The following is a 72089-nucleotide window of genomic DNA, read 5'->3' as shown; positions in this document are numbered from 1 at the left end:
TCCTCTTCTTCGACACCACGGCTTTCGCTGTCTTCTTCATCGTCACCGCCCTCGTCTGGTGCACGGGAGCTCCCTGGGCTCACCGCAGCTGCACGGCCTGGTCGGGGCGGACTGGCTCGCCGGAGGTAGCCCGCCGCAGGACCCGCCTTCTTCCGGTGATCGAGGGATCGGCGGTCGCGGTCCTCCCCTCCTCGCCCTCCTCCGACGACGACCCGTTGGCGGCGTCTTCAATAATGGGAGCCCCAATGTCGGCGCCGTTGCCCCCCCCAGCGGCTACTGCCCACCGGGCGAGCTCCCCCTCCTTCGCCTCCGCCGCGGCCTTGTCCACCACGCCGTCGGTGCTGCCGGCCTCCTTGAGGAGCTTCACCTTCTCCGCGGCAAGACTCGCCTCCTCCACCCTGGTGGTGATATAGTCCAACTCCGCTGGAGAGGTGTCCTGGACAAGCCGCGGCTCGTCGGTGACATATATCTCGTGCAGGGTGTCGAAGAACTCCTGCACCACAATCCCATCCGGCTCGACCCAGCTTGGGTCAAGGCCATGCGCGACTGGCATCATGTCGATGATCTTGTTCCGACAAGATTTGTTGCTCAGCGGGACCACCCCCGCCGGCAGCTTGAAAACAGGCTCCTTGTCGACCTTGCCGGCCTTCGCGGCGGCCCTGGCAAGCTTGCCGAACCATTCGACCTCGCCCTCGTCGTCAACCTTGAGCTAGAAGATCCGTTGGCATAGATGGGCATGCCTCAGCACCGTCAGGTTGTTGTCGAGGCCAGGACGGAGCCTCATGATGTCGGCGGTGTTCACAAAGAGCCAGGCTGGCCTCCCCTTGTTGTGTAGAGGGGCAATTCAGCGACGGATGAAATAGGCCCCGATCATTTCGAGGGTGAGCCTGGCCTAGGTGGGCTGGAGGATCCTAGTGGTGGCGATTGTGAGCTTCTCATCGTTGGCGTCGACGTCGCTCCAATCCCTTCCGCGGACCGGCGCCTCACGATGAACCTCGCAGAACGCTGCCAGGTCCTCCTCTTCTATCCAGCACCACCGGCCCTGCCATTCTTCCGACCTCTCCTTCGTGGCGCCGTCCGGGTATGCTCCCTTGGCCCTCGGGATCCAAGCGACGCTGCCGGTAATGGCGCCCCCCTTTTGGATCCAAGGGGAGAAGTAATGGCGAAAGAGCGCCGTGCTGGGGTACACCCCAACGAACCCCTCGCAGAGTTGTGTGAAAAGGGCCATGCACGCCACGGCATTCGGGGTGAAATCCAGAAGGTGGAAGCCATAGGTGTGCATGATGTACTTGAAGAAATCAGAGAAGGGGGGACACAGCCCGCAGGAGAAGTAATCAACGAACAAGGGGTACCGCTTTGGGGAGGCCCCGGCGCTGGAAGGGACGACGTGTGTGGCCGGATGCCCCGTGTTCTATGCCCCCGTCTTCACTCCCCACAGGTCCTTGAACATCTCCCGAAGCATGGGCACGTCAACCATCGAAGGGAAGAGGGCGAACTGCGCCCGCCGTGCCGCCAACTCGCTCTCCGACGGCTCCGCTGCCCCGGCATCCTTGGCTGCCCCTTTTCCTTTAGTGGACTTGGGCCATGGCCGTTGCGAGGAGCGAAAAGACAGAGGACGGTGAAACAACGGCGGCGATGGGCGAAAGCAGAGAAGCTCGAGAAGAAAGAGGGCGGCGGTTCTGAGAATGGGGGAAGGCGCAGGGAAGGGGCAAAGAGAGCAGCGCGCCCGCGGTTATTCCTTTTTATGGGGCAGGCGCGGGCCGCCTCCTTCCCCATTAACTATGATGCGACACATGCATGTGAGCGTTGTCCCACGCATGCCTCCCACATCATGCGCACACACGACCCCCACGTCGCACGTTCAACGCAAGTCATGGGGAAGCGCAGCGGACGAAACAGTGGCCACGGTAAAAATCCGCCCCAACTGCCCACGCACCGTTCTGGGCCTGGCCCAACAACGTGCTGCGCTTATGTATGAACCAGGCCTGGGGGCTCCTATCAGTGTACAAAAGTAGGGGCTCTCCTTTTTTACCCCTTTACTTGTGCATGGGACGTCAGAGCCTCCCGCCACGGCCACGCATAGACATGGCAGGAAAGGGAAGCCGAAGAAGAAGCTGAAACCACAAGGCAAAACAGAGCAACAACAAAGACCAAGGACACAAAGATCGAATGGGCGAAGCAGGTTCCCCCAGCATGGACCCTTGCCGGGGCAACCTCAGCAGCCCCGGCAGGACCCTTGCCGGGGCAGCTCGCCCACGTCAGCCGAAGTGAGCCACCCTTGAGCCCACCAATGCTAGACAAATACGTTGGACAAGGCTCGGGAGGCGCCTCCATGGTGGCATGCAGGTCTTTGTGAAGACATAGGATGCTCAAGATCAAATGAGGATAGCAACTATCCACACCAAAGAAACCCACGAGACCCCCGGCAAGGTCCTTGCCGGGGAAGTTAGCGCGCCACGGCAAGGCCCTTGCCGGGCCACCCGACAAGACCCTCGCCAAGCGCACTAGCGGGGCCACTACCAGACCCGCACCAGCCAAGTCCTCACTACTGTTCGCATGCGGCTGCCGACCCAGCCAGCTGGACAGGCACCTGCGTGGCACCATGCAACCCTTCATGGAGGCTCCACCACCATGCCACCTCAGCTGCTTGCCTGCCTACATGGCACTGCATGCACCGCTGGCCAGGGCGCGTGACGAAGCAAGGAGGAGCGGCGGCGGACGGGACGGGCCTTGCTCCCGTCCCCAATAAAGCGAAGGGACACCTAAGACTCGCATTAAATGCGTCTTGTCCTGTAATACCAGCGATAAGCTCGCGAGGCTGTAGCACTTTCCACCTCCTGTGTGCCACTGTGGCAACCCCTTTCGTCTATAAAAGGAGGCCCATGGCACACTGAGAAGGGATTCGGCTCTTTTGAACCTCGCAGCACCTAGGGCTAGTTCGAGAGCTCAAGAACACTAATACATCCACCAAAGCAGGATCATAGTGTTTTACGCATCTTTGTGGCCCAAACCTGGGTAAATCCCCCATGTGTCGTCTGCTAGTCCTGCTCTCCTCACGATCCCCGTGCCCCGCGACCATAGAAGGGATTCCAGTGATCCCATATGTGTCGTTTCCCACCGACAATCCTAGATCATAATGATGCTCACCCAGTTGCAGAAGACATGAAGCTCAGGAAGGATGCAGGTCTGAGACAGTGGAGACTGACTGACCCTTATGCTGTCAGGAGAAGAACTGTTGTGGACTACAGGTTCCATACTAAGGAACAACAGGATTTCTATGAGACAGTGCTGCTTGACAAGAAGCCCATAGTCTGTGACATGAGATGGGTTGATTGGGAGTACATCAGGAAGAATGAAGATCATTATCCTGGAGTTTATGATAGTTTCAAGTCTTGTGGAGTAGTAGACTTTGTTGGGCAGAAGCTCACAAAGTGGAATGATGAGCTCATTATGCAGTTCTACTCCACAGCTCATTCTACCAAGATGGGAGGATAGTCTGGATGTCTGAGGGTACCAGGTACCAGTCAATAGTTGAGGAATGGTCTGAATTAATCAATGCTCCGAAGGAGAATGAGGATGACTTGGATGTCTATGCCAAGAAGAAGAAAGATCACAACTCCATGGCTCACATGTACAGAGAGATCCCAGATGCTGCACTTGAGACACACAAGTTTGGATCTGTACACTATTTGTTGTCAGGACTGCCCACTATCAACTGGATTTTAAGGCATACTTTGCTGCCCAAGTCAGGTGATCACAAGATGATCAGAGGCCATGCAATTAATTTGCTTCACATATTTGATGTGCCTCAGAAGTTCAAAGTCATGAGCCTGATTGTGGAAACAATCAAAAGGACTGCTGCTGATCAGAAGAAGAGTTGTGGGTATGCCCCACAGACTCAGGAGCTTATAAACTCCAAGATGGGCACTGGCATGTATCTCTTGGACAACGAACACTTGCCCATCTACCCTGATTTTGAGGACAACAATGTTGTGATGGATGAAAATGAACCATCTTCTATGCAAGCACAAGAGAAGAAGGAGAAGACAACGGCTGAGAAGGCTGCTAAGATGCCAACTTCTGAAGAGGCATCTCAAATTTTCCTGAGGAGCAAGCAAGATCAGCTTGGCTACTTGATTGCCTCCACTCTAAGGATTGAGAAGGGCTTGGCGACCCTGACTCAAAACCAGGAGAGCTTGGAGAGAATCATAGAGCAAAAGTTTTATGCTCTTGATGTCAAAGTGACTGAGATCCAGACTGTAGTTGAGCAACTTCAGGAGGATGTGGAGGAGAAGAAGGGCAAGTCAACTACTGATGCTTTTGCTAGAGTGCCCAGAGGACAGAGATCTGCTGCAGTGCCTGTGGCAGACACCAGAGCTACATCATCTACACCAGCTACAGCTTCAGTGCATCCAGCTCCAACACCCTCTCCACCAGCTCCAGCTACATTAATAGGAGTCTTCGTCCAAGGAGCCATCTCTACACCATCCCATGAAGACCAAGCTTGAGAGCCGTTTAGCACTATGCATTTCCTATGAACTTTTTGGTAACTTGTTGCCAAAGGGGGAGAAAAATGTATAGATCACAGGCTTCGAGAGAGAGTGTTGCTTTTGTTCTCTCTTGTATTTTTGGTGGTTGAACTTCGTTACTTGCTTGTTTGCTTAATACTCTATGCCTTTTGTGAGATACTTGGATGATCATGTGTTTGATCATATGCTACCTTAATGCTTGTTGGATGACATTATCCTTTTATATTCCTATATGATCATTCACTTTGCTTGGTGATGAGTGCATGTATTTAATTATTATCATTTTGAGCGCTCCACCAAGATGTATGTGACATGGAAGAGTAACCCATGATTCTAATTCTTTGTGCATTTGCAGTCCAAAGCAAATTTTAAATAATGCATAAATTTAGGGGGAGCTCTTACTTTTCACATACTTCTCAAAGCGACAATGTTTTTTCAATCTTATTATCATTTGTCGAAGCTTTGATCTATATGTTGTCATCAATTACCAAGAACGGGGAGATTGAAAGTGCAACTATCCCTGGGTGGTTTTGGTAATTCCTAACAACATATATCTTATTGAGCTAATGCCATTTCAAGATAAATATTTCAGGAAAGCTCAATGATTGGCATGGCATGGATGAGAAAAGTGGATCCCTCAAAATGCTAAGGCCAAAAGGATTGGCTCAAGCTCAAAGCACAAGACTCTACATTTTCTATTTTAGTGATCCAAGATCACATTGAGTCTATAGGAAAAGCCAATACTATCAAGGAGGGATGAGTTGTTGCTTAATGGCTTTCTTGCTCAAAATGCTTAGTGATATGCTCCAAAGCCCTCAACTACTTTCTCATATCCACATATGACCTAAACCAAAAGTCCAACTCAGCCCCACCGATTCTTTCTATCTGACGCCACCGAGTTCAGATGTCATAGCCACTGCCACAAACCGTAGGCAAATCGGTCTTGTCGATAGGGATCTCGGTCTCACTGAGATGGGGTTGTAATCTCTCTGTTTCCATTCGTAACATTTCGGTCAAACCGAGATGAGAGATTGGTCCCACCGAGATTATAATGCAAACTCTCTGTTTCCTTTTTGTAACGTTTAGGTCTTACCGAGATGAGCGAATCGGTCCCACCGAGTTTTCCTGACCAACCCTCTGTGTGTCCATTACCAAAATCGGTCTCACCGAGTTTGTGTAATCGGTCTCACCGAGATTATGTTATGCCCTAACCCTAATCATATCGTTCCTACCGAGTTGCATGTCGGTCCCACCGAAAATCCTAACGGTCACATGATTTGCTAAATTGGTCCGACCGAGTTTCTCAATTCGGTCCCATCGAGATTGATAAGTTGTGTGTAACGGTTAGATTTTGTGTGGAGGCTATATATACCCCTCCACCCACTCTTCATTCGTGGAGAGAGCCATTAGAACATGCCTACACTTCCAATATATATGTTTTGAGAGAGAACCACCTACACTTGTGTTGAGACCAAGATATTCCATTCCTACCATATGAATCTTGATCTCCAGCCTTCCCCAAGTTGCTTTCCACTGAAATCTTCTTTCCACCAAATCCAAATCCTGTGAGAGAGAGTTGAGTGTTGGGGAGACTGTCATTTGAAGCACAAGAGCAAGGAGTTCATCATCAACACACCATTTGTTACTTCTTGAAGAGTGGTGTCTCCTAGATTGGCTAGTGTCACTTGGGAGCTTCCGACAAGATTGTGGACTTGAACCAAGGAGTTTGTAAGGGCAAGGAGATCGCCTACATCGTGAAGATCTACCCCTAGTGAGGCAAGTCCTTCGTGGGCGACGACCATGATGGGATAGACAAGGTTGCTTCTTTGTGGACCCTTCATGGGTGGAGCCCTCCGTGGACTCGCGCAGCCATTACCCTTTATGGGTTGAAGTCTCCATCAACGTGGATGTACGATAGCACCACCTATCGGAACCACGACTAAAACATCTGTCTCTCCTATTGCGTTTGCACTCTCCAAACCCTTCCCTTTACATTCTTGCAAGTTGGGCCTAGTAAGGCGACACCCGTGGGAATACCGTGTGTGAGGCTGCAGAGTGATATGAGGTGTTACATGCTAGATCGGTGTGGCATAGGATCGAGATCCTCACAATATCAACCGTTGCAGTGAATGTAACAATGAGGGGCACAATTATAGAGGTTGTAGCAAAAGAAAGAGATCAAAATGAGATGGTGATGGTGGTGATGGTGGTGTCAACCACGATGATGGTGGAGCTCAAGGAAGTGGTTGTGGTGATGATGGATCTCGGGGACGTGGCCGTGGTGACGTTCGAGCTCGAGGACGTGGCCGTGGTGACGGTGGAGCTCGAACGAGGCACGGGTGAGATGAAAGGGAGAAGCCCGATGTTCCGGATATACTCCGTGTATCGCTCGTCATACTCCATCTTGTCATGAACCGAACCAGATCTCAGGTGAAGCTGATAAACCTTCCTTCATCTGCCATGAAGCATCCACGATGCAATTAATCATACGATGGATTGATAAGAGAAGCCATCCTGCAAAATTACAAATGTATCTGGTAAGCCCCGTTGTCATTTGCAAATATCCGTCAATCCGCCTTTCCAATTTTACACTAACACTACTAGGGAAAACCCTAGTAGTAGCGTGGGTTTAATGCCTACTAGTAGCATGGGACACCACGCTACTAGTAAGGTGCTACAGCTATTATTTAGCAGTAGCGCGCTCGACACACGCTACTGCTAAGACATATAGCTGCAGCGTGTGTTAACTCCCGCGCTACTGCTAATCTAGATAGTAGTAGTGTGTTTACACTCCATCGCTATTAGTATTTTTTATACGCCCTTATACAAATTTTGGTACAATACCAATTATGAGGTTTATATCATTATGTCCATAACAGTGTGTGAAATGTAGGTGGATTAGGTTCAAGTGCAGGTGCAAATGTTAAGTCTTGCATAGTGCTTGCCAAGTTTTGCATCCAAATAGGTGTATGTGTCTGTGTTGTATAATTTTGCGTGAAAAGTATAACCATGCTCGATCTTCAACACATAATTTTGCATAGTTTTCATAGGACTGAAACCTAACTTATCCAACACAAAAACTCTTGCATGGCAGGGGATACGCTAGTAGAATAGTAAAAAAAAATTATAAGTTGAAGCAAATGAAGCAAATGTCATGCTTAATTACGAAAAAAGATTTATCGTTGTGACTTACTGTATCCACTTCGAAGTTCTCGTCCAGCTTGATTCTGAAGCGCCTATCATCATCTAGGAAGATTTTGTCGCACATGCCGCGCTCATCTTCGCAGTATTCGCAAATACCAAAATCCTTTTTGTTGTCAGACATTTCCTATGTTCATAGTTTAAACATTAGTTGAAAATCGATCCAAGGGAACTACCAGGATACTCAACACACAAATCTGGGGCACTCGATATTTCCTACATATTCTGGCACAAGTCATTTCAAAATTCATGGAAAAATCTGGCATGACCTTTGCTAAAATAGGACATATCGAGCGCCTGAAATTTTCCGAAACAGAAATGAATCAACACTCCGGCAAAACATAGGCCACTCGGAGGTGTAACCTGCAAACATGACCGACCACTTGGGCAAGCACATATCCTATTTGAGCAACACAAGATATACATTTCAAAATATCTTATAGGACTCATATTGACATGAGCATTCAATAAGCAAAACCAAATCGTAAAATAAATAAGTATTCAAATTAGCATGCATTTAATAAGCAAAAGTAAATAATCTATTGTGTCCGTACATAGTCGGATATTATCACTAATACATCCCGAATAGTATCATACATATAACATCACTAATAAAACTAAAACCTTAGCGAACGACGGGTATCGGCGCGGGTGGTGGACACCCAAAGAGAAGGAACCATCACAGGATCATAGCTCCAGTGAGATCCCTGGAGAACCTGTCAGGTATTGGAGAACATGTGCTCCAACGCAATCAAGTAGCGACAGACGTGCGCGTCCTCCTCGCTGACACGGTGACATACAACCTCCGCGGGATCCTCAAGCCTCTGGACCGTCACTGGCCCACGCGACCGCCACCAAAGAAGGTTTGGGTCAACGACGGGCTGACTCCTCACCAAGCTGCGCCCCCCGGTAGGTAGCGCCTCCCAGTACCAGCCCGACGGAGCCCAGTCCCGGACATGGCCGAGTCGACGACGAGGAAGCGGGATAGGCATCATCGACGTCGATGCGGGAAGAATTGCTTTAACTAAAAAATAATAACAAATGTAACATGTTCAACTAGTTCTATTAATTCAACTAGTTCTTACTAAAAATAAACTTACTATAAATAAAAATAAACTAGTACCTAATTACTACCTAGTTCTTACTAACTAATTAGTACCTAGGAACTACTGCTCTAATTACCATCTAATTTGATGAACCTAGGGGTAGAAAGTGGTAGCGGATAATCTGAAATATCTGATATTCGTATTCGATCGGATATTCCAATTATCCAACTTAAAAGTCAAATAAGTGATCAAATTTTACTCGTTTTATGATTAATCTTAGAAATTATTATGCATTACAATATTGTTTATTCATAAACCTATTTATCATTGAATTATTGTATGTCACAAGTTGAATACTTCATGTCACATAGCTATTGACTAATACACTTAAGCAATATGTCGCTATTATTAGTATCCCAATCCGCATCTGATTCGTTTCCACCCATAGATGAACCCTAACTAATTTAATGCAATTAAAATTTGAAGAACCCTGAGCAGAGGTAGGGGAGGGGGAGGAGCAGGCATGCTCACCTCGGGTGCTTGCGGATGGCAGCGTCGAGGCCGCGGTCGGGGCTCGGGCGTGCCACGGAGGGCGTTGTCGAGGTCAGAGACGGCGTCGAATCCGGGGTCGGGAGCGCCGTCGAGGGTGTGCGGAGAGCGACGGGAGAGCGCGCGGCGGCCGACGGGCGATGGCGGCGGCGACAACGGAGGAGTTGGGATTTGGGGGAAGTGGTCGTGGGGAAGAACGAACCGCGCGTTAAGTCAAAAGTAGCAGTAGCGCGTTCAAGGAGGTGCGCTACTGCTAAGTTAGCTATAGCGCGTTCCTGGATATGCGCTACTTCTATTCCTTTCTCTTTTTCCCCTTTTCTTTTATTTTTCTTTACATTTTATTTTTTTCCTTTCTCCTTTTTCTGTTTTTTCATTTTCATTTACTTTTCTATTTGCTTTCCATTTAATTTTATTTCCTTTATCAATAGCGTCTTTCTGCGTAAACGCGCTGCTACAAAGCAAGTAGCGGTAGCGGTGTTCGCCATAGATCGTTACTACTATGTGTAGCCTATCGGTTAAGCAGTGGGAATTTTAGTAGTAGCGCTTTTATCTTGAGGCGCGCTACTACTACAATTGTATCTGTAGCGCGGTTTATGCCAACGCGCTACTGCTACTTAGCACTGGCGTGCTTTTTTAACATGTGCTGCTGCTAAAGTTCTGTGTACAAGGTTTTCCCAGTAGTGTAATTCTTCCATACACCATATATGTGCCTACATATCCTAACCAAATTCATAGCACTTCCATAAAAATCCTCAATCATACATATCCTAAGCCATACTTATCTTAGATCACACTAACCCTTAACACTATAATACCAAACTGCAATGATAATATATCAGGAAGAATATGAACTAGGGTTTCACCCAAATCAATCAAATGCAGAGATTCCAACCAATAGAAACAGGGGAAAGGGAGGAGAATACCTTGGGAATTCGAAGGACAACCGGATCCACCGATCTTTGCCTCATATCCGTAGCACTTGGAGGGGCGAATTGAGGGGCGCCTTGGTGGGGAAAGAAACAGAGGATAGAAAGAACAAAGCAGAGAGGAGAAGGTGCGGGCGTCGATATGTCAAGGGGTATGGCGCCCTAGGCCGGGGTGTCGTGCTACAAACCATGGCACCCTGGACCGAGGCGTCATGCGTCCAAGGCCATGCCGACGTGGCAGTCAGCGCTGACACGTATGGCGCCCTTGCCCGGGCGTTATGTAATATACCATGGTGCCCGGGTGCGGGCGTCATGTGGGTAGGGCCATTTTGTGAAATGTTTTTGAACCAGGGCATTTTGTGCTGAACTTTGGCCAAAGGGCCAGTTTTGTCGCTTTTCACGAGTTGCTCTATCAGCATGTACATTGTAGTGTTCCAAGGGTGCTAGAGCCCCACCCAGAAATCCTCTGTGAAGCTTTGGTTATATAGATCATTTGGTTGGCTCTTTTTACTAGCAGGAACGTAATTACTTGAAGCAATTGGCAAGACAATTATTTGATTGAGCTCGAAGCATTGGTCTTGTAGGAAGGTAACTACTTGAACGTATGCACATGTTCAGACCTCATAGAGGAGCTCCAACATCTGTGTTTGTTCCGTCACTCTAACCATTCACATCCCCATCAGAAGGCTCACTCGTTACTGTCACCATCTATATTACACTTTGTTTCCATTTACTTTTGTTGTACTACCCTATTTTTTTGTTAATTACACTTTTGCGGTTGTAGTTCCAATGCATGGTTAGTTATTTTGGAAAGAAATAATATGGTGCTTCTTTCACTTAATAGAATATTTGATAATAATCAGATTTGTGATTGTTGTTCAGTGGGTAAACAAATGATGAGCATCCATGTACATGCTTAACGATTTATATCTAGCTTGCAAGGAGATTAAGGAATGATAGTGTTCTTTTTTTTGCTCACAAGCAAGATTATTATGTCAAATAAGTGACTATTTGCGCCTTTCAGAGTGTCTACCATTCACTTGTTGGTTCTCCTAATAAAATAATTGCTAATAGTTAGACTACCTTGTGATTATTGCTCCTATGGGTAAACAAATGTAGGGTTATTCATGTACACATAGGTTTAGCAAAAGCGCATGACTTTCCTTCTGGTTTGGTAGCTAAGACTGAGATACTTGGGCTTGTTTATGCCTTAATTTCATGATTCCAACATATGTAGAATTATATATTTCTTAGATGTTTGTTATAATTTATTACTTTATTTTCAAAGTTCAGTAAATTCCTGAAAACAAACTAACATGAATTTGAAGAGGTCTCACTTGACCACACAGAGTTAGCAAAAGAAAAAATATGAGGTAATTGTAAGTTGGCATCTTCCGCCACTGGCTAAATTTAAATGTCATTCTAGAGTTTTTTAAGCATGCATTTTCTCTGTCTGTTAGGCTATGGTTCTGATAGTTTATAGCATTGTTTTTCATTTTTTTTGTTGAGTTACAATGGCTACAACTTTGATGTCCAGTTCTTAGTGTGGTTCAACGAATACACAACCCGGCTAAACACTTTATCATCGCCTTTTTTACAGTATCAATAGTCTATTATCTTAGTGTACCATGTATCTTTCAGATACAAGATTTAACCGAGCGATGCAGCGATTACTCTACCTGATATGATCGAAGGTGTCTATATGATGCATCTCTACCAAAGTATCTGTAAGTTAATAAGATATCGTAGACTGATCTTATGCCTCTCATATAACGCCATGTACCGACCTTATCTAAATATTCAGTTGGGCATGGTTTGGATGCTGACTCTGCATAATACCATCACCTCCATGTCCTAGGCATTCCGCTTGGCGGCTATACCATACATCTTTGCCACTATAGCTTGCTTTATAAAATCAATGTATTCTATTATCAAGTGCTCTCATTACTTTCTTTTGGTCTATCATGGTACCATGTAATGGGATATAAGTATCGGTTCTAATAAGTCACATATGCATGGTTTGAATACTCGGCTCGCTCTCGCTTTTTACGCCATGGGCACAACGGAGTAATTACACTTACTCATATAGTGTTCAGTTTAGTTGAAAGGGAGTCATTTTGGCATTTAAGTGGAAACATGCATTTTCTGATTTTGGATTTTGGTTCCTATTCGCTAAAACAGAAAAGTAGCATTCATGGTAGGACACTAGAGTTTGTGATGCGGCTTAGCTGCTCATGCACAGTGGCTCCGATCCGCGTGTACTACTACTACCTCGGTCCTGGTTTATTGGTCTTTCTTGTATTTTGTGTCAAATTTAACCATAAATTTAACTAATAAATGTTCAGCATGTCACAAAAATTATATCATTAAAAACTATGTTCAAATACGAATTCACTGATATAATTTTTGTTGACATGCATGAACATTTTCTTAGTTAATCTATAAGGTCGAAATTTGACATAGATTACAAAGAGGACCAATAAACCAGGACAGAGCTAGTACATGGCAAGCATCGGCTGATGACAACTCTGATTTCCGCCGACCCGCTGACACAACTGCACAAAGATTAGGCACAAACATCAAACAGATTTGTTATGTTTATTATTACGGACGGATGCTCCGATCCGTACACCCACATACATAGCCCGATGAGCATCGCCTGATGACACTCCAGATCTCTGTCGGGCGGTGACACAAACTGCACAAAGATTGGGAACCGACACAAAACAGATTTGTTAATTTCACGGCTGCTCCGATCAGTGCACCCGCGTAAAGTATCCGCACGACGACAGATCAGATTTCTGCCGGCAGCTGACACAAACTGCATAAAGATTAGGCGCCAACACCAAACAGATATATTTAGTTTCTTTTTGTACAGGGAATAGATTTGTTAAGTTAGGGAGAAGCTAACACATTTTTTTATATAATGGCATAGGTGGGTGATTTTTCCTAACTTGCCACACCTTTACCATCATTTTTTTTAACTTTCCTTTACCATCAATTGGTCTAGCCTATTTTTATTTTTTCTGGTTAACCATTTAAGGTTTTTAATATTTAATAAATAAAAATATATGATCGTACTGATGCAGAGCCGTCAGACAACCACCTTTTCTTATAAAGAAAATGATAATCCTTATTCGTAGTGACAGTCATGTAGTTAGTTACCAGTTTTCGAAAGTTCATACAGGAATTGTAAAAGAACAGCCCTTTTCTTCTTAAACGTTGGGCCAACAATCACTCCCACATAATTTACCTATATATATATATAATATATAATATATATATATATATATATATATATATATATATATATACGTATATATAGAGTGGCGTTTTGGCTCCTAGGTGCATATGCACCCATTGTCCAAATCCAAATTCCGAGAATTTGAAAAATTCGAAACAAAAATCCCGCGTGTATATCCGGACATTTTATGTGCGTTCACAAGGTTTCGGTGAAAAACGACGTTTTTTGTGGCTTGTGTAAAAAAGACAATTTCTGATGCTTCATTCTAACTATTCACGAGGCATTTCTTTATCTTTTTTACACAAGCCACAAAAAACGTCGTTTTTCACTGAAACCTTGTGAACGCACATAAAATGTCCGGATATACACGCGGGATTTTTGTTTCGAATTTTTTGACTTCTCGGAATTTGGATTTCGACAATGGGTGCATATGCACCTAGGAGCCAAAGGCAATTACCGTATATATATATATATATATATATATATATATATATATATATATATATATATATATATATAGAGAGAGAGAGAGAGAGAGAGAGAGAGTTGAGTCACTTATTTTGGGATGGAGGGATTATATCGCTGCATATATAGCAAGCTGAGTCAAATGATGGGATCAATGAACTTAGATAATTAGTTCTTACTACTTAGCTAGATTAACAAATAAAAATTGTCTGAGCAGGCTTAATCATGTCTTGCATCAACAAGAAGTACTTAACGGTACTATATATAGTCTTAGCACATTAGTCGATTGGTGGGTGAGGCAGAGGAAGTGAACAGGAGAGCGGGTGAGATAGAGGATTGAAAGAGGGAAGAAGGAGAGGGTGAGATGTCTTCTTTACATTGGGCATCCCCAATAGCGTATTTCGAACCAGACACACCAAACTTCCGTGAACATGTCTGGATGCGTCCGTGGATAACTTTGGGGGAGCGCGTCATCCAACCATAGTCATCAAATCCGGACTGTGGTAGTGGGCAGGCAGACCTACACGGAAAGCACATGGGTTGTGAGAACATGAGGTCTAACTGACAGTGAGCCAAGCGGACATGCAAACGGTTTCAATGCCCGCAGAGCTCCCCTAGTTTTGCTTCAAGTTTTGTGAAACTAGCAAAAGGGACAGTGTGTTGCAATGAAAAAAAAATATCACACATGGTTTAAGATTTCACATGTCCAAATCTTCTATTTGATATATTGAGCAAACTATGGTTTCCAATTGAATCATCACCGACTTAGGGCATGTTCATTACCATTCCAGCACTAACTCCACTGTCACAACCTCTAACACATCCCCACGCTGCCGTCCTGAGCTTGTCATCGCTTCACTCTGAAGCCAAGCGGCTGGCCAGTGTATATCAGCGGGTGAGGAAATATCCATATCAACAAAGATGCCATAATTTATTTTGTATACTCACACTAGCCAGTTCTAAGCCCACATAACGTTCATTCCTTCTTTGCCGGGTCTCTCTCTTATTGCACGTCATAGCCACGCACACCTCAATCCACTACACAACTTGTGTTTCTTATTTACTCGGTCTATTATTGCCAGATTATAGCCACACCTCACCCTCTATTTTATTTATTTTCAAAGAGGCTTGTTCATTATCTATTTGGGGACATATACAAATTGGTGGAATCCTGTGTAATACGCGTGAACGGATGAAAAAACGCAGAAACACACCTTTAATAAGGATTTTTTTATGGTAGAACAAAGCTGGCCCAATGGCCCAATAAAAAGAATCATAGACGTGGCCAAAATAATATGGATGAACGAATGAAAAAACTGGAGAAACACACCTCACCTTATTAGTGGGGGTATAGATTCGGACACGCGGATCGTCTGTTCACGTTTAGGGTACCCTGGTGGATGGCAAAAAGTGTATGAACCGCCTGGTCTGGATCATTACGGCTGTTTTGATGCACCGCGTTGGAGATGCCTTTATCGCAGCGACCAGACAAGAGTTTTGTTCTGGGCAATTTTACTCTAATCAACAGGGTGACTACAATAACTCAACAGGACAATAAGCTAATTTAGAACTTTAATCACAGGATTCCCAGATGACACTTTTGAGGAACATTATCTATTTAATGTTTCAATTTCAATTTCCATTTAAGGAGTAAAGAGAATGCACAAGTACAAGGTCACGTATGTTGAGGTCTGAGATAATAGATTCAGAAAAGACAGTGATTGGAAGAGAAGTGTATCAAATCAACTTCTGCAACTCGATTGGTGAAAACTCCATTTCTTCCAATACCTCAAAATATGGATATGTTTAATGTGGACGCAGAAAAGTGCATTTAAGAAACATAGTTCAAGTGAATTTGAGATGCACCTGGTTCAGGCCTTTCGAAGCAAATATCAGGATATGTTCAACGCAATCGCAGAAACTGCCCGTATATTTCGTGGAGCAATCAGGGAGATGAAACTGCAGGAGAGAACTACATGATTAAGAATATGTGCAGAGAATGAAAGATGTGAGCAAATATTCAGAACAGACATGTAATGTTTAGTTGGTTTGAAAAAAAACATTTTTATCCAGATTGATTTTAAGCTTCTTCCAGTATGCTCCTTGGACACTACACTCTTTGCAGCAGGTATCATTCAATTGCCCAGGTAATGAAAATGCATATGCTTAATCTGCCGAAAGATTTTAACCTTGTTACTAGCTGCAAAGTAATCACATAACAAGAATTACAACTCCAGTTTAATTATGGTCTGTTCGGAGATAATTTTGTTTCTCCCATTTTGGAACTTTTGTTAACCTATAATCATGTTTCTTTGCCCCATAGTTTCCAGTCAAAACAATAGTAACTCACGATATGTTTCCCCCTGTCATTTCCAGTTAAAGTGAACATTTATAGAAATGTTCACCTTGATTGTGATAATACTATTAATTAAATACTCCTCCAGTAAAGAAATATAAGAGCGTTTAGATCACTAAAGTAGTAATCTAAACACTCTTATATTTCTTTACAGAGAGAGTGGCATATACCTCTATCCTACAAACAAATGCTTACATGATTGATCAAGCACCGGGAGCAATGCACATACCCAGCTAATTAACTGTTACTGCTAAGATAAACAAATGTATGTATGCAGAGCTTGCAGGTGTCGAATCAAGCGACAAGTATCTGCCTTGCAAATGCCAAATGACTTGGGTGGGTGGGTGAGATATTGTCCTGGCAACTTGACAAGAGTCTTGTTCTCAGCATTGTTACTCTAACCAAGAGGGTGAGTGGATGACTCAAATAATTGTAAAGCCCATACCCGAGAGAGCTACAAATTAGACTAATGCTCATTGAGAACTTAAACCACTCGGCGTGCCGGGCGCCTCGTGCTCATAAACTCCAAGCTCTCGGCCATGCCCATCCATCACGTGATGGCCTTAGATCGCCCCCGTGGTTCTTCAAGTGCAACGACAAGCTCCGGCGAGGTTTTTTCTGGAAAGGGGTGGAGGACGCCAAGGGTGGCTCCTGTTTGGTCGCCTGGAACGTTGTGTGCACACCCAAACCCCTTGGCGGTCTCGGAGTGCTGAACTTGTATCTACTAAACCAAGCAATTCGTATTGGGTGGCGATGGTTTGAGAAGACTGCCATGGACAAGCCTTGCGCGGGCCTTCAGTTGCCGATCCAACCGATGAGTGAACACCTGGTCAGGGCAGCTATGTGATGCCAGCTCGGACACGGCAAGAACATGAGCATCTAGAAGGACCCTTGAATCGACGGGCGCTGCCTAGCACGACTTGCTCACCGCCTCATCATATTTGTCTGGCTCGCGGACAGAGCATGCCTTGTTGTTGTTGTTGTTGTATCAATTTTTTTTAAATTGAATTTCCATTTGTAGAGAAAAGAGAATGCATAAGTACTAGTCAATAGGTCACATATCCAGTTATGTTGAGCTTTGAAATAATAGATTCAGGAAATACAATGATTGGAAGAGAAGTGTGTCTTTGCTGACCCTGCAATTTGTGCGTTGGCAGCTTTGGTTGTGTAAACTTGCTCCGCTCCTTAATACAAAAGACATGCAACGTTCATGCATGTTCTTGAAAAAAGAGAACTTAAACCACAGGATTCCCCAGACGCAAACTATTAGGAATATTATCAATTTCAAGAGAGATCTGAAGGACTGAAATATCTTCAGAGATTAGCGATGGACATGGGTGCGTGGAAGTTATCTAACCACGTGCCAGAAACATGAGTTGGTATCAAGATATTATGAGTTTAAACTCTAACCTACCGCAACTGATTTGGGACTAAAAGGCTCTGTTGTTGTTGTTGTTGTTGTTGTTGTTGTTGTTGTTGTTGTTGTTGTTGTTGTTGTATCATATATTTTTTGAAATTGAATTTCCATTTCTAGAGAAAAGAGAATGCATAAGTACTAGTCAATAGGTCACATTTCCAGTTATGTTGAGCTTTGAAATAATAGATTCAGGAAATACAGTGACCCGAAGAGAAGTGTGTCAACTCCTTCGTTAGAAGTTCTGGAACTCGATTGGTGAAAACTTTGGTTTTTTAATAAATATAAATATATATGTCTCAATCATCACAGAATAAATATAAGATTGAGAAGTTGCTGGCGGCAGTTTGCTAGAACAATTATTTCAAAATGTATGGACCTCATAAGAAAGCGAGGCAACGTTGGGAACAGCGGTGAGCCTTTGCGCCACGGCGCCTCCACAGCCCTCCTTGCCCGTCATCTCGCGGTGCCTTGTCTTGCTCAAGAAAAAACAAAGAGAGATTCAGAGACAGCACTCTCGGAACCAACATATATATGTGTATATATAGTGAGATGCATGTTACTTGAGTCACCAACTAATTAACCTGGGCTTGGATCAAGCTATATAATAAGTCTATCTACAATTCGCCCACTTGACCTAACACACCAACACCTTTTATACATGGACGACCACACGAGATTAGCTAGCTTGTCCAATTTGCTTGGAGGTAGCTAGGTAGGCACATATACAAGGTGCGCGCGTGTGACGAGAGGATGGGGAGGGCGCCGTGCTGCGAGAAGGTGGGGTTGAAGCAAGGAAGGTGGACGGCGGAGGAGGATGGCATACTCACGAAATACATTGCTCAGCACGGCGAGGGCTCATGGAGGTCTCTGCCCAAGAATGCAGGTAAATATGACATGAGCTTGCTGTGACTACTTTAGCGGGGTTTTCACAGCAACTACTAGCTAGTTAATTAGTTGAAACTTAATGATTAAAGAGATTAATTAACTAGCTACTCATTCGTGAAGAACATGTACTACATATGTTAACATATTCCTGCTTCCGTTGGTATGCAACTATGTATACTATTTCAGGGCTGCTGAGGTGTGGCAAGAGCTGCAGGCTACGGTGGCTCAACTACCTGAGCGACGGGGTGAAGAGGGGTAACTTCTCTAAAGAGGAGGATAATCTCATTGTCAAGCTCCATGCCACCCTTGGCAGCAGGTACGGGTCCGTGGATACCATTACCAGTACAACTTCCTGTTTGCCTTTGCAAGAAGATATGTTATCGAACTATTATCTGTTGTAACTTCTTGTGTGTGCATTTCTATTTTCAGACAAGAGATATTTGCATTCATATTTTATTCTTATATTATTTGCATTCATGTGGAGACTGGTGTGAGAAACTCTAGCGGTTCGTACAGATGGAAGGGTAGACCAGGAAAGAAAAGAGGCAAGGACGGCCCTGGTTTCTCTGTCACACTCTGATTTTGTTTGGCAAAAAGTTCGGTTGGACGAAGGGTTAGTAGGGGGAACCTGGAGGCGAGGAAGTGAATGTACCATGTTTCTTTTCTATACCTAATAATGAAGGAAGGTGGTTTCTTCAAAATAAGAATGTCCGTCACGGTGCGTTCTCTGAAATTTTGGTCTGTCATCTATATTTTCGTCTGTCATCTGAAATGTTCGAGTAAAAGCAGTTGTGTCTTATACATTTCCAGATGTCTCCTCTCCATATAGCTATGCGACTTGGAACTAATAACGGTTTTTCAACCTATGTGTTATATGAGCCATGTGATAGTGATTATTTCCGCCCCGCCTGGCCTGCTGTGCCTCCAAAGGCAGCCCATGTAGCTCTGCGCCGCTTTGCATGTTTGTAGGTTGTTGGCTACATAAATGCCACATGATGCAACGAGTTTTAGGAGGTGAACCCTTTTGCAAGGATTAAGGATCAGTCGCCCTTTTGCAAGTCTGTCATGTGGTTTGAAGTATAAATGCCTATTATAAACTGACTAGATGATTAAGGATCAGTCGCCCTTTTGCAAGTCTGTCATGTGGTTTGAAGTATAAATGCCTATTCTGACTAGATGATTAAGGATCAGTCGCCCTTTTGCAAGTCTGTCATGTGGTTTGAAGTATAAATACGAAAAATTCTAAACAGGATGGCTGTCTTATTAATAAAAATATACTATTGTATACAATCAGATAGTGTTACCGGCTCAAACTTGCTCGACAGCTCTCCTCCCATTCACTATCTCACGAAAAACAGTGTGCGTCCTGCGCATGACCTGTTCATGCTACACTCCAGTTCTAATTAATAAGTAATTAATTTAATTTGTCTGTGTAACCATGACATCATATCCACATGTAGTTATGCTTTTTCAGCAGAAGAGCTCGCTGGATATATATATACATGGATTCAGGTTCTGACACGTGCATGCTATGGAACTAGTGGTTCGTATTTTTTTCTAAAATGTTCTTATATCGTTTCAAAAAGTGTCGTGTTAGAAAAAATGGTTGTGTGATTTAAAATGTATTTGTGCTTTTGAAAAATGTTTGTCTACTTTTTTTAAAAAACTTTTTATAATGTTTGGAAAAAATGTCCTTTTTTAAAAAGTGTGTTCATGTAATTCTCAAAAGTGTTTGCGTGTTAAAACAATGTTAGTAATTTTAAAAAGCCATGTGATTCCAAAACTGTTCATATGTTTAAAAAAAAGAATGTGTATGCATTTTTAAGCTAATACAATTTAAAAGCGAGTTGGAGTATTGGGGACGGTGTATGGAATAGGTGCAGGGTGTAGCTCGCGTATGGCGGTCCTCACGTCAAGCCTGACTAGATTAATTTTAAAACTTATAAATATTCCTTTGTGTTGGCGTGGTTCGGTGATAAGTTTGACGTGTGGTGGCCAAGATCATCGCCTTGGAATTGACCCATTCAAACGCATTGAGATCACATGGGCACTACAACCACTATCGTGAAGGTAGAAAGAAGGATAAGCGGCCACACAAGAGGAGAGCTATGTTGAAATAAAACATGACCTGTGGAGGGGTTGACCCATGCTTATGGAGCTAGGGGCATGATACTTCTTTTTTCTTCCGTTGCAACCGCAAGCATGACCATGTTTTCTAGTAATGGAATTAGAATTTTAATACAACAATCTTTAACATTGTACCAACGTGTGTACGCTTCGTAATGGTTGGTGTATGTTACGTAGATGTTTCAATGAACAGATGCGGTATGTATTCATGATTGTGATGTATATTACATAGATTGAAATGTTGTGATTTTAAACAAGATCAGGTCCACCAAATCAACAACTTTTAATTTTTGTGGGATAGCAGACCGTCTGGTGTCGTGCTCAAGACTTCTTCACTCTCTCAGAATGCTCAGTGTACACTAGAGAGCGGCAGCTGCTAGTAGTCTAGTAGAGCCCTGGACCTCGCCTCTCAACATTTGTATTTGTCAATGTTCTTAGTGGCATTGAGGATCTTCTGAAGTACTCCCTCCGTTCCTAAATATAAGCCTTTTTAGATATTCTGATATGAACTACATACGAAGCAAAATGAGTAAATCTGCACTCTAAAATTCTTCTATATACATCCATATGTTACGCTCTAGACCATGAGTAACAATGAAGAACAGTGTGCTAGTGTATGCAGGGTTGGATGGATGGTGCAGAAGAACCATCTTAAATGGAGATGCATTATGGAATGCAAGTAGTTATACGACTCTGACTGTACATAATCACTTTGCTTAGCTCATAAAATGTCATGATCGTGCATAGATATCTCCCTCTGCTTTTAGCTGCGATGACGTTTAAATAGATATATCTAACTGGCTAGCATGCACCTTCTTGGAATGGCTGACAGGTGGTCGGTGATCGCCAGCTACCTGCCAGGGCGGACCGACAACGAGATCAAGAACTACTGGAACGCGCATCTCAGCCGGCAGATCTACAACTTCCGGCACGTGTACGCTGCGATTAGCGAAACCACCGTAACCATCGACGTCGACAAGCTTTCTGCCACTACCAAGCGCCGAGGCGGCAAGGCGCCCAGGAGCAACACGAAGATGCAGCCCGTGCCTGAGCCCACCAAGTCCAAGGAAGGCTCAAGCCCGGTCGACACCATATCGACAGCATCAAGCCAGGCTGACCCGGACCGGGACCAACAACCCATCAACAACATGACTTGTGCTGTGCCCTGCAGCGAGGAGGCCATGGTCATGGACCCCGTAAATCAGAATGGTATGGTCCAACTAATGGGGACCAACTGCTCAGACGACTCGGTGAATCAGATCGGGGTTTTTGAGGAGGAAAGCGAGATGGAGGCACTGCTTTCATGCATCGACGATGACATGTCGGCTAGTGTGCTTACTGGCATCGAGCAGGGAGGCCACTCTCCTCGGGTGGAGGATCTGCTCGACATGGACTGGGAAGGTTTTGCGTCCCACCTATGGGACCAACCATCCCAGAGTGATCTGCTCCAGACCGCTGAGCTGCAGGCAATGACCGGCTCCGAGTCAGACGAGCTCGAGTCGTTTGTCAGTTGGCTCCTCTCCGACGACGCGTGATAAGAGAATCAATCCAGAACATCCCAAAGAGGAAGATGAATGGCAATGGCGCCGATGGGGATGGTCCTTCGACAATGGATCATGGACCAACAACGACGAGCTAGGTTTTAGTATAACCTAGCTTAGATATTAGGAAAACAAGCTACCCAAGCTAGGACCTAGGATCGAGCAGGAACCAAAGGAGGATGCACCTGCCCGCCTTGGAACATGTTTCACTCGATGAAAGTGGCGGTCACCTCCTCGTGTGTTTCTGAATATGAACCATGAAAACAGTCTCATGGTTTTGGTGAGAGTGATGAATAGTAGTCTTCTTGTTGCTGAAGCCATCAAAGAAGTAAAGAACCTGCAAGGTTGCACATAAGTCAAACCTTTCGGTCCCGTTGCTTGGTGAGTGGAGAAGTGCACTGTCAATGACTAAGCTAAAGTCCATTTAAACGAAAATGGCTAAGCTACAGATCCATATCCAATTTTGTGAGTTTGATTCTGTCGCATGACTGGTCGACTGTGTTGGGATGGATCTACATACGAGTAACTAAAAATATAAAATCGATTGACCTTTGCATATTTTGGTAACTAATTTGGATTTGCATTTGGTAGCTGCGGTTTCATGCAATTTCAATGATATCAATTGAACCCTTGTCTTCCTCAAAAAGAAAAGAATTGAAACTTTTCCACAAAAAGAAAGATAGAAAGGGGCTGGGTTTTACATTGAAAAACATGTCTCTTGCTGATGCGGAAGATACATCGGAGCACTAAATTTCAGCTATTGATGTGTATGCACGTACCTGATATTGATGCAACGATTAGATCCTGAAACTCTTGCAGTACTCGTGCGTTAATTGCGAACATTTGTTTTGTATTTATGAAAATATTTCCAATTTACAATAAATTTTAGAAATCGAGATATTTTCTAGATTCACAAACAATACTTGAAATGACGAACATTTTTTTAAATCAGTAAAATAGAACTCCATGAAGTTTTCTTGAAATTCTTGAATAAGTTATCAAATTGATGAACATTTTTTTCAAATGCATGATTTTTCTGAAATTCAAAACTTTTTTCAAATTTGCGACAAAATTTTGATATCCAGAAAAAGTAAGCCTCGTATTTTTTAACTTGAGATTAGTGAAGAGATGATGAAGTAAGAAAACAAAAAAGAAAAACAAATAAAAAGAAACAAAAAACCAAAAGATGGAGTTTAGTGCAGATGGGACAGCTTGCAGATAGGCCGACCCAAAATGCATCGGGCTGTGCAATTGGTGGCTATTTGCTGACCTACGCTGCAAATAGGAGTTTCCATCAGCGCTTCAGGTGCCCGGATCAGCCCATGGCAGTTGCACGGACGTCGCGCGAGCCATGGCCAATTTGTCGTGCAACCGTTGCTCTCTTGGCTGCACCGCTCGATCCGCTCGCTAGCTGACTGCTCGTGCGTGCATGTACTCACCTTTTTTTGGGTGCTGCTATGTTGTTTTTGAAAACAAAACTGGTTATCAATTTTTAAACTAAGAAACGTTCATGAATTTGCAAAATGTTCACTGATTTCAACAAATTAATGACTTTGACAAAAGGTTATTAATTTTGAAAAATCATGAATTTAACTTTGGTTAATTTGGAAAAAGATCATGAACTTGAAAAAAGTTTATGGATTTGAAAATTTTCATTCATTTGAACATTGGTCATGAATTTGATTTTTTTATGCATTAAAGAAAACATGAATTTTGTAAAGTAATAAATTCAAAAAATGTTACCGAGTTTCAAAAAGTTCATGAAATTTTTGAAAGTTCAGATATTAGGAAAAAGTTCATGAATTTCGAAAATTTTATAATTATTTTAAAAATAAATGAAAAATAAAAATACCAAATTACAAAAGGTAAAAAAAGCAGTCCATCTAACTCCCTAACTTTGGAAAAAAAGAATATGAAACAGACCAAAAGATAACCCAAAAATAGTCCGAAGCTTCTAGAAACTTCCAAGTCTGTCTAGAAGCTTCTACAAGCTTCGAACAAAAAGATCAAAACCGTACAAAAAGAGAGAAATGGAAACAAGGAAAAAAAGAATATGAAACGGACCAAACAAACCAATGTAAAAAAAAAAAGAGAAACCAGCCCAAAAAGATTGTAGGCTACCTTTGGAACGTTCCCGAAACCGGTGAAGAGTTAAAAGGGCAGCCCATCTAACTCCCCTAACTTTGGAAAAGGGTGTACGCTATGTACCAAAACTGAAGTAAAAGGCGTCTGAAGCGCGAAATAGGAAATCGAGAAAAGATTAGTCACAGGTTTTTTTTATTCATGCCTCCTGTGGTCTTGGTCGTACCTCGGCTGTATTTGTATTTAGACTGAAAGTATATGGGCTTGACTAGTAAAATCCCTGGGTGGTCCATGGAAGTGTTATTGGATCACGCTTCATTTGCATTATGGCCATCACAAATATGAAGACTTTGTAGAATTGTTCTTATAGCGAAGCTTACTATGTAAGTGAACACAAATGATACATCTAGATGACATGAGAACAACATATATAGTCACAAGCTGGATATGAAATTGGCCTTGCTCTTAGTTTGTCCTTCAAAGCACAGCCGCACGTATAGGTATATCAGCAAGATTGTGGTCAGATATATGGGTGCATGCATCAACACGAAGCGGTAGCTTGTGCTGTCACACACATCAATGTATTTTGGCTACAACGATAAAGGTTAGATGAAAGACAAGCAATTGATCGAAGCACCATGCACACATACATGCATGGAGATCTTCTTTTTTCGAGGGTACGCAAATTGCGTACCTTAGCTTTGTAGAAGGAGAGAAATAAGACATACAACAACGTTTACCACTCGCTGCGAACAACGAAGGCGACCCACTCCACACCCGGTTCGTATAAGGACAACCAAACACAACAGCACAGCTACGACACGAAAAGCCTACCTAACACCGAGCCCCTCGCCGAGTCTCGGCCGACACTGAAGACCTCCGAAGAACAACAACTCCAGCTTCCTTGGAATAGCCAGCGACAACCGTACATGGCACCGGAGGAGAAAGATCCGGGCAGCGGTGAACACCGGAGGAGCGCATCATGGGAACTCGAGTCTCTTAGCACAATGCTCCCAACAAAATAACAACCTCAAAGACGTTGCCATCATGCCGATCCTATGAATCAAGGCTTTTGCCCCAAAGACAGCTGCCGATACGAGCTCGCCAGGAAGATGGCGTTGCATTCGGTGAAGCCTCCAGGAAGGTGAATGACACCCGCAGGTGCCATCAACGCCGGTCCGGCCACAACCGAACAGGATTTTCATCCGTAGAGATGCACATCTCCATGTGTCCAAGATCCCGGCCAGTCCCGATCAAGTGCCTCGCACCGCCGTCACCGTAACAACTTGCCATCGAAGCCCCCTCACTGCCGAAGGAACACACCTAAAGTCATCACCTTCAATGTTGACTAAGAGCCGCAGCAACCACCGAGGGGTGCAAAGCCAGTTCCGCCACGGTGGCCTTCACCCGTTTTGATCATGCATGGAGATCAACAACATGTCACGCGCGCGCATACGCCACCTAACTACTGTAGAAAATATAGGGCCGTTTTGATCGAGGGACCATATGCATGCACACACGTGGCTATCAACAACGCACGGCATGCGCCAGCTAACCAATATAAGTCCATCCTAGCTAGTTTACTCTCAATCAACTGAATCAATATTACAGACAACGTGGCAAAAAGAATTGGCTGACCAAAGGCGATAGAAACACTAAGTTTTTTCATCAGGCTGTTCTTAAGCGTAGAAAAAGAAATACAATCTGTTCTGTTAAAGATGAGAATAATGTGCTCCATTATCAACCAACTGCTATCATGCAAACTTTTGTTAATTATTTCAGATTCATTTTCTCCTCTCCTAATAATGTTGTGTGCAGGCCTTTTCCTCAACTCAACTCCTTTGAACATAATGATGATTTCACCTACTCCGTTCCTGATAAATCTCAAATTTTTCAGATTCTTAAGGAAATGAAACTGAATGCTTCACCAGGTCCTGATGGTTTCAATGTGGAGTTTTATCTGGCAACTTGGGAGTGGATTGGTGATGAGGTAACACAGTTTGTGTCTTCTTTCTATGCCACAGGTATTCTACCTCCTCATATTAATGACACTAACATTGCTCTCATTCCTAAGAAGTTAGTACCTCTTGTTCCTATGGATTATAGACCAATTAGCCTTTGCATTGTCATTTATAAAATTATTGCTAAATCTCTGGCAAACAGACTCAAGCCCCATCTTCCAGATTATGTTGATCCAGCTCAACAAGCTTTTATTGAGGGTAGACGGATTACTGACAACATTATTGTTGCTCAAGAAATTTCTCACTCTTTTACTCTTAGGTCTTGGAATCACAATGCATTCATGCTAAAAATAGACCTAGCTAAAGCTCTTGACCGTTTAGAATGGAACTTCATTGTCTCGGCTCTTTCTCGTAAAGGGCTGCATGGTCATTTTATCAATCTTGTGCATGCTTGCATTTCTTCGCCTACTTTCTCTGTTCTCATTAATGGTCAGCCGTCTCCCAAATTTAAGTCTCACAGAGGTATCAGACAGGGTTGTCCCATGTCTCCTTACCTTTTTGTTCTTGCCATCAATGAGCTTTCTATCATGCTTAATGAAGCTGCTCAGGCCAATCATTTGCAAGGCATTTCTCTAGGTCCAAACTGCCCTTCTATTCATTCTCTCCTTTTCGCAGATGACCTTTTGGTATGTGGACAGGCTACTGCGCAGGAGGCTCAGACTATGTCAGATTTGATTCAGCACTTTTGTTCCCTTTCTGGTCAAACTCCTAACTGGGACAAATCTGCTATTCTGTTTAGCACACATACTCTTCATAATGTTATTATTGATATTAAACATATTTTCCCAGTGCCTAATCTTGACGATAGATTCACCCACCTTGGTCATCCATTGATTTTACCTGCAAAAAATAGAGCCTCTGCTTACAACTTTGTTATTGATAAGTTCTCTAACAAGCTGCCTTCTTACAAAGCTAATATGCTCTCTCATGCAGCTCGTCTAGAACTTATTAGGTCTATTTTTTTCTGCTATTCCGGTCTATTACATGGCAAACATTTTATTCTCCAAAAAGCTTATTGCTAAGCTCACAGCTATCATTAGAAATTTTTGGTGGACAGGTATTAGGGAAAATGGCTCAAGGAAAGGACTGTGTCTCAGAGCTTGGAAAGATATAGCAAATTCAAAGGAAGAAGGAGGTCTAGGGATTAGAAATCTTAAAGCCATTAGTGAAAGTCTCATCATTGCGGCGGCTTGGAGGTTAGCAAACAACCCCTCTTCTCACTTATACTGTATTCTTCGAGCTAAGTATTTTCCTACTACCACAATCTGGAGGGAAACTTCTTCTCCTCCTAAGTCTGGGTTTTGGGCTTCAATTTTAAAAATGCTCCCCAGGCTTACTCAGCATGCCTTCTATCAACTTACTAAAGGCAACAATTCTTTATGGAGCATGCCTTGGTGTCCTCTTTGGAGGTCTATTAATGATTTCCTTATTCCCCAAACCACATGATTTGTTTATCCTTCTTTGGTTAGTGACCTGTGGCTCCCAAGACAAAAAGTTTGGAACCATGAACTTATTTTTAATCTATTTGATCAAACTTTTGCTTCTCAGGTCATTGCTATAGACATTATTCATGACGACATCGATGATCTTCTTTGTTGGCCTTTGGCCACTAATGGCATTTGTTCTCCTAAATCTGCTTACAAGCTTTGTTTGCAGGAGATTCACAACGATCCTATTACAGCTCCAATGCAGGTGTCTTCAGAAGTCAAGAACTTGCTTACGATCATTTGGCGTGATAAAAATCTATTGCCAAAAGTTCAAACCTTTGCTTGGAGACTGTTGAGAAGAGCTTTGCCAACAGGTATGAGAGCAGGTCGTTTTTCTGTTCATATTTCTCAGATTTGCTCCAGATGTGGCATGCAAGAGGATGAATTGCATCTTTTTTTCCTTTGCGACTTCGCAAGGGCAGCCTAGTTCTCTAGCCCCTGGTTTCTTAGATCACATGCTATAGTTCAGGGCCTCAATTCTGTGCATTCAGTTATTTCTCGGCTTCTCTCCTTTAATCACCCTCGTGCTTCTTTAAAACAAATTCTTAATTTCTTATGGTGCATGTGGAAAACTAGAAATGATTTCCTGTTTGAGCGTAAGAAGCACCAACCTTACCAGGTTCATATTTTAGCTGCTGCCTTGGATCATTACTTGCAAAATAATTCTTTGCTTCATTCGAACAATCCTAAAAACCTGAACAGCCAGCATGGGTTGTATCATTTCCCCCCTCAAGGTAGCACTATTAAGTCTGTTATGCTCCTCAAAGGTCCAAAAATCTACACTGATGCTGGTTTTAAAACTAAGAAGCTCCAGGCATTTATAACGGGCAGCCTCGAACAGGCATTGGGGTGTATTTCTGTCTTCCTTTATTCCAAGCCTCTACTCTGCCAACAACTACACCTCTCCAGGCAGAAGTGATTGCAATGGAGTTTGCATCACATCTGACGAACATTCTACAGATTCAACATCTTGTCTTCTTAACAGATTGTCTTACACTTGCTTCGGTGATTGCTGCCAGGAACTTTTTGCACTCTGCTGCGCCCTGGAATATCAGGAAACATCTAGCTAATATTTTCAACTTAACAAATCATATGCAGGCTCAGATTTTTCATGTTTCTAGGAATGACAATGGAGTGGCTCATAATCTTGCCAAGTAGGTCTTTCAGAAAAGTTACGGAATGCTTATGGAATGTTCCCATAATTCCCATATAAATGCTCCTTGCCCTGTTATTTCTTCCTTGCAGAACATTGCTCTTTCAGGTTTTCATATACACAAGGTGTACTGTTTCTAATGTCCTGTACTAATTTTGCAGATTAAAATCTCTATGACTCTTTTTCCAAAAGATTTTCTCAGGATGCTATCACAGTCAACAGGACGATGATTCACTATTTCTCCGGGAGATCACTTATCACTCTGCGCTTCATGTGCTTCCTTCTCATTACATGGTCTCTATATGAAGGACTTTATGTATCTTTAGATCTCCCTATGTTTCTTCTTTTCTTACTTCGCAAGCAGATGTTCATCTGGTTGATCCCCTTTCAACCTATATTTGCTTCTTTCTCCAGCTACTCTGTTTTGGCTGTTCTCTTCTGATCTTTAGGCCAATGTAATATCTCCTGTACTATGATCAATGCTGGAAATGGAATTGGCACCCTCTGGGTGCCTTGCTTTGTTCAAAAAAAAAGCTAGCTAATTTGTCTCCACAGATTCATGATTGAGAATTTGGGATGGGAAAACCACTCGCCGGTGACGACAAACCACACTTTCCCGAAGAGGTCAAGAAATGATGGCCCAGAACAAACGATCATGCTTAGAGGCTGAGTTTTTTTTTCGGCGAGTAGTGGTCGGTTTGGTTGCCTCCCCGATGTGTCCTGGATAGTGATCGGTCATTTCTTAGATTCTCGTTGATCCTTTGCACTTCTGATTGCCGGTGCAACTTTAGGCATCCTCGGCTGGTGGTGGATCTTGGTCGTCATCGGAGGAGGAGCCGTGGTCGTCGCTGTTGTCGGACAAGGAGTCGGAGATGACAAGTAGCTTCGGCCTTCATCTGCCGGACGACTCTTTCCTGCTGTCGCTTCAGCTTTGCCATCAAAGCCGTCTCTCCCACCTCGTGCTTCAACTGCTCAATGACAAGCTGAAGCGCCTTTGTGTTCTTCCTTCGTAGCTGGCGAACATGCATCTCCATCTTCACTAGCGACAGGTGGTAGACCCAGGCGAGGAACCACTCGTCCTCATCGGGCTCCGTCGGCAACACCCACAGCAGTGGCGCACAGATTGCTCCGTCACATCCCTTTCCCTTGCCTGCTGCCTCTTGCGGCGGGCGCCGCGCGCCTCTTATTCCGACATGCACGTCTGGGCCGGTGGAGCGGGCAGTACCACCCATCACTTCCCTTGCGGAGCAACGGTTGCCGGTGGAAGGGGGCGGCGTGGTGTTGGCACGGACTCCACCCCTCGCAGAGCTGCATGCTAGCTAGGAGGTGCCAGCTTCGGCGTCCACGTTGCGTCGGCATGGGAGGGTCGACGGGGTAGATCCGGAGCTGCACCCGTTGTCCACTTTAGATAGCTCCAGCGCAATGCGGAGTGGGTCGGCTCCTCGTTGACGTTGAGGTCAGAGTTGGAGCGGTTGCCGGAGCTCGACATCCTTGCCGGAGTCATCGTATTTGATCCAACTCAAAGTAATCGGAGAGGGAAGAAGAAGGGATGGAGCGAAAGAGGGGAGTGAAGTGAGCTAGGGTTCTGGATTGAGGTTTTTTATGAGGAAGGAGTGGGGTCGGTGGCGGGCCAGGCTGACGCGGCGGATGCACACATACGCGCCCGGACCATCCCTTGTCCTCCCTACATTTAGCCTAGATAGGGGTTTGAGGCGTTCATTTTGGTAGGTTTTTTATCGATCAGTGACCTGTCTGCCCATCGGGGCATTTGACTGTAGTTTGAGACGCCCTACTATAGATGCTCTAAGAGCAACTCCAACACGCCAACCCAAATGGACACACGCTTTGTCCGTTTGAGTCGGCCGCCGCCTCGTTGTCCGCCCCCTTTTCCGTTCGGGTCGATCGTGCACCCAACTCACAGACCCATTTTCACCCTTGTCGTCGGCCTGCCCTATTTTTTGTCAAACAAAATACAAACACTTTACATAGTTTCACAACCAAACAAATATATCATAGTTTGCAAGCCAGATAAATGTATCATAGTTTACAAGCCAAATAAAAGTAAACTGTCTCAAATACATTTATAAAAACATATATTGGTTGCCAACGTGAGCCCACATATGCTCAACCAAATCATGTTGCAGCTGAAATGTGAGTTTCCCAATCACGCATATGATGATGAAATTGGGTGAACTATGCAAACATTGCCACTCTTCCATGCTCAGGCACAACCTTGTCACCCTGAAACTCAAGCCCTTGGTCTATGATAGCCTAGCTTATTAGGGATGATATATACTACTTATATTAATAAGGAAATCCTTCTTTTCTGGAAGCCGATTCGAAATAACTACCAAGTTAAGTGTGCCTGGCTTGGAGTAATTCTAGGATAGGTGATCGGCCGAGAAGTTGGTCCCGGGTGAGCATGAGTGAGGACAAAGTGCATAGAGAAGACTAGTATTGATCTGTAGGGCTAGTGTAGATCCCGCCAGGGTAACGGCCATAACCGACGGGTGTGTCCGGGCCGTTACATGGTCGTAGATACGGTCAGGGCGCTCATCCTCTGCGATTATATTGTGCATGGTTATAGAAGTAGTCATCACCTCACACAACTTCTTGGTGCTTGAAGTTCTAGCAGGATACCGAATGCTGCCCCATCGAGATTGCAGAACACCGTAGGTACGCTCCACATCCTTCCCAGCACTCTCTTGCGCTTGGGCAAATCTCTTTCTCTTCTCTCATACAAGGTTGGAGATTGTTTCACCAAAGTAGTCCACTAAGGATAGATACCGTTAGCTAGAGAGTAGCATCTTTTGTAGTTGTGGCCATTGATGTGAACATTCACCTCCGACCAGTTTCCTTCGGCAAGCCTTGCAAACACCAGAGAGTGTTGAAGCATGTTGATATCATTGCGAGATCCGACCATGCCAAAGAAAGAGTGCCAAATCCATAGATCTTGTGAAGCCACGACCTTGGTGCAAAGCTTTGACATGGCCCATATACTGCCGCTGCCAAGCAGAAGGGCAGTTCTTCCACTGCCAGTGCATACAATCTATACCAAGCATCCCTAAAAAGTCTCTACTAGCATTCATCGCCAACAAGTGGGTTGTATCTGCAACAGTTGGCTCTCTCAAGTACTCATGTCCAAACATTGTTATCGCAGCCTTGCAGAACTTATACATGGAGTCTAGGCAGCACATGGACTCACTCATACGGAGATACTCATCAATGAGATTAGCAGGAACTCCGTATGCAAGTATCTGGATAGCTGCAGTGCATTTCTGATAAGAGGAGAAGCCAATCTTTCCAAGGGCATCCTCCTTGCACTCGATATACTTATCGTATGCCACCTCCCCCTCTCGGATACGATTGAAAACATGCATAACCATACGGAAATAGCACCAGAATAGGTGATGTTTGAAGAGCGGGTTGGGTGTTTCGAAGTAGTCCTTCCGCAGAAGGAAATGACCGCTCTCTTGGTTGCGATTCAACGCCGGAGTGTTCCCCGGATCGAGCCCTGGAACGACGGCCGCTTCCTACTAAGCTGGTCATGGATGACCAACACAGCAGCAACCATGTCCTCATCATCGGATGAAGAATCATCCGAGTCGCAAATGAAATTGTGGAAAAAGAACTTGTTGGCGGAGTCCATTTGTACCTTGCAGGCAAACTTCGAACAGCTTGTGGGTGTCGTCGAAGAAGCAGGCCGACGAAGAGTGATACGTATTCAATGTATCTATAATTTTTTATTGTTCCATTCTATTATATTATCAATCTTGGATGTTTGATGTGAAATTATATGCAATTATATATCATTTTTTGGGCCTAACCAATTAACTTAGTGCCAAGTGCCAGTTGCCGTTTTTTGACTGTTTTTGGTTCTCCAGAATATCGACACCAAACTAAGTCCAATTGACACGAAACTTTTTGGAGATTTTTTCTGGACAAAAGAGACCCTGTAAGCTTCGGGAGAGGGCCAGAAGATGAAGAGGTAGCCCACAAAGCACCAGGGCGCGCCCAAGGGGTAGGTGTGCCCTGGTGGCTTGTGGGGCCCATGTTCCACTATTGGACATAATTCTGCCCCTATAAATTCTCTAAAATCGGAAAACCAATAGGGAGCCACCCAAAATACTTTTTTCGCCACCGCAAGTTCCTGATCTCGAGAGATCCCATCTGGAGGCCTTATCTGGCACTCCGCCAGAGGGGGAATTAACCACGGAAGGACTTTACATCAATCTTGTTGTCCCTCTGATGATGTGTGAGTAGTTTACCACAGATCTACGGGTCCATAATTAGTAGCTAGATGGCTTCTTCTCTCCCTTTGATCTTCAATACAATGTTCTCATCGATGTCCTTGGAGATCTAATCGATGTAATCACTTTAGTGGTGTGTTTGTTGGGATCCGATGAATTGTGAGTTTATGATCAGATTATCGATGAATATTATCTGAGTCTTCTCTGAACTCTTTTATGCCTGACTTTTATAGCTTTGTATTTCTCTCTAATTTATTGATTTGGTTTGGTCAACTAGATTGATATTTCTTGCAATGCGAGAGGTTCTTTTTGATTGATTCCATATTGCGGTGCTCAATTCCAGTGACGGAAATGGACATCACACGTATTATATCGTTGCCATTAAGGATAGAAAGATGAGTTTTATTCTTATTAATTGATTTTACTTTGTCTACATCATGTCATCTTGCTTAAGGCTTTACTCCGTACTTTATGAAGTTAATACTCTAGATGCATGTTGAATAGCAGTTGATGTGTGGAGTAATAATAATAGATGCAGGCAAAAGTCAGTCTACTTGTCTCGGACATGATACCTATATACATGATCATTGCCTTAGATATTGTCACGATTATTCGCTTTTCTATCAATTGCCCGATAGTAATTTATTTACCCACCATATGTTATCTTCAAGAGAGAAGCCTCTAGTGAAAATTATGACCACCGGGTCTATTTAAATCATATATTAAAATCCAATAATATATTGCTGCATTTTTTATCATGTTATTTTTTTCATGTTTTATTTATTTATTTATCTATCACTAAGAGATTTGATCCTTGCAATTAACCATCAAAGGAATGACAATCCCTTATTTGTGTGTGCAAGTATTTGTTATTTTGTGTGTAGGTACGTGTGATTCTCTTACTGTACTGATAACCTTGGTTTCGAACAGAGGAAATAGTTATCTCTAGTATACTGCATCATCCCTTCCTCTTCAAGAAAATCCCAATGCAGCTCACAAGTACAAAGAGCCGCGCGCCTCCCCTGGATTAGGTATCGTCGAAGGAGCTGGCCGGGGACGTGAGGGGTGAGGTGGTGTTAGCAATGACGTTGAAGGAAGCTGCGGTGGCCCGGCGGCGAGGCGGTGGTGGCTGGGACGTTGGAAGGTGGCTGCTGCGTGGGAGGTATGTGGGTGTGGAAGGCTGGAGAGGGCAACGGAACTGGGCGCTGGCCGCGATGGGGTGGGGCAGCTGGGTGTTTGATGTCGATGGGAGGAAGATAATGGCTTATGTGAACTGACTGGCAGGCCAGGGGGAGCAAGTGGGCATCGTGCATGTCCGCATCATGTCCGCGCTGACGGAAATGAGGCCCAAATTTGGGCCTAGAATGGGTCACTCGGCGGACGAAAAGTGGACGAGCGTCTATTTGGGTCGGCATGTTGGGTCGATATTTATGTCTGTTTTGACCCAAACGGACACGCGCAGACAAAATGGGTCGGTGGGTTGGAGTTGCTCTAGTGTTTAGGGCTAGATGCTCTTATCAGTAGTGGTCGGTTTGGTTGCAGTCGACAACAATGCATGATGATTTTACATAGTTTATTGCAACGCATAGCCTGAGACTAGCTCAATAAAGGGCGATTTTTATTTGAAATTTTTTCAATCTATTCATCTTCAATCATGACAGTACAACGAACACTAGAAATAAAAAAATACATTAAAATGCGTAGACCACCTAGCGACGACTATATGCACTGAAGCGAGCCAAAGACGCACTGTTGTCATCGCCCCTCACTGGAGCCGGGCAAACCTTATCGTAGAACACAGTGGGAAGTCGTCGTTCTATGGCCCATAGGACCAGCGCATAAGAACAACACCAACCAGCGTTGAAGAGTAGCATAGATCGGAATGATCCAACCTGAAGACACACGAACGTAGACGAACTACGACAAGATCCGAGCAAATCCACCAATGAATGATCCACCGGAGACACACATTCACACACCCACCGACTATCCTTGATGCACCATTCGAACGGGAACTAGGCGGGCAGAACCTTATTCCATCTTCAGGAAGCCACCGTTGTGTCGTCTTCCCGAAAAGGACACAAACCCTAAACAAAACTTGAAGAAACATCTAAAGACGAAGCCCTCCCGCCTGCAAGGGTCATGATCCAGCGTGTCGCCATGGCCCTAAGGCCACCGAAAACGAGGCGGACCGATGATAGAACGGGCGGGAGACCGAAGAAACCGAGTCTTTTCTATTCTTGGGGGAGAAGGCGTTGAACTCAGCCTTGATTTGCTACGTGTTTGGTCGTGCCTCGGATGATCAGGAAATCGCCATCGTCCTTTATAGCGGCTAGTGCTTGGATATGTTGTCTCGTTTGGCCGTGCCTCGGATGGGCAGGAGATTGCCATTGCCCTGTGTGGCTGCTTGTGCTTGGGCGTATTAACAAAGTGCCGAATTTCATCGTGCTGCTCACAAAAATAACAAATCTTGCTACTAGTCGACTCCCTTTCAACATTCTTTGACGCAAGCCATAAAAACACTGTAATTTTTTCGGGGAGTATGACGTGACACTGGTACAGTCAGCCCATTAATCCCGCAGAGAGCTAAGATATTTAGGCCTCCTTTGGTTTGTAAGAATCTTATAGGATTTGATTTTCAAAGGAAAAATTCCTAAGGAGCCCTTTAGTTTGTAGGGATGAATTCCTCGAAAATACGGTTTGGAGGCCGAGCTCCATGCAGCTCGCTATCCTGGTCGCCAGTAATCATATCGAGCTGCTGCAGCGTAGCATTAATGTCATGCATTTGAGCTCACAGGCATAGACCCCACACCGTATTCTATATTTAGATACAGTAGCATCCCATGTTGTCCACGCCTCGCTGACAGGGTGGTCAGACGTGCGATCGATTCGCCCATCATGTCTCTGCTGCAGTGCTAGCAGCACTTGCACACACTGATGAACATGTGCACGCGCATGCTCTCGAGTCATTGGAGCAAGCCATCTAGGATCCGAACGTCGAGGTTAATGATCAGACCGTTTGGAAATCCTCTACGTATACGGCACAAGAATAGCAATAGCCGTGTCCATTTCAGCACAGCCAAAGCCTTCAATTCTTCTGAATCTCTCCCCACAGCCAAATTACCAAAGCACAGAACTGTAGTCATTGCGTCCTTCCTCCTCAGCTCGCTCCAGAGATAGACGGCAACACCTCCTGCTCATTACGTGCCCGAATTGTGGCGAGGTCAGTGTGGAGACAAACATCAGCGGTCAAGAAGGGCCGAATCTTGGGAAGCGTTTCTACTTTCTACAAGTGCCCGATCGACAGTGTAAGTATTTCTCCATCTGCACAATTTGGTCCAGACGAAAATTAATGTCTCTACATCATCTGAAGTCACTGATCTTTGTTTGAAATTTTTGATTTGGCACCGGATTGACCAGGGACCAGACAGAGTGTTTTTAAGAACTCCATGTCATCCATGGCGAGAAAGCTTCAACTGCTCCGGTATGATCCACTTACCGGCCGACTGCCCAAACACGACCACACTCCGCTTAATGGTCACCTGTATGCGCCCAGCAGATACATTTATTTCTCAACCAACTACCTGCGCCAGCCCTCCCAGTGGACCAAATTCAAAGCCGTCCAGAGTCCAGACAGAACATCCTGTTTGCAAGAGGCAGCACCAGAATCATAGGCCCACGTACAAATCTGGAAGACGAGTACACGGCACCGCTGTATATGTATTAAATAGATCTCGTATATAGTAAAAAGGGCATAGACCACGCATCATGATGCCAAAAGGACCGATACAGATAGCGGCCTCCATGCAGCTCGTCCGCCAAAACGCCTCTCTGTGAATTCCTACTCTTGTGTAGGATAAGGTCCAATCCTTCACATTTCAAAGAAAAAAACATTAGCCTAGACTCTATGAAAAAAATTCCTATCATATGCATCAAATGACATCTTTTTCTTTATAAGAATTGAGTTGCATGTCATCTCACTTTCTGTGAATTTCCTATGAACCAATATCCCTATCATGTGAACCAAAGGAGGCCTTCGGGAGAAAGTTGACGCTGGAGTAAAATTTTACTCCCTTATGACGGATTGGGGGGCTAGGTGCCAGCTAGAGGAGTAAAACATAATTTTTACTCCTCTAACCGGTTATAAGGGATCGGTTAGAAATGCCCCAACAACCCAAAATATAGAATTTGATTACAACAATTGAAAGGTATCAGATCTTCATGAGAATACTGGATCAATTCCTAGCAAGCAAGCTGAAAACTGAAGATCTCCTGGTCACCCACCAGACACTTATCACCCCAGGTCTTCAGTCTTCGATTAGTCTTGTTAGCACCATCAGTGTCCGTGTTTCTTCGTGTTCTAGCTGCAGAATTGCCCAAGAACTAGTCCAAAAGCATGGCAAATGAATCAGGGGAAAAGGATCATTCATCTTCCTATCCTTGAAACATAATATCATTTGGACTCCTACAAATTGAACAGAAAATAGCCGCCATGACATCAGAGACTAAATGCTTGATCTTCCTCCCCTCCCCTCCCCTCCCCTCGCGTGGTCCTCCCCGGGGGGGACCCGAGGGCCCCTAGGGTTTCCCTGAGCGCCGTCCCCCTACCCCCCCCTGCCGTCACCCGAGGGAGTCGTCGTGCATCGCCTGGGCGACTGTTGATGACGGCGGCGGCGGGGCTTCGTCGCTTCGCCCGCTGTGGCGTTGGACCTCGGAAGCCTGGGCGGCGGCCCGGTCGGTGAGGCGGCGCCGTCCTTCGGCTGGTGGTGCGTGCGGGAGGTGATGGCCGGCCCCCTTGGCTGCGCGGGCAGCGAGGTCCCGGTGGGTTGTGGTCGCGGCGCGGCGAGGTTCCTCCTCTGCTCCAGATATGAAGGTCAGGTTTGCCCCTTCTCTGCTCTCCTCGCTGGATTCGCCTGATTCCAGGCCTCTGGTCGCCGGATCTGGTGTCGGCAGGGTGATCCCCGAGCAGGTGGTGTTGGACAAGCCCGTGGGAAACCCTTATTGGTATTTCCAACGCGGCGGCGGCGGCGCCATGTTGCGTCGTTTTGCTCGTTGGAGCCGCAGCCGTGGTCTCTCCTCCACACCTCGGCCATGCCTCCCGGGTGAAAGCTCAAATCCCGGCCTGGGATGGGCGGCGGCGGCGGCTGGTGCGTCGTGTCCTCCTTAGAGGCGCCGTCTGGGGAAGTTTGGTGCTTTGGGGGCGTGTAGCAGCTGAAGGTGGGTGCCTGGCGTCTGTGGAGTCCGTGGCGTTCCTTCTGTGCAGGTTTCAGATCCAGCCACAAGTGCTCTGCGGTGGTGTTTGCAATGTCCCGGCGGGTCGGCGCCCTCGAGTTTGGGCGGAAGGGGATCTGGTTCCCCTTCCCGGCAGCAGCAACACCGCAGGTGCCGATTCGGCTGGTTCTTGAGTTCCTCGTCCCTAATCTTCGCCATGTGGTTCGACAACTTCCTTTCAGCGACTCTCCCGGTGGCTTTCCCTCTTCCTTCGGTCTCCTTCGGCGCCTGCGTTGCAGCTTGCGTGTGTGTGCGCCGGCATGATGTGGTTGGCCCCATTGCTGGCCCGGTCTTGAGACCAACCTATGCTCTAGCTCTTGGGTGAGCGTCTCTACACTTCAACGGTGCGGCGCCTTCGAGCCTAGGCGAGGGGAAGGGATCCCCTTCGGTGTTAGAGAAGGCATGTGTTGTGTCATCTCCAGTTTCGGGTTTCAGCCATGTGCCCGACCTATTTTGGCGGCCGCAGATCCTCGTGGCTCCTTCGTAGTCGTTTCAAGGCCTTTGTGTAGAGGGCTTATCCTCAATTAGCTGTTCTTCAATGTATTTTTCTGTTCGCTGGTTATAGGTGTAGCTTAGTAAGCTGTTCTTCTTTCTCCCTTATATCCTTTAGCCGTTGCTTTGTTCGTGGTCTGCTCGTTTAGTCCTGGCCAGTTGATGGCTTTGTTAATTCAAAGTCGGGCTCCTCTGGGGCCTCCGTTCCAAAAAAAAAAACTAAATGCTTATATTCCTTGAGTAGGAAACTTTGGCATAAACCGGAAAAACAATATTTTTCCACGGTGTTTGCTAGGCTGCTAGCACCAAGCAGCTGACCATGTGTCGTCGGTGCGCATCTTGTCACCTCTGCTGCTTCGTCGACATGAAGATCATCGCGGCGGTGCTCTTTCGGTGGACAGACTATCTTGAGAAGCTTATCCAGGTTCTTCCTGCTGCCGCCGTCGGCCGCGAACGCGGTGGCCGCCATGTCCCGCATCTCCTGCATCCGGGTGCTTTTGTCGCCGGCTAGCAGCGACGACACGGCCGCCGACACGGTCCCACTCGTCATGGGCTGCTCGAACACCGTGCCGAAACCCCAGACGTGCGCCACCATCCGCGCGTTCATCCTTTGGTCGCTGAAGAAGGGACGGCACGCCATGGGCACGCCGCCGGCCACGCCCTCCAGCACCGACGCCCACCCGGCGTGCGTCACGAAGCCGCCCACCGACGCGTGCCGCAGCACGGCCGCCTGCGGCGCCCACGGCACCACCTTGGCGCGCTCGAGGTCCAGGAACCCCGCCGGGAGCAGCGGCCAGTACTCCTTCGGCAGGGACCAGAGGAACGGCGCGCCGGACGCCTCCAGCCCGGCCGCGAGCTCGCGCAGCTCCTCCTGCCCTCCGACCACGGCGGTGACGACCGTGCCGAAGCTGGCGTACGCGACGGCGCCGGCCGCGTGGCCGTCGAGCCAGGTGAGGCATCCGTGCGGGTCGGCCGCGGTGGCGTTGTCGTCGCCGGGGACTGGGAGGAGGTGGAAGGGGCCGATGGGGAGGACCTCCAGGAGCTCTGCGGCGAGAGCGGCGGTGACGTCGTCCGGGAGGAGTCCCGGGAAGGTGTTCAAGGCCACGGCGGTGGCGGCGCGGGGAACGTGCAGCTGCTCGGCCACGCGACGGAAGAGGGCGACGATCGGCAGGTGCATCTCGCCGAAGACGCAGCCGTCGGGGAGGTCCCGGACGCGGTAGCTTCCGAGGCCCGGGTGCGAGGTGAGCAGCTCGTCCGCACGGCTCGCCGCTGCATTCATTCATTCATTTTTGAAGCATTCGTGTCAGGTGAGAATCTTCCTCCATGCATACTGATTTGAGCGTGGGCGTGCGTACCTTTGTCGCCGATGTCGTGGCGCAGCGCGTCACCTTCGAGGTGCGCAAGGAGCGCGCTGGGACCGCCGGTCGAGACCGGAACCCATGGTGCCCCCACCGCAGCGGCAGCATCGGCGGCCATCCAGACGAACGCGTCCCCGACGACGCAGCTGACCCTGGCGCCGCCGGCAGCAACACGAGCCGTCTCCAGCGCCACCTTCACCCCGCCAGCCTCAGCGGCGGCGATGAAGAGCCCCAGACGCGCCATATGGTTCGGCGGCGGCACCGGCCCGGCGCCGCCGGAGCTCGGTGGCATCAACCCGTCCGGCACCTCCACGAAGCGCAGGTTGCCCTCGAGGGCATCCTGGTTCTTCTCCTGCAGCTGCGTGATGGAGCCGGCGGTGGAGAGGAAGGAGACGGTCGCGGCCGGCGCCGCGGCGGCCAGGGCGCGCGCCAAGCGGAACAGCTTCACCGCGTGGGAGGCGAAAGGGAAGGTGATCACCACGACGTGCGGCACCGCTGCCATGGTGTTCGACACGTACCACGTGCAGTCACAGAAGCTATCCGGTCCTCGATCTATCCGGTGCTCGATCTAATCCAGGCGCCGCTCTTCTGCTTATTATATACTGCAGAGACTGGTGAATGTGGTGGTTTGCCGCTTGCCAACAATTCCATGTCAAGCTTGCTAGCCGGAGTATTGGGGATTGTGGTTCACATGTAAACAGTAGAACTTCTCCTACAGTGTATATTTGTAAGGAGTGAAGTGCATAGGTCTTTGAACTATTTCACTGGTACTCCCTCCTTTCCAGTTTATAGGGCTCAATTCAAAAATCTCACCAATCAAGGTAGATGGTGAGTGGTGGAATATTTTTTGTAGTTTGCAAAAGCACCTAATTAATGATCTTGTTTTCTTTAAAAAATTATGTTTATCAATGCATTAATTGCAATGAATGCATGCATAAAGTACATGCATTGGTCAATTTTCTCTTCATACTTGCATGCAATAATTTAATGCACCTTGAAATCTGAACATTTGATGGGGAACAACCAAATTGAGCCTTATAAAATGAAAAAACTAAAATTTTGAGATAAGCCCTATAAACCGGAAAGGAGGGAGTATCACATAGGGGTCATCAAACTATGAAAATCAGCATTTATGTCCTCGAAGTACAGTAAATGTGTCATACTAGCAAAATATAGGCCCTAGCTTACTTTTGTGTTGAACTAATTTTAGATCTGGTTGACACATTTATTGCACTTTGAGTAATTCAAGGACCTACGTGACACTTCTGAAATAGTTCGAGGATCTACAGTGCACTTCACTCTTTACATTCGGGGTCGAGTCTTGGCACCCAAAGTTCAAAACATAGTGACAGACTTAAGAACAAACATATGATTGTGAACCTATTTTTGCCATTTTTACAAGCACTTGCAACTAAAGTTTTAATTATATTCACTAAATTGCTAGAAAATCACTAAATGACTTCAAGATAGCAAACAAACCCGAAAAAAGCCGTATGTTTACATGGAATATGTAGTGACGTATGTTGAGTGTAGAAAAAAATCTCAAGGGCAACACAGAAATTTTTTGTCGTTTCGTCTTCAAACTTGACCAACTCCCTCTCGATTCTTCCTACGATATTGTCTGCTTTCTAGGTAGAGTATGTTACAGTTTTTTCTGAAACCTTCTCATATTTTTACCACAACCTTTAGGGACCATATAACGGCATTATTCATGGTTTGTTGTTTTCCATACTTCGTTTGTATTTTTGGAATTGAAAAGAAATCAATAACCTTCATGTTTTGGGATGAGCCTTGACTCTCAGATATTTGGAATTCTTTCTCTTTTACTCCCTCCATCTGAAAATACTTGTCGGAGAAATTGATAAAAATGGATATATCTAGAACTAAAATACATCTAGATACATCTATTTCTCCGACGAGTATTTCTGGACGGAGGGAGTACTAGATAAGGCCTAAACATACACTAATAACACAAATAGGATTGTTGAACCCAATTTTGCGGATTTTCATGCAGCTATAGTTCAGATTTTATTATATTCACTAAATCTCTAGAATGCATTAAATGACTTAAATACACATAAGCCCCCGAAAAACGTTAAAGTTTGACATGAAACTAATAAGATTAATTTGATGAATAAAAAATGAAAAAATTGGATGAAATAAAAAATAAAGAAAAGGAAAGAAAGAAAAAAATATTTGCCGAGTTTAAATAACATTAAGGAAACGACAGATTTGCCCAGTGTTGAACTTTTGCCGAGTGCTTTTATCGAGACTCTCCTGTTTGACGAGTTCCTGATAAAATACATTCGACAAATAACTCGACCCTAGTTTAAATTAATAATTCCGATAGAGTAAGCCGCTATAATTACAAAGTAGTACCTTTGTAAATAAATGTATAATGTTTTAATCACTACTTTAATTACCTAAAAACATCTTATCACTATTAGGGAAAAGCCTAGCAGTAGCGCGGGTTTTGGGGATATTAGTTGCGCGGGTGCCCGCGCTACTAATACGACGCTGCAGCTAACTGGTAGTAGTAGCCCGGTGCATCCCACGCTACTAGTACGTGTGTTAGTAGTAGCGCGTGTCTGTGACCCGCGCTACTACTATTAATTTCAAAAACAAAAAAATCTCGACCCCGTGCATGCTGTCAATGGTGTCAATGGTTCGATCCAGCAACACCAGGGGTTGCGGGAGGTGCGGAGGGGTAGCGGCAGACCAGATCCGGCGACGACTGTTGGAGAGGGACCAGATCCAGTGTAGAGCAAGACGACGGTGTGAGGATCGTCTTCGCGGCCAAGGCGGAGAACTCCTGGTTGGCCATGTCAACGACCTGCGTAGGCATGGGCATGGGAGGTGCGTAAATTCAAAGGGAGAGGGAGAGGAAAAAAGAGAAACAAGGGAGAAAGGAAGGAGATGGAGGGCGCATCGGGGCTGGTACCGGTGGTGAGGTGATCCGTCGTGGTCGTATGAAGGCGAGGGGGAAGACGGGCAAGCTCCTCGACGCCGGCGACGCGAGGAGGCAGACTCATTTGGCGCCATGGAGGAGGAGATGTGCTTGGGCGGGAGCACCTCACCACCAGAGAGCCTATGGAGAGAGGGGGAAGAGTGAGGGAGAGAGGAGGGATTCGGCCAAGGATATGGGGACTTCACATACCTCGTACTAAGTAGTAGCGAGGGGTATAAACCCGCGCTACTACCATCAACTTAGTAGTAGCGCGGGTTTATACCCCTCGCTACTACTATGGCATGTCCCGGCAGGGCACGGTAGAGACCGTTTAGTAGTAGCGAGGGTTAAAAATCCGTGTTACTACTATCAACTTAGCAGTAGCGAGGGGTAAAAACCCGCGCTACTAGTAAGTAGCAGTAGCGAGGGTTATAAACCCGCGCTATTAGTAAGCATCTGCTTATAAGCTTTTCCCTAGTAGTGTATATTTGTTTAAAAAGGAAATACATTGCAGTGAATGTGGGAGCATTTAACTCGCGCAAGGGAATGGCCATTATATAAGGCCCATCCCAATGTTTCACCTTGTACAAGTGTTAAGGCCATCATGCAGGGGCGTGGCCAGGATTATCAACCGTTGGGTTCAGCTACACTAAATAATGGGTGCGGTTCTTTGCTTAGTCTTAAGCTAGTGTAAATCTATAAAGGACATGCCAAATTTCATTAGGTTCACTTGAACCCAATGCTAATGAGCTGGCTCCGTCCCTGCCGTCATGTAGGCGAAAAATCTGAGGTGACAAGGTAATTAAGAGGAGAAAGATGGTTGTGCTGATCCCATAAAGAAACAATGCCGAATGTGGGAACCTAGGCAAAACACTTAAATGAAAGAAGTCCACGAATGCATGAAGGATTTTAGATGCTAAATCATTAAATGAAGCATGCTTAACAACAACAAGTTAAGCACCTACGCATTGAAGGTTTTAGTTACTCAACTCATTAATGTGCTTAGCACCTCATTTTAGCACCGGTGCATTGAAAGAAGCCTATCGAGCCAACCCGCTGTACGCCTGGTCTCTTCCGACCACTATCACCGTCCCACTCATGCAGGCAGCCATCTTTGCAGTCAACACATGATTGCTATAGCTAAGCTTTGCCTGATGAAGCCAACGGAGCTCACCGTACGTGATGACAAACTAGATACGGCCTCATATTAGTTAGCTGGCGTAGGCGCGCGTGCAGTGTTGTTGATATGCTCCCTCTCCATCTCAGAAACAACAACCATGTCCGTATTAGTTTGGTGGCACAGGCGCGCGTGCCGTGTTGTTGATCTACACTACATGCATATGCATGCTGCCTTGATCTACACACATTAGTGATCTAATTCCGTCCACATATGCTCGCTGTACCAATCTGTGCGACTGTGCCTGAAGCCGCTGGAGCATGGGGACAAACCAAGGACAGCCTGCTTGATGAAAGCGACAATATATGCATGCTGGCCCATAATTTGTTGTCCTACTTAACTTATGGTTAATAATAGAGGCAACAATCGGTTATAAAAAGCTCGCACGCCATCTCTTTAGATATGTATTCACTTCGTTCCTAATTATAAGACCTTTCAGAGATTCCAACATGGACTACATATGGAGTAAAATGAATGAATCTACACTCTAAAATATGCCTATATACATCCGTATGTGCTTCATACTGGAATCTCTAAAAGGTCTTATATTCAGAAAGGAAATATTACTTTACTAATGGTTGACACACCTTACAATCTCACAAAGTGTCTTTAGGCTCGTGCTATAGCTGGCTCTTAGAGGATAATTGGTTTGAGGCCAACATTTGGCATTGCCAATAATTCGGAAGCCCGCAATTGGCAATATCAAAATTTGCTAAAAATTGACAACTTCTTGTGAGGTTGGAATGTAAACATGGTAACCAACCAGGCACTAGCCAATATTTGATATTTGTCAAATGTTGGCATGCCAATTTATCGCATCAAACCAATCATGCTCTAACTTCTACAGCTCGCTTTCCTTCTCTCTCTTCTTCTTTCTCCTTTAACTAAGTAAAGATATACTATTTAAATTCTTAAAGCCTGTTTATGTCACCTTATTGTACTTATTCTTACACGCCCGTGACTTCTAGAAGATTCCGCCAGAATTGGTAATGTATTCTGCTCGTAGTGAAGACAGAGGAGTATATATGCATAATGTCATAATTAATTCATCGCTTTCCTTCTCTCTCTTCTTCTCTCTCCTTCAACTAAGTAAAGATATATTATTTAAATACTTAAAGTCTGTTTATGTCACCTTATTATACTTACTCTTACACGCGCATGACTTCTAGAAGATACCGCCAGAATTGGTAATGCATTCTGCTCGTAGTGAAGACTGAGGAGTATATATGCATAGTGTCATAATTAATTCTCCTACATGCGTGTGACTTCTAGAAGATACTAGGGCCATGGCGGATTGATAGTTCGTACATTGAGATTTGTTAATAAGATTTGGCGAACTCGAGTGCTTCTCCGACGTCCATGTATATATAATGGAATTGAGATTTCAATGTGTCTGTTCTCTTCGTCATGGTTAATTTCCAAACAGATGCGGTCCAATTTGTTTCCCTGCCTCCTTCTCTTAGAAAAGACTGGGTTCTTCTGCCTCCCGCCAGCGCCGCCGCCGGTCCACCTCGTTTCCGGTGCCCTAGGGTCACGGAGGCGTAGTGGATCCCGGCCCTTGCGGGCGGGAGGGTCTGTTTTCAGGTGTTTCTTCGAATTTTATTAGGGTGTGTTTCCTACTCAGAAAGACAAGACGACGGCGGCTCCCTGAAGATGGAATATGGTTTTCCCCGCCTTGCCCCTGTCCCGATGGTGTGTCTTGTATCTTCTGTGGGCGTGTGGATATGTGTCTCCGGTGGATTTGTCTTTGGTTATTCTGGTCGTAGTTCATCTACGTCTGTGTGTATTCAGGTTGGATCCTTCCAATCTACGCTACTCTTCATCGGCGGCGATTGTTGTTCGGTTGCGTTGGTCCTATGGGCCTTAGCACGAAGACTTTTCGACTGTCTACTACAACAAGATTTGCTTGGCTCTAGTAGGGTAGGTGAGATGACGGCATCGTGCTTTCGACTCGCTTCAGTGCTTGTAGTCGTCGCTTAGTGGTTTACGAATCTGGATATAATTTTTATTATTTACGGTCTTCGTTGTACCGCGATGATCCAAGATGAATAGATCAAAAATTCTCTCATGTAAAAAAACTAACTGTTTCACTACTCTTGTTTTGTATCTCCGACTTCTCCAGGAGGGTATATATCAATTCAACTGCATGACACAATGGTCATGAAGATGAACACGATATCTCTCAAGTCTCAAAACCCCAGTTGCGACTACTCCTATTTAGTTTGATCGGCCGGGCCTCGATTTCTGACGTATTGCTATGTTCTTCAGCCGAGGACACACTGCTAGACATATGCTTCAATATGTGAGGCGGTTCTTGCCTCGGTCGCCGAAAGCTTACTATCTTCTTAGACATTTTGATTCAAATTTCTAGAAGCTTATGGCCTTCCATGGTGGTTTGATGATGAAGTGCAAGAAATAGTTACTCAACACATCATATATTGTCATAGGACCCCTGACAAACCCAACCTTGTTCTCTCACCACATCATATAGTATTGTCGTAGGACCCCGGACCTACTCAACCTTGTTTTCTCAACACATCATATATTTGATGGCCTCCAAAAGGCAACAAATTTAGCTATCCACACCTTTGCTCATTCGAATTGTTGTTGGTCCAAATGAGGAGGTGGGTTGTGGAATCAAGAATTTAAATCGAGAAAACACTACGTTTTCTTAGATTAGTTTGATCTATGAATAAAAAAATGATCTTGCCTCGGAGATCAAGAGAAGGAGCCTATTAAAGTACTCACAAACCCTGGGAAAAGAGAAACAACATCTATCAGAAAAAGAACTGCACCACTGTGCACTACAGAAGTGCTGAAATTTAGTCTATTTTTGGACAGCCCAATAACTATTTTAGAAATTTCTAAATAAATCCTAGAGGTCCACTTAGCCCATTTGTGCAAGGCAAGGGATACTACTAAAGTTTAGTCCCACATTGCTAGTTGAATGGGAGTTGGACCTCCTTATAAGGGAGGTTCTTTCCCCACTTGTATGAGCATGACAACAAGAGGGACATCCACGCGCGCTCCTCCTCCGCCGCCCGCCTCGCCACGTCAAGACGCGCCGCGGGTTGCGGGAATGAGCCGAGCCGATGTCCTCTCGCCTCCTTCTCTTGTGCCTATAAAAGGGAGGTCGCTCCTCTCAGAGAGACGCACTAGAATCTCTTCCTCCTCTCGCCACAAGTTCCTGAGCACTGCGCTGATGTTACGTTTTTCCTCATCCCGGCTTGCGGCGTGCACCGCAGGTCGGGTCAGTAGGCCTCCGGAACCGCACCTTTTGAGTCCTGTACGGGAGAGGGGTGATAAGGTTTTTGGGGAGCGCTCTGCGCGACTACTGACTTCTTCGTCACGGACGCCCCAGACTCCGACGACTACTTCCTCGACGTCAACAACCTCCTCGACGACATGGAGGACACCGACCCCAAGTCCAGTGCCTCTGCTCCGGCTGTTGTCCAGTACGTGTTCCTATCTTTCCTGTTAGAAGTCCTGCAACAGTTCCTTCTTCTAGTGTTTGCCCTACACATGTTAGGCTCTACTTCATATATGCATCTTGATCTACTGTCTGCTCTAGAGATGATCGGTTCTAGCTCATATATGCAGATATTATTTACCTTCTCTTTTTCAAATCGCATGGCTTGTTTTATCACTGCTATACTAGTCATGCTTTATCTAGTATTTCTGTTAATAAAATCATTCGGTAAATTGCTCATATTTCCAATAATCCAAAAACCTTATTATAGGCAATTTACCTCGAATGGTTTTGCTGCTTCCATGAGACCTCCTATGTTTGAGGGTATCGACTATAAGAGGTGGCGCGTGAGAGCAGTCTTATGGTTTCAAACCATGAGTTGCTATGACGCCACTCTTGGCAAACCTGAAGGAGAGCAAGATGCCCAACAGGCACACGCTTTTCAGAAAATGGATACCTTGTTTAAGGCTGCTCTCTTGAGTGTTCTTGGTGAGAACATAGTTGATGCTTATGCGTCAATTGACAATGAAAAGATATGTGGGACGCACTCGAGGCCAAGTTTGGGGTCTCGGATGCTGGCACTGAGCTGTACATCATGGAGCAATTCTATGATTACAGGATGACTGAAGAGCGCTCCGTGGTTGAGCAGGCTCATGAGATACAGTCATTTGCTAGAGAACTTGAGAACTTCAATTGTATCTTACCGGACAAGTTTGTTGCCGGGGGTATCATCACTAAGCTTCCTCCTTCATGGAGGAACTTTGCTACCTTACTGAAGCATAAGAGACAGGAGTTTTCCGTTCCCGGATCTCATTGGTACTCTTGATGTGGAAGAAAAGGCGAGAGCAAAGGACACACGTGCTCGAGGTATTGAGGGAGGATCTAGTGCCAATCTGGTACAGAAGAAAAACTTCCAGTCCCACAAGTTCAAGAACAAGGGCAAGCTTGATGGTAAAGCAAAGTTTGATGGAAGAACAAGGCTGTACAACACACGAACTTCAAGAAGAAGAGTGACAAGAAGAAAGGTGCTTGTCATGTGTGTGGAGATCCTGATCATTGGGCTCCTAGTTGCCCCAATCGCTATGACAAGCGTCATCCTGGGAAAGGCGGCAAGACCGCTAATGTTGTCATCGGAGACATTGACATGAAGGATGCTGGGTATGGTATATTTCCCACTATTCTTTGAGTATGTCATTCTCCTGATTGGTTGATTGACACGGGTGCTAATGTACATGTATGCGGTGATATTTCCATGTTTTCGTCTTATCAGACCGTAGGGACTTCAACCGTGCTGATGGGCAACGGTTCAAGTGCTTCTGTTCGTGGTGTTGACACGGTCGATCTGAAGTTTACTTTGGGGAAGATCGTGCGGCTGAAGAACGTGCATTATGTCCCCTCCATCAATAAAAATCTTGTTAGCAGATCTCTTCTGTGTAGAGATGGCTATAAGCTTGTCTTTGAGTCGAATAAATTTGTAATATCCAAGTATGGAACCTTTGTTGGTAAAGGCTATGAGTCAGGAGGCCTGTTTCGTTTATCTTTATCAGACGTTTGCAATAAAGTTGTTAATCATATTTGCAACAATAGTGAAACAAATGTGTGGCATTCACGTCTCTGTCATGTTAACTTTGGTTGCATGTCGCGACTAGCGAAGTTAAACTTAATCCGTAGTTCAAGGGATCTAAGTGTCAAGTGTGTGTGCAAGCTAAGCAACCATGTAAGTCTCATGTGACTGCGGAAATGAGAAATCTTGCACCACTAGAACTCATACATTCAGATCTATGTGTAATGAATGGTGTTTTGACAAAAGGTGGAAAGAAATATTTCATGACGTTAATTGACGACTCCACTAGATACTGCCGTGTGTATCTTCTGAGATCTAAGGATGAGGCTCCGAACTTTTTCAAGATCTATAAAGCTGAAGTGGAAAACCAACTTGATCGGAAAATCAAGAGGCTTAGGTCCGACCGTGGTGGAGAGTAATTTTCCAATGAATTTGATGCTTTTGTTGCAGAACATGGTATAATCCATGAGAGGATGCCTCCCTACTCACCTCAGTCAAATGGGGTGGCCGAAAGAAAGAACCGTACTCTAACTGATTTGGTTAACGCCATGTTAGACACATCGGGTCTCTCCAAGGCATGGTGGGGGGAGGCGATATTGATAGCATGGCATGTCCTAAATCGAGTTCCCACAAAGAACAAAGTGATAACTCCATTCGAGGAATGGGAGAAGAAAAGGTTAAAACTCTCTTATTTGCGGACATGTGGTTGTTTGGCGAAAGTCAATGTTCCAATTCCAAAGCAGCGGAAACTTGGACCAAAGACTGTGGATTGTGTTTTCCTGGGATATGCTTTTCATAGCATTGGCTATAGATTCTTGGTTGTAAAATCTGAGGTACCTGACATGCATGTCGGTACGATCATGGAGTCGAATGATGCGACTTTCTTTGAAGATATCTTTCCCATGAAGGATATGGCTACCTCATCTAATCAGGAGATGCCTAGTTCATCGAATCAGGAACCAGTTACAATTACTCAACCTGCCATTTCGATGGAACACTTTGAAAGTCCTGTGGAGGAGAACAATGAAGTTCCTATTAGGAGCAAGAGACAGAGGACTGCAAAGTCCTTTGGTGATGATTTTCTTGTGTATCTCATAGATGACACTCCCAGTTCTATTTCAGAGGCCTATGCATCTGAAGATGCTGACTACTGGAAGGAAGCGGTTCGTAGAGAGATGGATTCCATCTTGGTGAATGAAACCTGGGAAATAACTGATCGTCCTTATGGGTGCAAACCTATAGGATGCAAATGGGTATTCAAGAAGAAGCTTAGGCCTGATGGTACTATCAAAAAGTACAAGGCTCGGCTCGTGGCTAAGGGTTATACCCAAATGGAAGGTGAAGACTTCTTTGATACTTACTCACCTGTGGTTCGACTGACCACTATTCGATTTCTACTTTCACTAGCTGCCTCACATGGTCTTCTCGTGCATCAAATGGATGTTAAGACTGCTTTCCTAAATGGAGAGTTGGACAAGGAAATTTATATGAAACAACCAGATGGGTTTGTAATAGATGGTCAGGAAGGGAAAGTGTGCAAGTTGCTAAAGTCTTTGTATGGACTCAAGCAAGCACCCAAACAGTGGCATGAGAAGTTTGAAAGAACTTCAATAGCTGCAGGCTTTGTTGTGAACGAAGCTGACAAATGTGTGTACTATCGCCATGGTGGGGGCGAGGGAGTTATGCTTTGCTTGTATGTTGATGACATACTGATTTTCGGAACAAATTTGAATGTTATTAAGGAGGTCAAGGATTTTCTATCTCGCTGTTTTGAGATGAAGGATTTATGAGTGGCTGATGTCATTCTGAACATCAAGTTATTGAGAGACAATGATGGTGGGATTACATTGCTTTAATCCCACTATGTGGAAAAAAATTTGAGTCGCTTTGGCTACAGTGACTGCAAGCCCTCTCCAACACCATATGATGCTAGTGTGTTGCTTCGAAAGAATCGGAGAATTGCTAGAGACCAATTGAAATATTCACAGATTATTGGTTCGCTTATGTACTTAGCCAGTGCTACAAGACCTGACATCTCTTTTGCTGTTATCAAACTGAGCTGGTTTGTCTCAAAACCAGGAGATGTTCATTGGAAAGCTCTAGAGAGAGTTTTGCGTCATTTAAAAGGCACTGTGAATTATGGAATTCACTACGCTGGGCACCCAAAGGTGCTTGAAGGGTATAGTGACTCAAACTGGATCTCAGATGCTGATGAGATAAAGGCCACGAGCGGATATGTATTCACTCATGGAGGTGGCGCTGTTTCTTGGAAGTCTTGCAAGCAGACCATCTTAACGAGGTCAACAATGGAAGCAGAACTCACAACACTAGATACAGCTACGGTCGAAGGAGATTGGCTTTGCTGGCTCTTGAATGACTTGCCCGTTGTTGAGAAACCTGTACCGGGTATCCTTATGAACTGCAACAATCAAACTGTGATCACGAAAGTGAACAGTTCAAAGGATAACATGAAGTCATCAAGACACGTTCAGAGAAGGTTAAAGTCTGTCAGAAAAATGAGAAACTCCGAAGTTATTGCATTGGATTATATCCAAACTTCTAAAAATCTGGCAGATCCTTTTACTAAGGGTCTATCACGCAATGTGAGAGATAATGCATCGAGGGAGATGGGTATGAGACCCACAATATGAGTTGTTCACAGTGGTAACCTATTCTTTGTGATCGAAGATCCCGTGAATTAGATGTGGAAGACAAACTGTTGGTCAACTGGGAGGAGAGTATCCTTACTGTTAAAATACCACTCCATGAAGATGCAATACTCTCCTAATCTTCATGGCAGGTTGATGTATATCTTAATGTGTTCTAAGTGGCTCTTTGAAGTAGAGATGTTGTCCTGCAGAACATCTTTTGAAGAACGCACCTATATGAGTCTGATTGTTAAACGTCGCAATCTATGAGAGTAGGGTTCTCTCTAGTAAACTCATGAAAGGCCTCGGAGTATGATGCATAAGCTCCACCCGCGGGGAAGACCCACGGTAGCCACGTATCGGTCAAGGCTTTATGTGAAGCTAGATTCGCAGAAAACATGCAGTTCAAGGCCCAGTCCACTGTTCAAGTTGCTTCCTAGTGTAGTATAGAGTTCTAGGTGGATGTTCAACTTAACAGTCTCCACTGCAGTACCGATATATAAAATAGTGTTTTGGAACCAAAGGCAAATATTGTGTGCCTCTGGGATCTGGTGGGGGATTGCTGAAATTAGTCTATTTTTGGACAACCCAATAACTATTTTAGAAATTCCTAAATAAATCCTAGAGGCCCACTTAGCCCATTTGTGCAAGGCAAGGGATACTACTAAAGTTTAGTCCCACATTGCTAGTTGAGTGGGAGTTGGACCTCCTTATAAGGGAGGTTCTTTCCCCACTTGTATGAGCATGAGGACAAGAGGGACATCCACGCGCGCTCCTCCTCCGCCGCCCGCCTCGCCTCGTCACGACGCGCCGCGGGTTGCGGGAATGAGCCGATGTCTAAATTTTTGCCACGCACTACGGAAGCTGAAACATTTTTTCTGTAGTGGACACTGAATCCGAACGGCGTGCCTCTTCAGCTGCTGCCTGTTCGTTTCGTCTCCCGCGTTCCCTTCAGCTCCCGGCGCAGCCTCTCGCCTCCTTCTCTTGCGCCTATAAAAGGGAGGTCGCTCCTCTCAGAGAGACGCACCAGAATCTCTTCCTCCACTCGCCACAAGTTCCTGAGCACTGCGCTGCTGTTACGTTCTTCCTCATCCTGGCTTGCGACGTGCACCGCAGGTCAGGACAGTAGGCCTCCGGAATCGCACCTTTTGAGTCCTGTACGGGAGAAGGGTGATAAGGTTTTTGGGGAGCGCTCTGCGCGACTACTGACTTCTTCGTCACGGATGCCCCAGACTCCGACGACTACTTCCCCGACGACGACTACTTCCCCGATGTCGACGACCTCCTCGACGACATGGAGGACACCGACCCCAAGTCCAGTGCCTCTGCTCCGGCTGCGGTCCAGTACGTGTTCCTATCTTTCCAGTTAGAAGTCCTGCAACAGTTCCTTCTTCTAGTGTTTGCCCTACACATGTTAGGCTCTACTTCATATATGCATCTTGATCTACTGTCTGCTCTAGAGATGATCGGTTCTAGCTCATATATGTAGATATTATTTACCTTCTCTTTTTCAAATCGCATGGCTTGTTTTATCACCGCTATACTAGTCATGCTTTACCTAGTATTTCTGTTAATAAAATCATTCGGTAAATTGCTCATATTTCCAACATGAAGATCATGTCTATTAAGACCGCACATCGCACATAGATAGACAAAGAGCATGAACTAGTGCAGACGTGTGTTATGCAAAACGATTTTTACCCCCTTTTGATGACACAGTTTTAAACCGTCGTCTTGCTAACTAGAGCAATAGGGGTCCATCCCACATGACCCAGATAAATTGTCGGCGATAGCTCCTTCGGAGCAAAAGTGCTCGTGTACGATCTGGGGAGCTATTAGACACAATTGTATGGGAATCGTTGAGATGTGAATAGCATCCCACACAATGAAATCCACACAAATGTTTGAGTTAGTATGGTGCATCACACATAATTGTCTGCATAAACTCGTCTGTGATAGATATCTTCTGAGAGCTATCATAGTCTTTTTTTCCAAAGTAAATAAGACTCACATTTCTGGAATGATTCAATATCAAACGACCTCAAATCTACGTCTGTCGTGCAGCGTTAGTTAGCTGGCGTAGGGCGCGTGCCGTGTTGTTGATAATATACTCCCTAGATCTTAACCCAACAATGAACTGATTGATGCGTGTGAAAGGACAGCTACCATTTTTGATGCATGCACTACCCATCCTGTCCACACATATTTGCTATAGTACCAATCTGTGTGGACAAACCAAGGACTGTTAGACTGTATATACGTAGTCCTGTATAGGCTTTGTATTGTACCTCTTGGTACGTCTATATAATGAGATAGCCACACCTCGTTCTAGGGTGTCGAGCCAGTTTCCTAAACCCTATGTTTTACATGGTATCAGACTAGGTTACGATGTCTTTCGCTGCACCACCTCCCGCCGTCGCCGCCGCCGCCGCCGTCGCCGCCGCCGCCGCCGTCGCCGCCGCCGCGCCGATCTCGACCGCCGCCGCGCCGATCTCGACCGCCGCCGCTGCCGCGCCGGCCCTAGCCCCGATGTCGCCCTTCCTGGCCTCCCGGCCACTCGCGGCGACGTACGGCGCCACCCTGCCGCCGCCCGCTTCCCCGCAGGCGCCGGGCTTCGGGGACGATCTGGCCGCCCCGCCCGACGTTGCGGCGCTGCCGGCTCCAGGCGGCCCTCCTCCGCCGAGCAACCTGTGGTACGGCGCCTACGGTGCCCCCCCCCCGCCACCGTCGTCTCTCTGGCCGGGATCGGCCCCCGTCGCGCCGCCGCCGCACCCCTGCCGGGATCGGGCCCCGCTGCACCGCCGCCGCACCCCTGCACTACGGTGCCGCCGCCGCCGCACCACTACTACTCTGCGCAGCCGCAGCAGTCCTATGGGGGCGCGGCTGCCTCGCCGTATGGTGCCCTCGTAGCTTCCGAGCATGGTGACTCGGCCACTGCAGCGCCCGGCCTCTACGGCCCTCCTGCAGCGCCGGGCGCCCTAGCTGCTCCCTCGCCCGGCTACCCCTACGCGATGATCCCTCGTCCAGAGATGGCTCGGTCCATGGATCCCTATGCATCACTGGCGCAGGCGTACACTGCTCAAACCGCGACGCCGCCGCCGTTTTATTTCTCGCACCTACTGCCAGTGAAGCTCGGGCCGGACAACTACCTGTCATGGCGTGCGCAGGTCTTGCCTCTCCTTCGCAGCCGCTACTTGGAGGGCTACGTTGATGGGTCCATCCTGTGCCCACCTCCTCACCAGCCGGCATATCACACGTGGGTGGCACAGGATCAGGCCATTCTCTCTGCCATCCAGTCCTCGCTCACGCCGAGTGTTTCATCGATGATCATCTTCGCCGCTACGTCCAGGGAGGCGTGGGCGGCCCTCCACACCAGTTTCGCCTCTCAGTCTCAGGCGCGTGCGCACTCTATACACACCGAGTTGGGTGAGACCAAACTTGGCGATCTCAGCATCACGGAGTACTTCAACAAGATGACGAGCCTCGCTGACACCCTGGCCTCTGTTGGTCAACCACTTCTGGACGCGGACTTCACCACCTTTGTGCTTAACAGGCTCGATGATGATTATGATAATCTCATTGAGAACGTCCATGGTCGAGATGATACACTCCCGCGTCGTGAGCTCTATGCCCGCCTCCTTGGGCGTGAGCAGCGCATCAAGGCGCGCCGTGTTTCCCCCAGCTTCCTCTCCGCCAACGCCGCCACACGCGGCAAACCTCAGAAGCTGGCCCCATCAGGTGGCAAACCACCGGCTTCCCCGTTGCAGGCTTCGTGGGGCAACGCGCCAACCATCACGGGAGGGAGTCGCCCAGTTGCTTGTTGTTCCAGTTGTGGCACTCCTCAGGCTTGTCAGCTTTGTGGCATAGATCGTCACCTCGCCTCTCACTGCCACAGACGCTACAAGCAAGACTTCCTTGGCCTTGGCAACAATGGAAAAGGGAATGATAAGCAGGCTGCAGCTGCGGTGACAGGGCACGAGCACGGGCGCACCCAGTCATACTCCCTTGATCCGGCATGGTACATGGATACAGGAGCGACGAATCACCTCACCAGCGAGATGGGCAAGCTCTCCGTTCAGGAACCGTACCGTGGACATGATCAGGTGCAAACCGCCAATGGAGCAGGTATGCGCATCTCCCATGTTGGTCAGGCATCACTTCTTGCACACAATTTTCGCAAACTGCATCTTTCTAATGTCCTTCGAGTTCCCTCTGCTACGCGTAGTTTGTTGTCTATTCCTCAACTTACTCGTGATAATAATGTCCTTGCTAAGTTTCACCCTTTTCGTTTGTTTATCAAGGATCAGGAAACACGAGGGCCGTTCTGCTTAGTTGTCGTCTTCGCCATGGCTTATATGCACTTGACGCACCGTCTGCATCTCCTACGCCGTCTTCTCCGCAGGTGTTCAGTGGTGTTCGTGTGTCGCCTACGCACTAGCATGCGCGACTTGGACATCCTGTTGCTCCTATAGATAGTCATGTGCTGCATCGCCACGAACTACCAGTTGTGTCCAATAAGAGTGCTGAAACTATTTGTGATGCCTGTCAGTAGGGAAAGAGTCACCAACTACCTTTTTCAGAGTCTAGTCGTGTTGTGGAACATCGTCTTGAGCTTGTGTTTTCTGATGTATGGGGTCATGCCCAAACATCTGTTAGTGGTCACAATTACTATGTCAGTTTCATTGATGCTTACAGTCGGTTTACTTGGCTATATCTTATCAAGCGTAAATTTGATGTGTTTAATGTTTTCATTCAGTTCCAAGCACACGTTGAGCGTCTCCTCAAGCACAAGATTATTCATGTTCAATCCGATTGGGGGGGGGGGTGAATATCACAACCTCAACTCGTTTTTCAATAAGCTTGGGATTTCGCATCGTGTGTCTTGTCCTCATACACATCAGCAAAATGGCACCGCTGAACGTAAGCATCGTCATATTGTAGAGACTGGACTTACTTTACTAGCTCATGCCTCCGTCCCATTTCGGTTCTAGAGTCATGCCTTCTCCACCGCCTGTTTCTTGATAAATAGGCTTCCCTCACGACTGCTAAAAATGAAAACCCCCTCTTGAACTCTTGCTCGATGATATTCCAGACTATACATTTCTCAAAGTGTTTAGGTGTGCATGTTGGCCGCACTTGCGGCCTTACAACAAGCGCAAATTAGAGTTTCGGTCTAGGAAGTGTGTTTTCCTTGGGTACAGTTCTCTTCACAAAGGGTACAAGTGTCTTCATGTTCCCACCAATCGTGTCTACATTTCTCGTGACGTCATGTTTGATGAGAATGTGTTCCCGTTTCGTGCTCTTCCGAACCACTCTACCTCCAGTTTACCACCTGTGCACTCCACTACACCTTCACCTGACCAATTTGTGGATGTTGCAAATGCTCCTGTGTTGCTTCCTAACCATGCTGCAGGTATTGGATGCGGTGCCCGCCTTGAACTCCTGGATGATGAGGTTATTGACGACACGCATGATGGACCCGTCGATTTAATGCATGGCCCATGCATGGCGGGTCATGCCCGTCAGACCGACGCGTCCACAGCCACCCCGCGGGCGTCGGCAGTGCCCGCGGCTGCACCTGCCTCGGCCGCCCCGTCGGCCGGCTCGCCCACTCCAGCGCCCGGGTCGCCCGACCCAGCGCCCGCACTACTAGGAAAAGGGCTATAGATAGGATTGATACTAATGGTGCACCAGGTAAGTAGTGCGCCACTACTATATTCTAACGGCGCACCAGACACACGGTGCGCCACTAGTATTGATTTTTTTTTCCATTTTTCCATACATACTAATGGCGCATGATGTCAAAGTGCGCCATTACTAGTTCTAACTAGTTATGGCGCACCATATAGACAGTGTGTCATTAGTATATTTTTTTTTACTTTTTTGCAAAACTACTAATGGCGCACCGTGTCAAAGTGCGCCATTACTAGTTTAAACTACTAATGGCGCACCTTTCCACAGTGCACCATTAGTATATATATATATATATATATATATATATATATATATATATATATTATTTTACTATTCTGCAAAAACTACCAATGGCGCACCACCCGCAGGTGCGCCATTAGTAACCAGGGTTACTAATGCCGCATTTGCTAGTGGTGCGCCATTAGTAACCTGGGACCAACAAGATATTTTGGACAGCCCACCTACCCACTCACTTTCCCCTCTCCACCTCCTCCTCCAAGCTTGTCTCGGCTGCCTCCTCCTCCTCACCTTATTTCCACCATAGATTCATCAAAATTAAGTGGTGAAATTACCTTTTTTTGATAGGTAAGTAAGGGGAAAGCTATCTTCATGATGTAGATCTACTTTTTTTCTCCCTAGCTCGCTCCAACAACGTGCACATGCACTTTTTGTGGCCTAGCTAGATCTATGTATGTTTGTGTTGCTTGTGTTGTGGTGTTGCATATATGTTTGTGTTTGCAGGTACCGGTATTTGAAATGCGATAGTTGCCAATATTTTGCCGGAATGTTGATTCATTTCCGTTTCGGCGAGAATTTTGGCACTATGCATTCTTTTTGGTCCTATTTTTAGGGAAGGTCATGCCAAATTTTTTCTTGGTTCTAAAATATCGTTTTGCTCTACCCCGCAGGCGACCATGGTCCGCACGATGACCGAAGGCATCGTGAATAGGTTTTTGAGCTCCGCGAAGGCCGAGATGCTTCAAAAGAACGAGACGGAGATAAGATGTCCGTGTCGAAGATGCAAGCTGAAGAGCCTTATTGCGGACCCGGATTCCGGGCAGGTGCGGGACCACCTGCTCTTGCGTGGTTTCATGGATGGCTATCGGTGGCAAGGTGATGAAGATGACTATGAAGTCGTCCATGGGGGCCGGGCAAGAAATGAGGAAGGGCAACAAGACAAGTACCACCGCGGCGAGGGCGGGCGAGAAGACGAAGAATCTCCAGGACATGATCACGGCGGTGATGCTGTACACAGTCATCATGTAGAAGATGTCGTACATGATGATGAGGAAGATCAAGACGAAGGGCATGATCATGAAGATGAAGATGCCGGAGCAGACGACGATGGAGGCTGGGTACAGGACCCTCATATTCAAGAGCTGCTTCTCAAGCAGACGGATAACGCAAGAGCTGCCGCCCGAGAGAAAGCCAAGCTGGATCAACTGGAGATAGACGCGGTTACTCCATTGTATGAAGGATGCAGGCCCGAGGATACCCGCCTGAAAGTAACGCTCATGGCTCTGGAGATGAAGGTAAAACACAAAATGACCGACGCATGCTTCGACGAGAACATGTCATTCTGGCACGAACGTCTTCCCAAGGGGAACAAGTGCCCGACCAGTTTCGAGGAGGCGAAGAAAATCGTGTGTCCTCTGGATTTACCGCACGTGAAATACCATGTGTGCATGAACAATTGCATCATTTATCGGGACGAGCACGCGGAGTCTACCATATGTCCGGTGTGCGGCGTCACTCGATACAAGAAGAGGAAGAAAGCTCCTCGAAAATTGGTGTGGTACTTTCCGATCACTCCTCGTCTGCAGCGGTATTTCGCGGACCCTAAGGTAGCAAAGCTCCTGCGTTGGCACGCGGATAGGGAGGAGAAGAAGCGGGAAGATGACGGAAATGATCCGGAGATAAATAAAAAAGACAAGATGCTGAGTCACCCTAAGGATGCGAGCCAGTGGCAAGCGTTGAACTTCGAATACCCAGAATTTGGGAAGGATCCAAGGAACATCATGCTGGGCGCGAGCACCGATGGAGTCAATCCGTTTGGCAGCCAGAGAAGCACACATAGCACCTGGCCTGTGTTTGTGTGGATGTACAACCTTCCCCCCTGGTTGTGCATGAAGAGGAAGTACATTCACATGAGTATGCTAATTGAAGGGCCGAAACAACCAGGGAACGACATCAATCTGTATCTGGGGCTGCTGAAGGAGGAGCTAGACACGCTGTGGAAAACGCCAGCCAATACGTGGGACGCCGCAGAGAAAGAATATTTCCCTATGAGAGCCGCACTGCTCACGACGGTGCACGACTATCTCGGTTACGGATATCTCGCGGGGCAGGTAGTCCACGGATTTTCTGGATGCGTAAGGTGCATGGATGACACAACGTATCGCCAGCTAGATAGAGATCCCGGGTCTTCGAAAACCGTGTTCATGGGACATCGAAGGTGGCTTCGCGACGATGACCCGTGGAGGAAACGCAAGGATCTGTTCGATGGTGAAACCGAACCCCGAAAACGCCCGTGTACGAGGAGCGGCGAGGAAATAGACGAGCTGTTGAAAAATTGGAAAGACTGCCCACTGCCGGGAAAGAAGCAAAAGGCGCCAGAGCCGGGAAAAAAGCGAAAGGCGCCAGAGCCGCTGCTGAAGGTATGGAAAACGAGGTCTGTTTTCTGGGACTTGCCGTACTGGAAGATCCACCGTGTGCCTCACAGCCTTGATGTCATGCATATCACGAAGAACGTGTGCGAGAGTCTGCTTGGTACCCTGCTCAACATGCCAGAGAGGACCAAAGATGGGCCGAAAGCAAGGGCAGACTTGAAATCAATGGGCATCAGGCAGGAGCTTCACGCTAATGATGATGATGATGATGATGATGATGATGATGATGAGGCGAAGCAGGACACAGAAAGTCGTCGCAAAGGCAAAAAGGCCAAGAAGACTGGAAATGACTACCCTCCCGCGTGCTTCACTCTAAGTCAGGAGGAGATCGAGCAGTTTTTCACCTGCCTCCTAGGAGTAAAACTTCCTTACGGTTACGCGGGGAAGATAAGCAGATACCTAGACCCAGCGAAGCAGAAGTTCAGCGGGATGAAGTCTCACGACTGTCACGTGCTGATGACGCAGATACTTCTAGTTGCAATCCGTGGGATCATGGACGCGCACGTCCGTGAAACGCTATTTGGCCTATGCAACTTTTTCGACGTCATCTCTCGGAAGTCGATTGGCGTGAGGCAACTCAGAAGGCTACAGGAAGAGATCGTGGTGATACTATGCGAGCTTGAGATGTACTTCCCGCCCGCATTCTTCGACGTTATGGTGCATCTGCTGGTCCATATCGTGGAGGATATCATCCAACTCGGGCCGATGTTCCTGCACAGCATGATGCCGTTCGAAAGGATGAATGGTGTCATCAAAGGATACGTTCGCAACATGTCACGTCCAGAGGGAAGTATAGCCAGGGGCTTTCTGACCGAAGAGTGCATCTCCTACTGCACGAATTATGTAGGCATCGAGAACCCCGTTGGTCTGCCCGTCAACAGGCACCTAGGCAGGCTCGCTGGATGGGGTCACCGTGAGGGTCGCCGCGAAATGCATGTCGAGTTCGAGGGTCGACTCGCCGACTTTGAAAGAGCAAACCTAGTCGCGCTACAACACATAGACATGGTCGATCCTTGGGTAGTAGAGCACAAAACCTTTATTGAGAAGACGTACAATGACCGAGGCCAACAGAGGACGGACGGAGATATAATCAAAGAGCGCAACTCATGTTTCACGCGTTGGTTCAAGCAGAAGCTTCTGTCGTACCCTTTACATGAGGATTCTTCCGCAGAAGAACAACTCATATTCGCCTTGTCACAGGGCGCCGAGCACAACCTGATGACCTATGAGGCGTACGATATCAATGGCTACACATTCTATACCGAGGACAAGGACATGAAGAGCGATGGTTATCAGAACTCCGGGGTAACGATGGAATCCTACACAGGCAACGACAAGGACAGATACTACGGAAGGATCGAGGAGATCTGGGAGCTGAGCTACGCTGGAGAGAAGGTCCCGATGTTCCGTGTCAGATGGGCCAAGAGCATCCTAAAAGAAGACCGGTATTTCACCACCATGGTTATACCCGAAGCCAAATCCAAGACCGCGGGCGCAAACGTCACCGCGAAAAATGAGCCATGGGTACTGGCTTCCCAAGTGGACCAATGCTTCTTCATTACCGACCCGTCAAAGCCCAGTCGTGTTGTCGTGAGGAGAGGCAAAAGGAAGATCATCGGAATGGATGGAGTAGCCAATGAGCAAGACTTCGACAAGTACGGCGACCCGAAGATCAAACATGACGACGACGATGAAGTAGCAGCACACACCACAAGAAGAAGCAGGACAACCCTACCTAAAGGATGTCCGTTCCACAGAAGAACTCCATTTGCGAAAAAGAAGGGCAAGAAGATTATGAACAGATAGCTAGCTAAGATCGATTGTATTTAAATCGTAGTCTTCATTTCTCGATTGTATTTCATGGGCACTTTTTGATATCATGAATATTTTTAAATTTCATGGACACTTTTTGATCTCGATCTCGATCCCACCCGCACCCTCCCCCGCTAGCTCCACCGCCGCCGACGACCCACCGCAACCCTCCCCCGCTAGCTCCACCGCCGCCGACGACCCACCGCAACCCTCCCCCGCTAGCTCCACCGCCGCCGCCGACCCACCGCAACCCTCCCCCGCTCCACCGCTGCCGACGAGCACCCCCCGCACCCTTCCCCGCTCCACCGCCACCGACGAGCACCCCCCGTTTCATATTCATATTCATTTTTTAAAAAATAATAATAAAAAAGTGTAGACTACAATTGTTGTTAAACAACAATTATTACTGTTTTTATAAAAAAATATTACTGTTTCATATTCATATTCATTTTCTAAAAAATTATTACATGCAACAAAAAATAAAAATAAATTACTTATGGCGCACCTCTGGCTGGTGCGCCATTGCTATATGTAAAAAAAAATTACTAATGGCGCACCTCTTCCTGGTGCGCCATTGCTATGTAAAAAAAATTTACTAATGGCGCACCGACCGCGGGTGCGCCATTAGTAAGATTCCCCCCTAGCTAATTCCCTCCCTCTCGCCAGATCCCCTTCGTCCCTCTCCCTCGCCAGATCCACTTCCCCCCGCTGCCCCGACCCACGCCGCCGCCGCCCCCGCGCCTCCGTCTCCGTCGCTGCCCCCAGTCAGCCCCTGCCCTGCCCCCCATCGTCGTCCGCTCCCAATCCACCCCCTCCCTCGCCTTCACCGCACCCACCCACCCCCTCCCTCGCCTTCCCAGCCCTTGAAACCCTAGAAACCTGCGGCGCCTCTCCGCTCGAGCTCCACCGTGCGAGGCGACAGGCAAGGCGGCGGGCGGAATCTGCTTCAACACTGGGCCAGCGAGCCACGGAAGCAGGGCGCGACGGCGCTTGACCCCTCCACCCCCTCCACCTCTTCTTCCTCGGGGAAGCAGAGCCAAAGCGGAAGCAGATCCAAACTCGCCGCTGTAGACGTGCTCGCTCGCCCCCAGTAGACGTGCTCGCCGCTGTAGACGTGCTCGTCGGGGCCTCTCCTCCGACGTCACCGGTGAGCCACCGCGCCCTGCCCTCTCCCTCTCTGCTCCTCCCTCCTTGCCCTCTCCCTCTCTGCTCGATCCCCTCTCTTCTCTGTCTCCACCTTCTGTTCTTGCCTGTGAGGTGTTTGATTAAATGTCAATTCAAACGATTGATGCAGCCGCGTCCACCGGAGCACCACGACCGCGTCTGCGACCTCGTCTCTGCTCCACCGCCGTCTACGACCTCGTCTACGACCGCATCCGTCGAGGTGAGTTCACAAAAATTCAGTAGTGTGTGCACCAAAATTCAGTGTTGTCTGCATTTTGGTTGTAATCTGGGTTAACTATGATTTTTCCCTTTTTTGGCTTTGCTATTATGAACATAAACAGGTGGTAGCAATTTCAAGTGATATATATGTGGTACATTGCCATTAATGAAATAAATGGAATCATTCATCTCATTCCATGCATTGTCTGTGTATGATGCTGTCAAGATTTAGTGTTTTCCTTGCTGCAACTAATCTTGCAGCAAGATTCTAGTTAGAAGTTCCTTTGCAATACTACATTCTTCCAACTAATGCAAGCAAAATCAGAGAAGCCACTCCTTCTAACTACACTAGAGATTGTAGTTAAGTTCTAAATAATCACCCACTAATTGCACCCTTCTAATTAACTGCACAGGAGATCCACCCCTGTAACCACTCCAATGCATCAACAGAGAAGTTTGCTACATGATTGCCATTATACTCCTTGCTGCTAGTTGCATTATTTCTCAGTGCTACAAATGTGTTTAACTTGTAGCTTCTAGCTTAAGTGAGTAGCCAGTACTTTAGTGAGTAGCTTAACTTGTTTAAGTACTGCCAGTTAGTAGTACTGATATTAAATGATGCTTGAAATGATGTATTATGTATCTTTAGCATGATCTGTTTCACATAATAAATGATGCCTGAAATGAATTCTTGTGTAAGTGAAGGCTTGCTATGTTATTGCAGCCAGCTGTTTTCTGTTTCCTCATTTGGATTACTCAGTTATTTAGTTTATTATTACTTGGGAACAGTACTGTGAGAAAAAAATGATTATCTGCATTGCATTGTTAAATGTTGTACTAGGAAGTGACATGGAGCAGTGTAGTGGCATGGCCATTGACCTATGGCTGGCATCTAGACAACACACACATATATACAGAGGCACATTGTGGTGCTGCTTTGTTTCTGTGATCACATTGTGGTGCCTGGCACATTTGCCCCATCATTTCGTTACCCCTTTCTCCTGAAATGTTGATTAATTTCCGTTTCGTTGAGAATGGGGCACTCCTAGGTCAAGAAAATTAGCAAAGGTCATGCCCAATTTTCTTGACCTAGAAGGTGCCCGATTCTCAACCAAAACAAAAATTAATCAGCATGTATCTTGACATCAACCAACTTTCTGGACACATCCTCGACAACTAGGTTATCTTGAGAACTTAGAGGAGTTGTGGCTTTGCTACAACACACTAACATGTTCCATCCCAAACTGCCTAGGACTTGGACCTTAGCAACAACACACTAACAGGTTCCATCCCAAAACACCTAGGTAATATCACAAACATCTCTCAATTGTTCCTTGACAATAGCCCCAGTTGTGTATTCCCAGAGTACTGTAGTCAGTAGCTTAACTTGTTTAAGTACTGCTAATTAGTTGTACTGATATTAAATGATGCCTGAAATGATGTATCATGTATCTTTAGCATGATCTGTTTTAGATAATAAATGATGCTTGAAATGAATTCTTGTGTAAGTGAAGACTTGCTATGTTGTTGCAGCCAGCTATTTTCTGTTTCCTCATTTGGATTACTCAGTTATTTAGTTTATTATTACTTGGGAAAAGTACTGTGAGAAAAAAATGATTATCTGCATTGCATTGTTAAATGTTGTACTTGGGCACAATACCTTTTCATCCATCATTTACACTGTGAATCCAATACCAGTTGCCCATGCTGATTACTATGGCAAGTACTTGGGCACATTGACTATTACTATGGCAAGTACTGTGTCAAGTACTCCATGTGTTTTTGTTGGCAGTTTATCATGAAATTGCAGGTACCCCGAGAGGCCCTTGAGTTTGCCGGAATGTCGATTAACTTCCGTTCCGGCAAATTTGGGTACTCCATATGTCCTATTTTCAGCAAAGGTCATGCTGAAATTTTCCGTGAATTTTAGCATGACTTTGCTAAAAATAGGACATATGGGGTACTTGCGACTAATGCATGGGCCGGGGTATCTTAGTACTTAGTTAAGTAGGATCAACTGCCCCACCATTCTTGCTGCATTAAACCATAGGTGGCAATAGAGCCAAGTGATTAGGCCCAACTTAGAATTCTCCTTAGCATCGATAAACCCTAGATGATAAACCCAACATAGGTGGCAATAGAGCCAAGTGATTGTGCCAAGTGATTAGGCCCAACCTAGGGTGCCTCGGCTTAGGCTTTTAGGGTGCCTCGGTGTCGACAAACCCTAAATGGTAAAAGCTTAGCTTTTAGGATGCCTCGGTGTCGACAAACCCTAAATGATGAGACCATGATCTTGTTCCTTGACAATAACCAACTTTTTGACCAAACTTTTTTCCTATTTAGAGCGAAACATGGCCCACAACGATGAGGCCGGTGGTTCGGGCAGCAAGCAATTCTGGGAGCTGTCCCAGGAGATGGAGGAACAACCTCACCGCTATGAGGACGCCGCGGAAGACACCGATCCTGACTACACAACCCCTAGTGGCGTCGGGGATGACACCACTGATGGTGCCGCCGAGGATGCCACCACTGATGATGGCGGCGCACACACAGATGGCAGCCAACCGAAGAAGCAAAGGAAGGACCGGCGCCCGAATGCGCTCCGCACCCTCAAGGAGGAATTCACTCAAGTGGACTCCGACGGGAATCCAACGGAGCCCAAACATATAGTCAAGGGGTACTCGCTTCAGCTCGGGTGCATTCTCCGGAGCACCGTCTCGATCAACACCGATAACCTTAGGAATAAGGACCACGGGAATTTGCGCAACCTCCTCTTCACGAAGCTGCACGAACGATACAAGTTCCCCGCCGAATTTGAAAACACACGCCTCTCAGGGAATAAAGTGAACAGTGCCGCCCTCACGAAGATGAGCACGGCCCTGTCTACTTGGAGAAGCGCGGTGAAGAGAATGATTGATAAAGGTGATAGTTATGAGAAGATCAAGGCGAAATATCCTTTGATGAGTGAAGATGAGTACAAGGAGTTCAAGATCAAGTGCGAGAGCAGTGCAACCTCCGAATCAGGTCAGTGGGGGAAAGAAATGCGGGAGTTGAACTTAGGGGAACACAAACTCGGTCCCGGCGGTTACAGAGTGGCGGAGCCTATATGGGACAAGGAGGACGCGGAGCGTGCCGAGCAAGGCCTACCGCCCCGCTTCGAGAAATACAGCGGTAACAAGCAGACCAGGAACTATGTCAGGGCCGGTACAAGGAGGATCCGATAACAAAGGAGCTTACCACGGATCCGAAGACCAGGGCGCTTGAGCTTGTTCTAGTAAGGAATACACCCCCGCGTAATTAGCTCCATATGGTTGCACTCTAATTAATCCCCAATATTTCTAAATGGTTCACGTTCCTTTCGCAGGACACTGAAAGCAGTAGCGCGGGGTCGTCTTAGAGCTCCCCTTTCGACACCCCTTTAAATAGGGCGTTGAACATAATGAAAAGCAAGGATAAGCTCACTAAGCCGACGTCAGCTGGTCGTGTGGCCGGCAAAGGCTTGTCCACAAAATGGGGGTCATACTATACCGCTGGTGTGCGGAAGGAGAAAAAGGCCAGCTCGGAAAGCCAGACGCGCGAGGTTGAAGCACTCAAGGCACAAGTGGCGCGGATTCCGGAGCTTGTCCAAGAGCAAGTGGAACAACAACTGGGAACGAAGCTCAACGCCATGGTGCCTACGTTGATTCATGGGCTGACGACGTGGATTGCGGGCGGCCAACAGGGGCCTCCCCCGGTTCCCAGCTTCACGGCCAGCAACTCGCACAGCGCGCAGGCGGCGCCATTGGTGTCTCCGGCGGCGGCGCCATTGGTGTCTCCGGCGGAGGCGGTATTCGTGTCTCCGGCGCCGGCACGGGCATTGGAGCTTAATGCACCCGGGTGTACGCCGGCCGGCACCTCGCCAGCAAGCGCCCCCTCCGTCAGTTGCACGCCCGCCGTTGGTGGTGCCTCGACATTAGCCGAGCTCGACGGCATCACAGTAACTAAGCCTCTCGGCCGATGACTTCATCTCCTTGCCTTTGACTGGGCATCCCTGACGCCCTGTACATGTTTTCGCAGGGCACCGCCGACGTTCCTTGCACTCTTCTGCACTTCGTGGGTGCCAAGTTAGTCGATGTCGCCAAGGACAGAATCGTTCAACCGGACAACCCCATGTTCCACGGTAATCCGATGCCACCCACAGTGTATAGGGTTGAAGTGGTTCGGGTGCTGCCAGGCTGTGACGAGCTGTTACCTCCGGTTCGACCCACTTGGGCCGACGAAGAAGATGAGATGACCCTCAGCGCCTGCGTAAACTGGCCCCTAGTTTGGCCGAAGAGCCAGATTCGTTTGGGGGCGGGGGACACCACCCCACAGACAAGACCGCCAGTCGTGCCAGCGCCAGGCCATGGCAAGAACGCCGCAACGCTACCGGACCTGCCGGACATCCCTATGTCAGACATCCCTATGGCACAGGAGCTGGACAACCCTATGGCACAGGATCCGGACGACGACGACAACGACGACGGTACATTTACCAAAGTCGATAAGTACTTTGCCGAACATGGGTACGTTGACGAGTTCTGCGGGCCTCTTTCTCAAGAACCCAACCAAGACGACCGCAATCTAGCTAGTACAACGCAGCAATCCAATCGCAATAGGCGTTTTCCGGCGTTTAGTTCTCAGGAGACACCTCCATCTCCCGCCTTCACCGAGCCTCAGATAGCTGAGGTGCGAAATATTATCAGCCCCAAAACGCTCAAGAAGGCGGTATGTGAGCAGAACTCGGTCCCATTACAGGAGATCAAGAAGAAGGGACGGAAACGAAAGACTAACAAGGGCGCCGGTGCGAGCCAGCCGGCACCGAGTTCGATCCGTGCTCAGGACGGGCCACCTTCACCTAAGGATATCTCGAGGAGGGTGCATGTGGCGGGTAGGGCGATGCTACCGCCAAATATGCTGAATGCTGCAACCGGTGCTATGCGGAGTTTGCACGACAGTGTTCTTTCTTTGGAGAAGCGGCGTCTCAGAGAGAAGGATGTGGCATACCCGGTTTTCGTGGCCAAGGTGCCAGAGGGCAAGGGCTTTGTGGATGGCGACATCGGGGGTACGATCGTCCTGCGGTTTGATGACATCTTTGCTATGTTTAACCTTCATCCGCTGCACTACACCTTCGTTCAGCTGTTTTCGCTGAGTATGGAGATGCGGATCATTAGAGACAAGACCCCGGACATCGTGATAGTCGACCCCTTCTACATGCGTGCCAAGCACTTGAGCAGCGCTGGGGACCGCCAAGTTGCGAGTTCACACCTCGAAGGCGTCATTCTGGCAAACCCAGATAAGGATAACTTCCTTGTGGCTTACTTTCCCGAGTAAGTCATCCCTTAACCGCCCCGTAACATATGATTTCTTAGATTTCGATCGTTCTTTTTTTTCTAACATTCCGTGTTCTGTGCAGTGACACACATTGCACACTCATCCTCTTAAGCCCGAAATATTCCATGGCCATGTATTTCGACCCGAACCGTAACTCCAAGATAGACTACACAAATGTCAAGAAAGTTCTTGATGATGTTCTCCCCGGCTACGCCAAATCTGGAGGCACCTTCACCAGGGCGTTCGTAAGTACGGCAAGCACATGTTCTCACACAATACGAAGTTCTGCTGCGTCAAGCAGCCGCCTGGCGGTCAGAAGGATGCCTACTACGCCCTCCATCACATGCGGGCGATCGTAAGGGACCATCATCAACTTCTGCTACCAGATAATCTCAAAGATTGGGCCGCGAACTTGTCGGCAATCCAGGACGCGGACCTCAGACAAGAATTCTTTCGCATCCAGTCGGACTTTGCGGACATCATCCATCAAGATGTCCTTCATACCTCGGGGCAGTTCTACCTCAGATATCAACCGTCCAACAATGAGATAGATGGAATGCTACAAATGCAGGGTGACAACGACCGCGATTTCATGACCATCACGACAGACGGCGGCTTCATCCACGCTCCTGTCCGATGAGTCGAGTCGAAAGTAGTGATGTGTAGTTCTGAAACATTGATTGGCTCATGTTGTAATTAAACTTTAATGAATTCGTATGTCTCTTTGGTTTGGACAGTCGTTCAACTTAGATGTAATCGATGCTATTTATTAGTAGGACCATGAATCGTGCTATTAATGTCTTGCTTTTCTCTTCCGATCCTTTTGTTGCATACTTACATATTGCTTATGTATTGTCTGTTGTTTGGCTTGTGCATAGAGATGCCGTCGTATGTCGTGTACAAGGGTAAGGTTCCCGGAGTCTACGACGACTGGGAGGAGTGTCGGAGACAGGTTCACCGTTTCAGCGGTAACAGTTACAAAGGATACACCACTAGGGCGGAGGCCGAATCTAGATACGCCCGCTATCTAGCGGGAGAGAGGAGGGAGCGTTGGAGGAACCGGATGAAGACCAGTTTGATCGCGATGATGCTCATCGTGATGACCACAACTCTCTTTTATGTGATGGTAGTTTAGATGATCGATATCGACTTTTAATGTGAAGACAAACTCGATACTCGCGGTCTTGAGACTTGTAATGTTTTATCTTTGTTCGGTCTTTTGAATTCGGAGACTAATATGATGAATTGTATTCAGAGACTAATCTTCTATTGTATTCGATGAATCTGATGTTGCTGTGTGCTGCTATCTATATTCTTTCCAATAATATATTTCGTAACCTGTGCAAAAATCAGAAAAGCAAAAAAAACAAATATTCATACTAATGGCGCATCACCACCAGGTGCGCCATTAGTATGCCAAAAGGATACTAATGGCGCATCAAGGCAGGGTGCGCCATTAGTATGACAAAGCACATGGTTACATATGGGCCCTCGGGAGGCATACTAATGGCGCACCGTGTTACATACTAATGGCGCACTTCCTGGTGCGCCATTAGTACACCAGGTACTAGGTGCGCCATTAGTAAAAAATACTAGTGGTGTGCTACTAATGGCGCACCGGTAGTGCGCCATTAGTAGGCAAAACTGGTGCACCATTAGTAGCCCTTTTCCTAGTAGTGCCGGGTCGCCCGCCCCGTCGACCGGGTTGCCCGGCCCGCCACCCGGCTCGCCTGGCTCGCCCGCCAGGTCACAGGCGCTGCCCTTGCTGGGCCCAGTGGCAGGTGGCCATCAGCATATGGCCCAGCAGCCACGGAAGCTGCGCCGGCCAGCCCCGCCTCGGCTACGTCGTCACCTGGGTTCGGCAGCCCCGTCCTGGTAACGTCGCCCGATGCTGAGTCTGCTGACTCTGGCTCCTCCAGCCCCGTCTCGGCCGCGACGCCTTCGTCGCCTGTGGCAAGCCCCGTGGTGCCAGCACCGCCCGCTGTGGTTCATCATCGACCACACACGCGCAACCGGTCTGGTGTTTTTTGCCCTAAGGAAGGCAAAGACGGGACGGTGGCGTGGCTTGCTGCATGTGTGGCTCATGCTGCTTCGGATCCCACGGCAGAGCCGCGTCATTTCCAGGCTGCATTGGGTATTCCTCACTGGCGTGCTGCGATGGAGTAGGAATTTCAGGCCTTGCTGAAGAATGGTACTTGGCAGCTTGTTCATCCGGTCTCTGGCGTCAACATCATTGACTCCAAGTGGGTGATTAAGGTCAAACGACATGCAGATGGTTCTATTGAGCGCTACAAGGCACGGCTGGTTGCCAAGGGTTTCAAGCAGAGGTACGGTCTTGATTATGAAGACACATTCAGTCCAGTTATCAAGCCTACTACTATTCGTATGCTGCTGTCTCTTGCCGTTACTCGTGGTTGGTCGCTTCGTCAGCTTGATGTGCAGAATGCTTTCCTCCATGGAGTTCTTGAGGAAGAGGTTTATATGCGTCAACCACCCGGTTTTGTTGATCCTACGCGTCCGCATCATCTTTGTCGTATGGTCAAGGCGTTGTATGGATTTAAACAGGCGCCTCGTGCATGGCATGCTCGTCTTGGTTCTGCTCTCCGGGCTCTTGGGTTTATTCCCTCAACTGCTGACACGTCACTGTTTCTCCTTCAGCGCCCTGAGGTGACGATGTATCTCTTGGTGTATGTTGATGATATCATCCTTGTCAGCTCCTCCAATGCTGCTGCCGATCGCCTTGTGTCGGCATTAGGTGAGGAATTTGCTGTCAAGGATTTGGGTGCTCTGCATTATTTTCTTGGATTAGAGGTGTCACGGTCCTCTATTGGGTTGACTTTGAGTCAGAAAAAGTACTCCATGGATCTGTTGGGCCGTGCTGGGATGCTCAAATGCAAACATGCTATCACTCCAATGTGTGCCACTGATCGGTTGTCTGCCCTTGATGGAGACCTTCTTTCCACTGATGACGCCA

General features: G+C 46.8%; 2 protein-coding genes across 2 annotated transcripts; one reads left to right on the top strand and one right to left on the bottom strand.

Annotated features, from left to right (window-relative positions):
* Nucleotides 1-18354: 18354 nt before the first annotated feature.
* Nucleotides 18355-22372, top strand: LOC123084279 (myb-related protein P-like). The gene is made up of 3 exons (XM_044505970.1): nt 18355-18616; nt 18805-18934; nt 21578-22372. Exons 1-3 carry the CDS (start codon nt 18484-18486, stop codon nt 22278-22280), a joined length of 966 nt encoding a protein of 321 aa, XP_044361905.1. The 5' UTR covers nt 18355-18483; the 3' UTR covers nt 22281-22372.
* Nucleotides 22373-37899: 15527 nt separating this feature from the next.
* LOC123075718 (anthocyanidin 3-O-glucosyltransferase-like) lies at nt 37900-40944 on the bottom strand. The gene is made up of 4 exons (XM_044498261.1): nt 40398-40944; nt 39304-40311; nt 38276-38695; nt 37900-38219 (listed from the first exon to the last, which is right to left on the bottom strand). Exons 1-4 carry the CDS (start codon nt 40900-40902, stop codon nt 37900-37902), a joined length of 2253 nt encoding a protein of 750 aa, XP_044354196.1. The 5' UTR covers nt 40903-40944.
* Between the last annotated feature and the right edge of the window lie 31145 nt (nt 40945-72089).

Source organism: Triticum aestivum, chromosome 1B, assembly GCF_018294505.1.
Source record: "Triticum aestivum cultivar Chinese Spring chromosome 1B, IWGSC CS RefSeq v2.1, whole genome shotgun sequence".
Taxonomy (NCBI): domain Eukaryota; kingdom Viridiplantae; phylum Streptophyta; class Magnoliopsida; order Poales; family Poaceae; genus Triticum; species Triticum aestivum.
This window is presented reverse-complemented; position numbering and strand designations above follow the sequence as displayed.

Excerpts from the sequence above, each read along its gene's own strand:
- LOC123084279 (XM_044505970.1), top strand. The coding sequence starts at position 18,484 with ATGGGGAGGGCGCCGTGCTGCGAGAAGGTGGGGTTGAAGCAAGGAAGG. Across the intron at positions 18,617-18,804 it reads GTCTCTGCCCAAGAATGCAG|GGCTGCTGAGGTGTGGCAAG; the intron begins GTAAATATGACA and ends ATACTATTTCAG. Across the intron at positions 18,935-21,577 it reads CATGCCACCCTTGGCAGCAG|GTGGTCGGTGATCGCCAGCT; the intron begins GTACGGGTCCGT and ends AATGGCTGACAG.
- LOC123075718 (XM_044498261.1), bottom strand. The coding sequence starts at position 40,902 with ATGGCAGCGGTGCCGCACGTCGTGGTGATCACCTTCCCTTTCGCCTCC. Across the intron at positions 40,312-40,397 it reads CCACGACATCGGCGACAAAG|CGGCGAGCCGTGCGGACGAG; the intron begins GTACGCACGCCC and ends GAATGAATGCAG. Across the intron at positions 38,220-38,275 it reads CGTTGGAAATACCAATAAGG|ATCCGGCGACCAGAGGCCTG; the intron begins GTTTCCCACGGG and ends TGCCGACACCAG.